This window comes from Capricornis sumatraensis, chromosome 5, assembly GCF_032405125.1.
Source record: "Capricornis sumatraensis isolate serow.1 chromosome 5, serow.2, whole genome shotgun sequence".
In the NCBI taxonomy this organism is placed as follows: Eukaryota; Metazoa; Chordata; class Mammalia; order Artiodactyla; family Bovidae; genus Capricornis; species Capricornis sumatraensis.
The window spans coordinates 5,182,234-5,254,322 of NC_091073.1; positions in this window are offsets into that span (position 1 = coordinate 5,182,234).

The window sequence follows — 72,089 nt, forward strand, 5'->3', positions numbered from 1 at the left end:
ACTCCTTATTGTCAAATTCAGACTAAAACTGAAGAAAGTAGGGAGAACCCCTAGACCATTCAGGTATGACCTAAATCAAATCCCCCATGATTATACAGTGGAAATGACAAAGAGATTCAAGGAATTGGATCTGACAGACAGTGCCTGAAGAATTACAGATGGAGCTTCATGATTTTGTACAGGAGACAATGATCAAGACCATCCCCAAGAAAAAGAAATGCACAAAGGCAAAATGGTTGTCTGAGGAAGCCTTAAAAACACCTGTGAAAAGAACAGAAATGAAATGCAAAGGAGAAAAGGAAACATATATCCATTTGAATACAGAGTTCCAAAGAATAGTCAGAAAAGATAAGAAAGCCTTTCTCAGTGATCATTGCAAAAAAATCAATGAAAACAATAGAATGGGAAAGACTACAGATCTCTTCAAGAACATTAGAGATACCAAGGAAACATTTAATGCAAAGATGGGCACAATAAAGGACAGAAATGGTATGGACCTAACAGAAGCAGACGATATTAAGAGGTGGCAAGGCTACACAGAAGAACTATTAAAAAAAAACAAACAAACAAAAAAAAAAACAGATTTTCACAACCCAGATAACCACGATTGTGTGATCACTCACCTAGAGCCAGAAATCCCGGCATGCGAAGTCAAGTGGGCCTCAGGAAGCATCACTACAAACAAAGCTAGTGGAGGTGATGGAATTCCAGTTGAGGTATTTCAGATTCTAAAAGATGATGCTGTGAAAGTGCTGCACTCAATATGCCAGCAAATTTGGAAAACTAAGCAGTGACCACAGGACTGGAAAATGTGTTTTCATGCCAATGCCAAAGAAAGGCATTGACAAAGAATGTTCAGCCAACACCACAATTGCAGTCAACTCAGTTCAGTTCAGTTCAGTCACTCACTCGTGTCCGACTCTTTGCGACTCCATGAATCGCAGCAAGTCAGGCCTCCCTGTCCATCACCAACTCCCGGAGTTCACTCAGATTCACGTCCATTGAGTCAGTGATACAATCCAGCCATCTTATCCTCTGTCATTCCCTTCTCCTCCTGCCCCCAATCCCTCTCAGCATCGGAGCCTCTTCCAATGAGTCAACTCTTCACATGAGGTGGCCAAAGTCCTGGAGTTTCAGCTTTACTATCATTCCCTCCAAAGAAATCCCAAGGCTGACCTCCTTCAGAATGGACTGGTTGGATCTCCTTGCAGTCCAAGGGACTCTCAAGAGTCTTCTCCAACACCACAGTTCAAAAGCATCAATTCTTCGGCACTCTGCCTTTTTCACAGTCCAACTCTCACATCCATACATGACCACGGGAAAAACCATAGCTTTGACTAGATGGACCTTAGTTGGCAAAGTAATGTCTCTGCTTTTGAACATACTATCTAGGTTGGTCACAACTTTTCTTCCCAGGAGTAAGCGTCTTTTAATTTCATGGCTGCAATCACCATCTGCAGTTATTTTGGAGCCCCCAAAAAATAGTCTGACACTGTTTCCACTGTTTCTCCATCTATTTCCCATGAAGTGATGGGATCAGACGTCATGATCTTCGTTTTCTGAATGTTGAGCTTTAAGACAACTTTTTCACTCTCCTCTTTCACTCTCATCAAGAGGCTCTTTATTTCTTCACTTTCTGCCATAAGGGTGGTGTCATCTGCATACCTGAGGTTATTGATATTTCTCCCAGGAATCTTGATTCCAGCTTGTGTTTCTTCCAGTCCAGCATTTCTCATGATGTACTCTGCATAGAAGTTAAATAAGCATGGTGACAATATACAGCCTTGACGTACTCCTTTACCTATTTGGAACCAGTCTGTTGTTCCATGTCCAGTTCTAACTGTTGCTTCCTGACCTGCATACAGATTTCTCAAGAGTCACCTCACATGCTAGCAAAGTAATGCTCAAAATTCTCCAAGCCAGGCTTCAACAGTACATGAACCATGAACTTCCAAATGTTTGATCTGGATATAGAAAAGGGAGAGGAAGCAGAGATCAAATTGTCAGCATCTGCTGGATCATCGAAAAACTGAGAGTTTCAGAAAATCATATTTTCTGCTTTACTGAATATGCCATAGCCGTTGACTGTGTGGATAACAACAAACTGAGGAAAATTCTGAAAGAGACAGGAATACCATACCATACCATCTGACCTGCTTCATGAGAAATCTATATGCAGGTCAGGAAGAAACAGTTAGAACTGGACATGGAATAACAGACTGCTTCCATCGGGAATGGAGTAGATCACAGCTATATATTGTCACCCTGCTTATTTAACTAGTATGCAGCATACATCATGGGAAACTCTGGGGTCAATGAAGCACAAGCTGGAATCAAGATTTTGGGAGTAATATCAATAGCTTCAGATATGTAGATGACATCACACTTATGGCAGAAAGTGAAGAACTAAAGAGCCTTAGGTGAAAGTGAAAGAGGACAGTGAAAAAGTTAGCTTAAAACTCAACATTCAAAAACTAAGAGCATAATATCTGGCCCCATCACTTCATGGCAAATAGGTGGAGAAACAGTGGAAACAGTGGCAGACTTTATTTTGGGGGGGTCCAAAATCACTGCATATGGTGACTGCAACCATAAAATTAAAAGATGTTTACTCCTCAGAAGAAAAATTATGACCAACCTAGACAGCTTATTAAAAAGCAGAGACATTACTTTTCCAAGAAAGGTCCATCTATTCAAGGCTATGGTTTTTCTGGTAGTCATGTATGGATGTGAGAGTTGGACTATAAAGAAAGCTGAGCACCAAATAATTGATGCTTTTGAACTGTGGTGTTGGAGAAGGCAATGGCACCCCACTCCAGTACTCTTGCCTGGAAAATCCCATGGACAGAGGAGGGTGGTAGGCTGCAGTCCATGGGGTCGCTAAGAGTTGTACACGACTGAGCGACTTCACTTTCACGTTTCACTTTCATGCATTCGAGAAGGAAATGGCAACCCACCCCAATGTTCTTCCCTCGAGAATCCCAGGGACGACAGAGCCTGGTGGGCTGCCATCTATGGGGTCGCACAGAGTCAGACACAACTGAAGTGACTTAGCAGCAGCAGCAGCAGTTGGAGAAGACTCTTCAGAGTCCCTTGGACAGCAAGGAGATTCAACCAGTCCATTCTAAAGGACATCAGTCCTGAATGTTCATTGGAAAGACTGCTGTTAAAGCTGAAACTCCAATACTTTGGCCACCTGGTGCAAAGAACTGACTCATTTGAAACAATCCTGATGCTGGGAAAGATTGAACGCAGAAGGAGAAGGAAAGGAGAGAGGATGAGATGGCAAGATGGCATCACTGACTCAATGGACATGAGTTTGAGTAAACCTTGGGAGTTGGTGATGGACAGGGAAGCCTGGCATGCTGCAGTTCATGGGGTCACAGAGTCGACCATGATTGAATGGCTGAAATGAACTGAACTAATGTATATTATTATGTAAACAGTGATAGGCCTACTTTTTCATTTACAATTTGGGTTTCTTCTATATCTTTTTCTTTTGTGGTTGTTGTACCTAGGACTTCCAAAATTAAGCTGAATAAATTGTTAAGAGTGGACCTCCTTGTCTTCTTCTTGATCTTAAAGGAAATGCCTTCAGCTTGTTACCATTGAGTGTGATGTTAGCAGTTGGTTTCTCATATACAGTTCTTATTAAGTTGAGGTATATTCCATCTATGTACACCTTCTGGAGAATTTTTATCATAATGGATGTTGAACTTTATCAGAAACTTTTTGTATATCTACTGAGATGATCACATGGTTTTTATTCTTCAGTTTGTTATTGTTGCATTTTACACTAATTTGTGGATACTGAAAAATTCTTGCATTCATGGGATAAATCCCACTGATCATGGGGTTTGATCCTTTTAATATATGTCGAATTTAGTATGCTAGAATTTTGTTGAGCATTTTTGCCTCTACATTCATTAGTGATATTGACCTGTAATTTATTTTTTTTTTTTCCTTTTGTATCTTTGTCTGGTTTTGGTGTCAGGGTAATAGTGGCCTCATAGAATGAGTTTGAGAGTGTGACTTTGCAATATTTTTAAATAGCTTAAGAAGGGTTAAACCTTCTCTAATTGTTTAGTAGAATTCACCAGTGAAGCCATTTAGTCCTGGGCTTTTGTTTGTTGGAAGTTTTTAAAATCATCATTACAATCACAGTACTTGTGATTAATCTGTTCATATTTTATGTTTCTTCATGGTTTAGTCTTAGGAAATTTTTAAGAATTTGTTTATTTCTTTTAGATTATCTATTTTGTAGGCATAGTACTCTCTTATAGTCTTTTATATTTCTGTGGTATCATTTGTAACTTCTTTCCATTTCTAATTTTATTGACTTTGGCCTTCTTCCATTTTTTTCTTGATGAGTCTTTGTAAAGATCTAATTTTGTTTTTCTTTTGGAAGAATCAGCATCTTAATTTCACTGTTCTTTTCTTATTGTTTTCTTCATCTCCATTTCATTTATTTCTACTCTGATCTTGTGATTTCTTTCTTTTTACTAATTTCAGGTTTGTTTATTCTTTTTTCTCTAGTTGCTTTATGGGGTAGGAAATGGTAACCTACTCCAGTATTCTTGGCTGGAAAATTCCATGGTTAGGTGATTCCATAGTTCATGGGATTGCGAAGAATTGGACACAACTGAGTGACTGGGCACCTAGTTGTTTTAGGTGTAAGATTTGGTTTATTTGAGATTTTTCTTGTTTCCTGTGGTAAGATTTTATTGCTATCAATTTCAACCTTAGAACTGCTTCTGCTGTGTCCTGTAGGTTTTAGATCATCATGTTTTCATGATGTTCATGATGCTTCAGCATGTTTTCATTTCCCTCTAGGCATTTTTAAATTTTCTCCTCGATTTCTTCACCGTTCTATTGGTTGATTAGCAGCATATTATTTAGCCTCCATGTGTTTGTGTTTTTGAAGTTTTCTTTTTTCTTGTGGTTGACATGTAATTTCAAGTATTGTGACTGGGAAAATTGCTTGCTATTATTTCAGTTTTCTTAAATTTACTCAGGCTTGTTTTGTGGTTCAGCATGTAACCTATCCTGGAGGATGTTCCATATGCATTTGAAATAAATGTGCATTCTACTGCCTTTGGATGGAATGCTCTATAATGTGTTAATTAAGTCCATCTCGTCTAATGTGTCATTAAAGCCTGTGTTTCTTTATTGAATTTTGTCTGGATGCTCTGTCCATTGTTGTAAGTGGGATGTTATGTCCCCCACTATTATTGTGTCACTGCCAATTTATTTTATGTTTATTAACATTTGCCTTGTGTATTTAAGTGCTTCTATGTTGGTTGCATAAATATTTACAGTTGTTATTTCTTATTGGATTGACCCCTTGATCATTATGTAATGTCCTTTCTTGTCCCTTGTAACAGTCTTTAAAGTCTGCTTTGTCTGATATGAGCATTGCTACTCCAGCTGTTTTCTTTTCATTTCTTTTTGTATTAAATACATTTTCCATCACTTCACTTTCAGTCTGTATATGTCCCTAGATTTGAAGTGGATCTCTTATAGATAGCCATTTTATGGCTCTTATTTTTGTATCCATTCAGCCAGTGCATGCATTTTGGTTGGAACATTTAATTCATTTACATTTAATGTAAATATATGTTAACTGGGTTTCCCAAGTGGCACTAGTGGTAAAGAAGCTGCCTGCCAACACAGGAGATGTAGAGATGAAGGTTCGATTCCCTGGGTCAGGAAGATCCCCTGGAGAAAGGCATGGCAACCCACTCCAGTATTCTTGCCTGGAGAATCCCATGGACAGAGGAACGTGGCAGGCTACTGTTCATAGGGTTGCAAAGAGTTGAACATGATTGAAATGACTTAACACAGCACAGCACACATTTGTTAATTATTTGGATTTATCTTTGTAGATCTTTCCCCCCTTATTTTATTTTCTTTGCTTGTGGTTTGATTACTATATTTAAAGTTGCAATTGCATTTCTTTTTCTTTTTTGTGAGTATATCTATTATAGATTTTTGATTTGCACTTACCATGAGGATTTGTTATAAGAGTCTCTGTGTGTGTGTATATATATGTATAATGGTTTTAAGTTGCTAATCACTCAATTTTAAATGCATTTCAAATATCTAGCTTCCGTACTGTCATTCTACCACAATAACTAGCTTAGATATCATATTTGCTTGTGGCTCATTTTCTACACCTATTGTATGTCTACCTTTACCAGTGAGCTTTCCCATTTTATAAATTTGTTTCTAGTTTTGGCCAAGATAATTTCCTTTAGTGTCTGTTGTAAAGCTAGTTTTATGGCCCTAGATTCTTTTAGCTTGCTTATCTATAACGTTTCTGATTTCTCCATCAAATCTTGATCAGAACCTTGATGGGTAGAATATTCTTGGTTGTAGGTTTTTCTCTTTCATCACATTACATAGGTTGTTCCACTTCCTTCTGGCCTGGAGTTTCTGATGATAAATCAGCTGCTAATCGTATGATAATTTCCTTATAAATTATTGTATTTTATTTGTGAACAAGAGCAATCACCCTTGTTGCTTTTAATATTTTCTTTTTGTCTTTTAATTTTTTTTTTTACTTTTATTACTGTTTTCTCAGTGTGTTCTTCCTTTGATTAATCCTGTATGGAACTGTCTGTACTTCCTGGACTTGGGTGCCTGCTTTCTTTCCCATGTTGGGGAATTTTTCAACTATTACTTCTTCAAATATTTTCTTGGGTCTTTTTTCTTTCTCTTTTCCTTCTGGGACCCCTATGGGTATCTATGGTAATGGGTATGTTGGTGCATATGACTTTGTCTCAGATGTCTCTTAAAATGCTCTCATTTCTTTTCATTCTTTTTCTTTATTCTATTCTGTGGCAGTGATTTCCTCCACTCTATCTTCCAGCTAACTTATCACCACTCTGTCTTCCAGCTCACTTCTGCCTTGTTTATTCTGGTATTTATTTCTTCTAGTGTGTTTTTCATTTCAGCTGTTGGATCTTCAACTCTGGTTATTCTTTATATTTTCTAGCTCTTTGTTAAAGACATCTTCCAATTTCTTCCTCTATGTGTCCATTCTTTTTCCAAGGTTTAGGCTATCTTTATAATCATTACTCTGAACTCTTTCTCAGTGTCTATTTACACATCATTTGGCTCTCTTCTGGGTTTAATCTTATTCCTTCATCTGAAACATATTCCTCTGCCATCTCATTTGATCTAGATTGATATTTGTATTCTTATATATGTGGAGGGTTATTTATTTTTCTCAACCTTGGACAAATGGCCCACTCTAGGAGATGTCCTATGTGTCCCATCAATACATTCCCCTCTCATCATGGAAGGGCCAAGGGCCAGCAGGTCCCACAAGGTGCCAGATCATTGATTTCTTGCTTCTGCTGTCTTCCCTCTATTGGATGAGGCTGTTTAAGATATTTGTGCAGGCTTCCTAGTGGGAAGGACTATTTCCTGTCCACTAGTGAGTGGAGTTGTGTCTTGTCCCTCTGATGGGCCATGCCAAGGGGTTTGTATAGGGGGTAAATATGTGGTCAAGAAGACTTTAGGCCTCCTGATGGGTTGGACTGTGTTCCTGCCCTATTGGTCGTTTGATTTGAGGCATCTCAGCGCTGAGAGTCGGCTGAATCAGGTCTTCTTCCCCAAAATGGTGGCTGCCATGATAGCTGATGCCAATGAATATTCTCCAGTACCTCTGCCACCAGTGTCCTTGTTCTCAAAATGAGCCACAGCTGCCCCGCACCTCCCCAGGAGATCTTCCAGACAAGAAGCTAGGTCTGATCTAGGATTCTATGAGGTCACTACTTTTGCCCTGGGTCCTGGTAAGCACAAGACCTTGTGTGCATCTTCCAAGAGTGGAATCTCTGTTTCCCCCAGTCCCGTGGAGCACCTGTGCTCAAGCCCCCTCAGAGTGTTCCTCTGGATGTCAGATTGTCAACCTGAGGAGCCTGTTGTAGGGCTCAAAGCTCTCCCTCCTATAGAAGAACTTCTGTGATATCGTTGTCCACCAGTTTGCAGGTCATTCACCCTTGGGGATATGGGACTTGATTATATTGTGAATTCACACCTCCTACCATCTGATTGGGCTTAATCTTCATGTTTTTGGTGGTAAATTATCTTTATTTAGGTTCCAGTCTTTTTCAATGATTGTAAGCAGTTAGTTCTGGTTTTGGCGTGCTCATGAGAAGAGGTGAGCTCAAGTTATTTCTACTCTGCCATCTTATGAGAACTCTGCCCATACATTTTTTTCTGTCTGCTTGGTATCACACTCTGTATGCACCATCACATTCAGGTTGAATTTCAACTTACAGTACATGGCAATCATAACATCGTATTGAAATTGTACACATTAAGGTCATCAGTGATGTCTCTATTCTGAATTTTTTTTCTTTTTTTCTTTCTTTTTTTTTTTTTTTTTGTATTTTCAGGCTCCTTTTATTCAGACTCTTTGATGCATGTGTTTTCATCAATTGCCCAAGTTTGGGTCTCTCAGGCTTCCATGCATGTAGATAGCTTAGGGGACTTATGGAACCTCAAGTGGACCGACATTTGCATTACAGAGCTCTGAGAGGAATACAAGAAGGAAAAGGGCAAAACATTATTTAAAGAACTTATGGCTGAAAAATTCCTTGAACTGGAGAGGGAAACAGATGTCCATCTCCAGGAAGCAGAGAGAGTTTCAAATGAGATGGCTCACACCATTACTCTTTATAATTACATTGTCAAAAGTTAAAGACAAGAAGAGAAATTTTTAAAATCACAGTTGTTATATCTTGGGGAACCTTCATAAGACTGCCTGAAAATTTTTCAACAGAAAATTTGTAGGCCAGAAGGGAGTGGCATGATATATTTAAGGTGGTGAAGGAAAAAAAAAATTAAAAAGCCAGTTAAGAACATCCTACTCATAAAAAGTATACTTCTGAAATGAAGGAAAGATACTGAGGTTTTCAGACAAGCAAAACCTGAAGAGTTCATCACCATAAATTAGCCTTAAAGGCCTGTTAAAGATACGTCTTCATGCCAAAATAAAGTGACTAATTTGTAACAAGAAAACATGTGAAAGTATAAACCCTCTGGCAAAGGTAAGTTTATAGTTAAACTTAGAGTACTCTAGTGTAATCATAGTAATAAATCACTTATAAAACTGGTATTAAAAGCAAAGGCAGTAAAAATAACTATAGCTATAATAGTTTGCTAATTAATACACAAGGTAAGAAGATGTAATTTATGTCATAAAACATTTCAGGAAAGTAAAATATAGAGCTTTCCTGTGTGTTTGAACTGAAAGTTGTTATCAGTTTAAATAGACTCTTACAAGGCTTATGTTACTCACAAAGCAAAAATCTATAATAGATACACAAAAGATACAGAGGAAGGAATCTAATCATACCACTACAGAAAATTGTCAAATCACAAAGAAAGAGGCAAAACAAAGAAGAAAGGAATAAGGGGATTACAAACCAGCCAGAAAATAATTTAAAAATTGTTGATAATAAGTTCATACCTCTCAATAATTACTTTAAATGCAAGTGGACTAAGTTCTCTGAGCAAAAGACTCAGAATGTTTGGATGTACTAGAAACAAACAAATAAACACAAGACCAATGATATGCTGCTCACAAGAGACTTACTTCAGATTAAAACGCACACATACATACAAAGTGAAGGGACAGGAAAAAAGTGGAATCCAAAAGAAACCAAGGATATCTATATAATTCAGGCAAAAGTATTTTTAGCTAACATCTGTAAAATAGACAAAGAAAGATGCTATATAATGTTGAAAGGGTTAGTTTATCAAGCGGATATACTATTCATAAGTATGTTCTCAATATAAGAGCACTGAAATATACAAAGCAATTTTTAATACCCAAGTAGAAAAATAGATACAATACAACAGTATTACAGGACTTCAATATCCCATTTTCAAAATGGATAGATCATCCACACATAAAATCAACATGGGAACAGTGGACTTAAATTACATGATTATCTGGATGAACTTAACAGACATTTACAGAACATTCCATCCAGCAGCACCAGATATTGTGTTGAGAAGCTGCAGCTGGTGTGCTGAATTAATAATATGCATTTTATGACCTGAGTAATGAGGGAGAATAAGCCAGTTACACAGATTCAGCAGGCATGTCCCTCAGTATCTGAGCTTCTATATTTGCAAAGTGAAACCCACAGGGTTGATTTTATTGAAGGCACAATTTCAATACATTTGCATAAAAGAAATAGAGTCACAAGATTTGTTTCTTCCAGAGCTCAGAAGTAGGGGAAGACAGGATACAAGGAGCTGAAAAAATGGCAATCCTCAAACCCATGTCACCAGTGAGAGAAGGAGATACATAGCAGCGTAGCAAACATCTATTATTTAAAAGGTGCTTGGAGGCAGAGTTACTAACTTTTCATGGAACTCACTCTAAGTAGTTATGTTAAAAGGTTATCTGGGAAAACCAAGTGGGAACCTACAGTGGAAACACTAATTCCTTATCTAAATGCCCAGCTTTGGGTTTGAACAGGGTTATGCCTAGACAGCAACTTAGGAAAATAAAAGGCATTTTTCTCATCAAAAATACAAATTCTTCTCTAGAGCACATGAAATATTCTCCAGAATAAATCATATGCTAGGTCACAAAACAAGTCTTAAAACAGTTAAGAAAACAAATAATATCAAACATCTTTTCTGACTACAATGGTAAGAAAGCTAGAAATTAATTATAAGAAAAAAACTGAAAAATTTACAAATACATTGAGATAAAAAAATATGGTCTTGAGAGAACAAGCTGGCAGAGGAGTAAGTGGATGTGGAGTACATCTCTCCTCACAGATTCATCAGAAATACAACTTCAGATACAGAAGTGCATGCAGAACACCAGCTGAGAATGAATAGGAGTACCTGACCAACAGAAAATAATGTATGGAATCATGCAAAACTCCATAGGATGAAGGAACTGGGGGGAGGGGAAACAGGAGTGTTAGTAGGACTGGACCTGCCCTCAGCAGGTGAGAGAACTGAAGCAGGGGTCCAATCCCCATATCACAGCAACTGTCTGAGCCAGAAGAAACATTTAAGGCTGAGAGTGAAACAGATGATCTGTGGCAGCCTAAATGGAATGAGAATCAGACAGTTCTTGTTGCAGCTATACATACCCCAAACAGGGACACAGGTCCCCTGGAAGGTGCAGCAGCTGGGAGCTGGAGTTTAGGCATTGTGGAGCAAACCCAGGGTGAGGGCTGCTGTTGACAGTGGCGAGACACATTGGAGGATGTGAGGGAGAAGATTGTGGTGGGAAATGCCTGTGGAGGAAAGCCAAGCAGCCCTGGAAGCAAAGAGATACTGCTGAGTCACACGTAGCAGGTGAAGCCATTACGATAGCCTCTCTCTCCCCACCTGCCAGCATCAGCAGCTGAACGATAGAGAGGCCTGCCCATAAAACACCTGAGACACTGAACTACAGAGTAGAACCCCACCAAGGGTGTTACTTTAAGTAACTGATGTGCCAATCTACAGAGTAGGACCCCACCCAGGGTGCCTCTTTGAGTGTCTGATGTGCCTATGTACAGAGTAGGACCCCAACCGGGGGGAGGGGGGTAGGGGGTGGGTGGGGAGGCTCTACGTGCCCGATGCACTGAACAACAGAGAAGGACCATAGGCAAGGGAACCGTCTAAGTGCCTGACCGGCATAGCTACAGAGAAAGACTGGCCAAAGAGGCCTTCTGATCGCCAATTAGAAGAGGCTCCAAAAGAAAAGACACTGATAAAGTGGAGGCAATCGGTGTCCCTGCACATTTGGTGCCCCCAGGGTCCCTGTAAGCCAAGCAGCTATGCCACCTTCATGATCAACTCTCAAAGTCATTCATCTATGCACCCAGGGTCCCTTCAGTTGTGTCCAACTCTTTGCAACCCTGAAGACCATGGCCTGCCAGGCTTTTCTGGAGGGGGGTTTCTCCAGGCAAGAATACTGGAGTGTATTGGCCAACACTGGTTGCCATACCCTTCTGGAGCACTATATTTCCTGCTGCCCTAGCCACCAACTCCTCTGAGTACCAGGTACTGCCAGAACCCCTGTGACTCAAGCAGCTGCATAACCTCCACACCTGGGCCTCATAGGGCAAACCCAAGTACTCCAGGAGCAAACCCCAGTGAACAACCACATGCAGAGGTGGAAATAAAACCACAATTGAAACCCAGGGGCAGTGTGGCTAAGGAAAAAGACCCAAAACCTTCCTGCAAGCTGTATAATCTCTAGATTAAATCTACATGATCAACTAGGCAGATTCAGTGTCTATGGAATATATAAAAGGACACTGAGAGCTCCCTCAAAAGAAAACACACTAGTTCTGATAGCTGTAGACATTGGAGGCAAGAGCACACAGGAGTAGGACCAGATTAGAATCTGAGCTGCCTCCACAGCAGGTCCAGAGATTAGCACAGCATTGGAGGGCATCCTGGAGAGGTGAGGTGTACTGAGACTCCCAGTGAGGGAGAGAACTCTGACAGCAGTGACTCAAGAAAACCATATATTTATTTATTTTTAACTTGTTCTGTAGATTCTTTTGGATTTTTTTTTTCTCTCATTTTCCCCCTCTTCTCCATCTGTTGTAGTAGTTGATTTTATTGGCATTATTAAATCTAATTAAGCTTTTGAGTATTTTTTTTTAAAGTCACATTTTCTATTGTTGTTATGAAACTGCCTCTACATTGGGCTTTTATAGTTCTATGGAGTTTCCTTTTTTTTTTTTTCTTTCTTCTTCCTTTTTTTGTCTTTTCTCTTTTTCATAATTTAAAAATTTTTAAGCCTATTATATTCTTCTACATTTATTCCTTCGTTTGCTTTTCCTACTGTTCTTTTCCCCTTGCAGCTAATCTTTAATGTATATAAATCTTCTACCTCTATTTAATTTTGCATATCTATTCTTTCCTTATTTTCTTTCTTTTCTTTCCTCTAAACATTTGTTAGTTTTGCTTTCATTGCTTTATTCCAACTTGGCACCTTGCTTTAGATTTGTTTCCCAGTTTGCAATTTAGTTAGTTTTGTTCTTAGCTGGTAAATATATTTTTTAATTTCCTTTGTTCACTGGGTCAATCTATTGTACTTAATTTTTGTTAGACTGTTTTTTCACTTTTCATACGGGTGTATGTATCTGTATATTACATTATTTTCAGTATTGTTTGCCGATTTTGTAACTGCCATTTGTCTTGGATTCCTTTTTTTAAAATCTCACTTAATGCCATAACAAACCACTTATGGAATCTTTGTTCCTGACCAGAGATCAAGCCCTGAGCCTTTGGAGTGGTAGCACTGACTCCATGAACCTAGACTACCAGAGAACTAACCTCAGGGAGTATCAAATAGTGAGAACTCATATAAAGGAAGCCACTTGAATGCAAGACCCAGCATCACCAAACCATCAGTAGAACCTTATTCAGGACGCCTCATCTAAACAAACAAAACAAATTTACAAACCCAACCATCAACAGACAGGATTATCACCTCACTCAGCCTTGCCCATCAGAGGAAAAACAAACAAAAAACTCAGCACAAATGTTAACCTATACAAAGCTTACATAAACCACTGGACCAACCTTAGGAGGGAGGAAACCAAAAGGAAAGACAAATTCAACCTTGAAGGCTGGGAAAAGGAGACTTCAAACAGAATACATTAAAAAGAATAATGAAAAGGCAGAGAAATACTACACAAGTGAAGGAACAAACCAGAAACACACAAGTCCAAATAAATGAAGAAGAAATAAGCAAACTATCTGAAAAAGAATTCAGAATAATGATAGTAAAGATGACCAAAAAACTTGAAAACAAAGGGGAGAAAATGCAAGAATCAATTAACAAATACGTAGAACAATTAAAGAATAAACATACAGAGACAAACAACACAATTACTGAAATTAAAAATACCCTAGAAGGAATCAAAAATAGAATATCTGAAGCAGAAGAATGAATCAGTGAACTGGAAATAACGTGGTGGAAATAACTTCCAAATAGCAGGATGAAGTAAAAAGAATAAAAAGAGCTTGGGATAGTCTCAGAGACCTCTGGTACAATATCAAATGCACCAACATTCGAATTACAGGGGTCCCAGAAGAAGAAGAGAAAAAGAAACCATATGAGAAAATTTTTGAAGAGATTATATTTGAAAATTTCCTCAACATGGAAAAGGAAATAGTCAATCAAGTCCAAGAGGCACAAAGAGTCCCATACAGGATAAACTCACAGAGAAACACATCAAAACACACACTAATCAAACTAACAAAGACTAAACACAAAGAAAGTATATTAAAAGCAGTAAGGAAAAAACAACAAGTACATACAAGGGGAAAACCCATACTCATAACAGCTGATCTTTCAGTAGCAACTCTGCAGGCCAGAAGGAAATGGCAGGATATGTTTAAAGTACTCAAAGGGGAAAATCTACAACCAGATTACTGTACCCAGCAAGAATCTTATTCAAAACTAATGGAGAACTAGAAAGCTTTATAGACAAGAAAATTTAAGAGAATTCAGTACCACCAAACCAGCTTTACAAAAATGTTAAAGGGACTTATGTAGTCAAGAGATACAAGAGAAGAAAAAAAAAATCTACATAATCAACCCAAAACAATTAAGAAAATGGCAATAGGAACATATATGTCAATAATTACTTTAAATGTAAATGGATTAAATGTTCCAACCAAAAGACACAGACTGGCTGAATGGATAGAAAAACAAGACTCATATATATGCTGCCTATAAGAAACCTACTTCAGCCCTAAAGATACATAAAGACTGAAAGTGAGAGGCTGTATATTCCATGTATATATTCTGCATTCCACACCAATATATTCCATGCAAATGCGAAGCAAAAGAAAGCTGGAGTAGCAATCCTCATATCAGACAAAATAGACCTTAAAATAAAGAATATTACAAGAGATAAGTAAGGACACTTCATAAAGATCAAGGGATCAATCCAAGAGGAAGACATAACAATTGTGAATATATATGCACCCAACATAGGGGCACTTCAATACACAAGTCAAACACTAACAAACATAAAAGGAGAAACTAACAGGAACACAATAATAGGAAGAGACTTTAGCACCCTACTCACACCAATGGACAGATAATTAAAACAAAAAATTAATAAGGAAACAAAGTCTTAAATGATACATTAGATGAGATGGATCTCATTGATATTTGCAGGATACTCCATCCAAATGCAGAAGAATATACCTTCTTTTTAAGTGCACATGGAACATTCTTCAGGATAGACCACATCCTGGGTCACAAATCAAACCTCAGTAAATTTAAGAAAAGTGAAATCATATCAAGTATCTTCTCTCACTGCAAAGCTAAAACTGTAAGAAACACAGACACATAGAGATTAAACAACATGTTTCTAAATATCTAACAGGTTACTGAAGAAATCAAAAGGGAAATAAAAAAATTTCCAGAAACAAATGACAATGAAAACATGACAACTCAAAATATATTGGATGCAGCAAAAGCAGTTCTAAGAGGCAAGTTTATAGAAATACAATCCTACCTTAAGAACCAAGAAACATTTCCAATAGACAACCTAACTTTTCACCTAAAACAACTGGAAAAAGAACAAAACCCCCTCAAAATTAATAGAGGAAAGAAATCATAAAACCTGAGCAGCAGTCAATGAAAAAGAATGAAAGAAACAATACCAAAGATTAATAAAAGTAAAAGATGTTTCCTTGAGAAGGTAAACAAATTAGACAAACTTTTAGCCAGACTCATCAAGAAAAATATAGAGAATAACTAAATTAAAAAATTAGAATTGGAAAGGAAACATTACAACAAACGATGCAGAAATACAAAGGATTATAAAACACTATTATGAACAATGATATGACAATAAAACGGATAACTTGGGAGAAATGGACAGATTCTTGAAAAGTTCAATCTTCCAAGACTGAACCAGTAAGAAATAGAAATTATGAACAACCCAATTATAAGCACTGAAATTGAAGCTGTGATCAAAAATCTCTCATAAAACAAAAGCCTAGGACCAGATGGCTTCACAGAAGAATTTTATCAAAAATTTAGAGAGGAGCTAATGTCTATCCTTTGCAAACTCTTTCAGAAAAAATTGCAGAGGCAGAAACACTTCCAAACTCATACTATGAGGCCACCATCACTCTGATACCAAAACCAGACAAAGACAATACAGAAAGAGAAAACTACAGGCCAATATCACTAGTGAACATAGATGCAAAAATCCTGAACAAAATTTTAGCAATCAGAGTTCAGCAACACATCAAAAACTCATACACCATGATCAGTTTGGATTTGTTCCAGGGATTCAAGGATTCTTCAATAGACAAGTCAATGTGTTACACCATATTAACAAGTGGAAAGATGAACACCAAGTGATCATCTCAATAGTTGCAGGAAAAGCCTTTTACAAAATTCAGCACATATTTATGACTAAAACTCTTCAAAAAATCGGCATAGAAGGAACCTACTTGAACATAATAAAGGCTATATATAAAATATGATAAGCCTACAGCAAATGTTATTCTCAATGGTGGAAAACTGAAAGAATTCCCCGTAAGGTCAGGAACAAGACAAGGGTATCCACTTTCACTATTATTATTCAGCATAGTTTTGGAAGTCCTAGCTAAAGCAGTCAGAGAAGAAAAAGAAATAAAGTGAATCCAGATCAGAAAAGAAGTAAAGTTCTCACTGTTTGCAGATGACATGATACTGTACATAGAAAACCCTAAAGATAGTATCACAAAATTACTAGAACTAATCAGTGAATTTAGCAAAGTCGCAGGATACAAAATCAATATACAGAAACTACTTGCATTTCTATATACTAACAATGAAAAATAAGAAAGAAAATTTAAAGAATCAATCCCATTCACCATTGCAACAAAAAGAATTAGATGTCTAAGAGTAAACTTACCTACAAAGACAAAAGAACTTGTACACAGAAAATTATAAGACACTAATAAAATAGATCAAAGAGGACATAAACAGAAGGGGAGATATACTGTGTTACCGGGTAGGAAGAATCAATACTGTGAAAATGACTAACTATCAAATGCAATCAACAGATTCAATGCAATCCCTATCAAATTCCCAAGACATTTTATACAGAACTAGGACAAAAATTTTCACAATAAATATGGAAACCCAAAAGACCTCGAATAGCCAGAGCAGTCTTCAGAAAGAAGAATAGAGCTGAAGAAATCCACGTTCCTGACTTCAGATTATATTACAAAGCTACTGTCATCAAGAGAGTGTGGTACTGGTACAAAAACAGAAATGTAGACCAGTGGAACAAGTTATAAAGCCCAGAAATAAACCCATGCACCTATGGGTACCTTATTTTTGACAAAGCAGGCAAGAATATACAATGGGGCAAAGATAGCTTCTTCAATAAAAAGTGCTGGGAAAACTGGACAACTACATGTAAAACAATGAAATTAGAATGCTTCCTAACACCATGCACAAAGATGAACTTAAAATGGATTAAAGACTTAAATGTAAGACCAGAAACTTTAAAACTCTTAGAGGAAAACAGGCAGAACACTTGATGACATAAATCAAAGCAAGATCCTCTGTGGCCCACCTCCTAGAGTAATGGATATAAAAGCAAAAGTAGACAAGTGGGACCAGATTAAACTGAAAAGCTTTTTCACAGTAAAGTAAACTCTAAGCAAGGTGAAAAGACAACCCTCAGAATGGGAGAAAATAATAGCAACTGAATCAACAGAAAAAGGATTAATTTCCAAAATATACAAGCAGCTCATACAACTTAATCCAAGAAAAACAAACAACCATTCAAAAAGTGGGAAAAAGAAAAACCTAAACAGACATTTCTCCAAAGACATGGATAACAAACATATGAAAAGATGCTCAACATTGGTCATTATTCAGTTCAGTTCAGTTCAGTTGCTCAGTCATGTCCGACTCTTTGCGACCCCACGAATTGCAGCACTCCAGGCCTCCCTGTCCATCACCAACTCCCAGAGTTCACTCAGATTCACGTCCATCGAGTCAGTGATGCCATCCAGCCATCTCATCCTCTGTCGTCCCCCTCTCCTGCCCCCAATCCATCCCGACATCAAAGTTTTTTCCAATGAGTCAACTCTTCATATGAGGTGGCCAAAGTACTGGAGTTTCAGCTTTAGCATCATTCCTTCCAAAAACACCCAGGGCTGATCTCCTTCAGAATGGACTGGTTGGATCTCCTTGCAGTCCAAGGAACTCTCAAGAGTCTTCTCCAAAAGCATAAACTCTTCAGCGCTCAGCCTTCTTCACAGTCCAACTCTCACATCCATACATCACTACTGGAAAAAGAGAAATGCAAATCAAAACTGCAATGAGATATTACCTCACACTGGTCAGAATGGCCCTCATCACAATGCTGGGGAGGGTGTGGAGAAAAGGGAACACTCTTGCACTGTTGGTGGGAATGTAAATTGACACAGCCACTATGGAATATGGTATGGAGATTACTTAAAAAAAAAAAAAAAAAAAACCTAGGAATAAAACCACTGTATGACTTGGCAATCCCACTCCTAGGCATATACCCTGTGGAAACCAAAATTGAAAGATACACACGTATCGCAATTTTCATTGAAGCACTGTTTACAATAGATAGAACATGGAAGCAACATAGATGCCTACAAGAGATGAATGGATAAAAATTTGTGGTACATATACACAATGGAATATTACTCAGCCATAAAAAGGAACACATTTGAGTCCGTTCTACTGAAGTGGATGAGTCTAGAACTTTTAATACAGAGTGAAGTGAGTCAGAAAGAGAAAGCAAATACCATACTCTAATGCATATACACGGAATCTAGAAAAACAGTACTGAAGATTTTATTTATAGAGTAACAAGGGAGAAACAGACATGGGGAACAGACTTATGGACATGGGGAGAGATGAGGAGATGGTGAAAAGCGTGGAAAGAGTAACATGGAAACCTACATTATCGTATGTAAAATAGATAGCCAATGGAAATTTGCTGTATGGTTCAAGAAATTCAAACAGGTGCTCCGTATCACCTAGAGGGGTGGAATGGGGAGAGAAATGGGAGGGAGGTTCAAAAGGGAATGGATATGGCTGATTCATATTGAGGTTTGACAGAAAGCAGTAAAATTATGTAAAGAAATTATCCTTCAATAAAAAAAAAATTAAAATATGCTCTTGAACAACAAATAGGTAAAGAAAAATTAAAAGGGAGTGAAAAATGTCTTGGGACAAATAAAAATAAAAACACTCCATTCTAAAACTTTTTCAATGCAGCAAAAGTAGCCATGAGTAATGTTCTTAGTGATAAACACCTATATTAAGAATAAAAGGAGCTCAAATAAATAACCTAACTTCACACCTCAAACAACTATAAATAGAAGAACAAACTATCCCAAAACTAGGAGAAAAAGGACATAACAAGGATAAAAATGGATATAAACTTGATAGACATTAAAAAGATAATAGAAAAGATCATTAAAACTAAAAGCTGATTTTTTTAAAGAAAAGATAAGCATAATATGCAAATAGAGCAGCAATGGCATGAAAACAAACAAAAGATCAGTGAAACAAAATCAAGATCCAATAATTAACCCTCCCATATATAGTAACTTAGTTTGACAAAGGAACCAAGAACATACAATGGGGAAATAATAGTCTCTTCAATAAATGGTGTTGGGAAAACTGGATAAACACATGTAAAAGAACGAAGGTAGATTATTAATAAATTCAACTCAAAAAAGATTAAAGAGTTAATAAAAAACCTGATGCTATAAAAACCCTGGGAGAAAACAAGGTAAGCTTCCTTGATGTTAGTGCTGGTAATAAATTATTGGATTTGGCAAGAAAAACAAAGGCAGTAAAAGCAAAAAATAAATAATTGGGACCACATAAAACTGAAAAACTTTTGCTCAGCAAAGGAAATGTCAACATAATAAAAAGGCAACCTAAAGAATGTAAGAAAATATTTGCAAGTCATTTCTGATGTAAAGTTAATATCCAAAATACATCAAAAACTTACAGAAGGCATGAGCAAAGAACCAAACAATCTGATTAGAAAATGTGTAAAAAAATTGAGTAGTTATTTTTTAGAAGAAGACATACAAATAGCCAGTAGGTTCATGTAAAGATCATAAATATCACTAATTATCAGGAAATTTTGTGCACTATTATTGAGAATGTGGACTTCCCTGGTGGCTCAGATGGTAAAGAGTCTGTCTACAAAGTGGGAGACCTGGGTTCGATCCCTGAGTCAGGAATGTTCCCTGGAGAAGGAAATGGCAACCCACTACAGTACTCTTGCCTAAAAATTCCATGGATGGGGGAGACTGGTGTCCATGGGGTCACAGAGTCGGACACAACTGAGCGACTTCACTTCACTAGTGACAATGTAAATTGGTACATGGAACAACAGACTGGTTCCAAATAGGAAAAGGAGTACATCAAGGTTGTATATTGTCACCCTGTTTATTTAACTTATATGCAGAGTACATCATGAGAAATGTTGGACTGGATGAAGCACAAGGTGGAATCAAGATTGCCGGGAGAAATATCAATAACCTCAGATATGCAGATGACACCACCTTATGGAAGAAAGGGAAGAAGAACTTAAGAGCCTCTTGATGAAAGTGAAAGAGGAGAGTGAAAAATTTGGCTTCAAACTCAACATTCAGAAAACTAAAATCATGGCATCTGGTCTGATCACTTCATGGCAAATAGATGGGGAAACAGTGTAAATAATGACAGACTTTATCTTTTTGGGCTACAAGATCACTGCAGATGGTGACTGCAGCCATGCAATTAAAAGATGCTTGCTCCTTGGAAGAAAACTGATGACCAAGCTAGACAGCATATTAAAAGCAGACATTACTTTGCCAACAAAAGTCCATCTATTCAAGGCTATGGTTCTTCCAGCAGTCATGTATGGATGTGAGAGTGGGACTATAAAGAAAGCTGAGCACTGATGCTTTTGAATGGTGGTGTTGGAGAAGACTCTTGAGAGTCCCTTGGACTTCAAGGGTATCTAACCAGTCCATTCTAAAGGAAATTAGTCCTGAATATTCACTGGAAGGACTTATGTTGTACCTGAAACTCCAATACTTTGACCACCTGATGTGAAGAACTGACTCATTTGAAAAATACTGGGAAAGATTGAAGGCAGGAGGAGAAGGTGAGGACAGAGGATGAGATAGTTGGATGACATCACCAACTCAATGGACATGAATTTGAATAAGTCTCGGGAGTTGGTGATAGATAGGGAGGCCTGGCGAGCTGCAGTCTGTGGTGTCACAAAGAGTCAGACATGACTGAGAGAATGAACTGAACTGAACTGAACTGAAATTGATACAGTCAAAATGGAAAACAGTATGGCAGTTCCTAAAAAACTAAAAATAAACTGCCATAAAATTTCACTTTTGGGTATATCCATAGAGAAAGACAACAGGATATTAAAAGGATATGTGCACTCTGATTCTCATTGCAGCATCATTCACATTAGCTAAGATACAGAAACAGAATGCTGTTCAATTAAAGAATGGATAAAGAGAATGTGAATGGAATATTATATAGCTGTGAGAAAGAAATACTGCTAGTTGAGACTGCATGGATTGATCTTAAGGATGTTATGCTAAGTGAAATAATTCAGAGAGAAAAATGTAAATAATGCATGGTATTTTTATATGTGGAATGTTGCAAAAGTGAAACTCATAGAAACTGAGAATAGAAAGTTGGTTGCCAGGGACTGGGAACAAGAAGAGATCCATAAAAGGGTACAAACTGTTCATTGCAGCACTGTTTATAATAGCCAGGGCATGGAAGCAACCTAGATGTCCATCAGCAGGTGAATGGATAAGAAAGCTGTGGTACATATTCACAATGGAGTATTACTCAGCCATTAAAAAGAATACATTTGAATCAGTTCTAATGAGGTGGATGAAACTGGAGCCTATTATACAGAGTGAAGTAAGCCAGGAAGAAAAACACAAGTACAGTATACTAACACATATATATGAAATTAAGAAATATGGTAATGGTAACCCTGTATGCGAGACAGCAAAAGAAACACAGATGTATAGAACAGTCTTTTGGACTCTGTGGGAGAGGGTGAGGGTGGGATGATTTGGAAGAATGACATTGAAACATATATAATATCATATATGAAACGAATCGCCAGTCCAGGTTGGATGCATGATACTGGATGCTTGGGGCTGGTGCACTGGTACCACTGATGCTTGGGGATGGTACAGGGAGGGAGGAAGGAGGGGGGATCAGGATGGGGAACATGTGTATACCTGTGGCGGATTCATGTTGATGTATAGCAAAACCAATACAAAATTGTAAAGTAATTAACCTCCAATTAAAATATAAATTTATATTAAATAAAGAAAAAATACTAGGCCAAACATTATACAGGGACAAAGTATACAAAATATTAACATTTATTAAGCTTCTAGAATTAGATTTAAATTTGTGCCATTCTAGTTATAGCTTACACTTGAATGAGTAAATTCACTTTTTCCCATGGAGTACATTAGTACTGATGTACTAACTTGAAATGTAAGGAGATGAAAATAATTAAAACAAAAATTACAAGTTAAATAGAAGCCTGATACTTTAAAATCTTATTTTAAATATTTTTTCTCTGTAAAAAACAATATGGCTTTATGTTTAGAGATTTCTTATAGACAATAAATAAAATAATTCTATTTAAAAAGGGGGGTACAAACTTTTAGATTTAGAGTGAATTATGTCTGAGGATCTAATAGAAAACATGGTAACTATAGCTAATAATAATATATTATATCACTGAAATTTGCTGAGTGTAGAACTTAAATATTCACTAACATATGCAAAGATAAAAGTGTTGGATATTTTAACTAGATGGTGGAAATCTTTTCACAATGCATATGTATATCAAATTACTGTGATATGCACGTAGATATTTTATTTGTTAACAATTTTATTTGTCAACTATACATCAATGATAGTGGGGAAACTTTATGTATTCAGTGAAAAAAATAGTATTTTAAACAACCTTTACAAATATTCCACTAAGATATCTGTGAAAGCAAGAATATAGATGCAAACTCAGTACTATATCAGAATAATGGGGAGTTTGATGTCAGAATGTGGGGGAAAAAATCTCCCAGATGCACATACATCTTGAACAAACCTGCTCATAGTTCACTCCTCTTGGCACACTCAGGCTTCCTCACAATAAAGGCAACACTAGAATCAAGATCAAGAGGTTTGATGATTTGTCCTCTACTTACTTCCTGATTTAGAGACTCAGAGTCTTGAATAGCTCAGAAAATTGCTTCCTCCCTCCTATATGACCAGAGGGAACACTAGTCACCTATGACCTGCCCTGAGACTGTCCCTTTGTGATTGTTTAGCACTTTTCTACAGCTCTTAATGCAGTGACTCTTTGGTCATTTTATTTTATTTGTTTTTCTCCCTCTATGCAACATACTCTTTGGAGACAAGGATTGTTTCTTAATTATCTCTGCATTTCTACTGCCCTAGCATATTCTTTATGACACAGAAACTCATAATAGATGTTTGCTGAGTTGAAATAATGCAGTTAAAATTGAATTAGTCTTTTTTATTGTATGAAGTATTCTTATATATTTGCACAGGAAAAAGTTATAAAAGCATTTACTGTGATTCATAAATAGATGATTTCAATATAAATTATTTTTCTTAAAGTATAAGTTTCCAGAAAATAAACACATCATTCAGGTTTATAAATAAAACAAAGCAGCATGCATCTGTACCTGGCTGTGTTACAGATTGTGTAATGTTATTTCCAAATTAATGAAATTACATTTCCATTTCTCTGCATAACAAGAGTTTCTTTCTATAGTGCTGGTTTCTGTGAACGATAAGACTTTTATCAATTTCTTAAGTCAGATTTCTAGAAATCTTACTTTCATGTGCTTATAATGCTTTCTCATTGCTGAATTATATTTTGCCATTTAATCACATAATTAATATCTTACTACAGAATCTTCTTTTCATATTTAGGATATAGCAATGTCTGGCAGCTTACATCAGATTAACTTAGCAGGCATGCACACAAAATGCCCTAATAACCAGTTCTTCTGCCTTCTGTTTCACTCCCTTGACATTTAATTTAATCTCCATGCTACAATAAAATACATATATGGCCAGATCAATACTTTGCTTAAAGTCCATTTATGGCTCCTATCACTTAGACTCCTTCTGACATAATTCTCATGTTTATAACTCATGTTTAACTCATGACTTCTGATGATACAATTCTTGCCTATCTCCCTTTAAATATTATCTCTCATTACAACCCATTCCCATCAAAGTAATACTCAAAGAACTCTATACCTCTCAAAATCTTTGAAATGTTGTCTTCCAGTCAAATCAGCTGATTACTTCAACTGATTTGTCTTATTCTGCCTCACCATCCCTTACATGTATTTTCTCTAGGAGAATCAACAAGCTAGCTATTCATTTTTGTATGGTATCAATATAGAATTTCCAAATTTGCTTGCATATTGAGTGCAGCACTTTCACAGCATCATATTTCAGGATTTGAAATAGCTCAACTGGAATTCAATCACCTCCACTAGCGTTGTTAGTAGTGATGCTTTCTAAGGCCCACTTGACATCACATTCACCTGGCTCTAGGTGAGTGATCACACCATAGTGATTATCTTGATCTTGATTATCTTGGTCTTATTTAACTTACGTGCAGAGTAGATCATGAGAAACGCTGGGCTGGAAGAAGCACAAGCTGGAATCAAGATTTCCTGGAGAAATATCAATAACCTCATATATGCAGATGACACCACCCTTATGGCAGAAAGTGAAGAGGAACTCAAAAGCCTCTTGATGAAAGTGAAAGAGGAGAGTGAAAAAGTTGGCTTAAAGCTCAACATTCAGAAAACGAAGATCATTTCATCTGGTCTCATCACTTCATGGCAAATAGATGGGGAAACAGTGGAAACAGTGTCAGCCTTTACTTTTTTGGGCTCCAAAATCACTGCAGATGGTGATTGCAGCCATGAAATAAAAAGACGCTTACTCCTTGTAAGAAAACTTATGACCAACCTAGATAGCATATTCAAAAGCAGAGACATTACTTTGCCAACGAAGGTCCATCTAGTCAAGGCTATGGTTTTTCCAGTGGTCATGTATGGATGTGAGAGTTGGACTGTGAAGAAAGCTGAGCACCAAAAAGAATTGATGCTTTTGAACTCTGGTGTTGGAGAAGATTCTTAAGAATCCCTTGGACTGCAAGGAGATCCAACCAGTCCATTCTGAAAGAGATCAACCCTGGGATTTCTTTGGAAGGACTGATGCTAAAGCTGAAACTCCAGTACTTTGGCTACCTCACGTGAAGAGTTGACTCACTGGAAAAGACTCTGATGCTGGGAGGGGTTGGGGGCAGGAGGAGAAGGGGAGAACAGAGGATGAGATGGCTGGATGGCATCACTGACTCAATGGACGTGAGTCTGAGTGAACTCCAGGAGTTGGTGATTGACAGGGAGGCCTGGAGTGCTGCAATTCATGGTGTCGCAGAGTCGGACATGACTGAGTGACTGAACTGAACTGAGTATAGAATTTGCACACTTCTATTATTTTACTTATTTTATTCTATTATAATTATTTATCCACACGTCTGTCTCTTCTTCTCTTTATTTCCCTGCATCCAAGCCAAGAACCTTGTGTGGGTGTACTCAGTTGCTCAGTCATATCTGGCTCTTTGCAGTCCCATGGACTATAGCCCGCCAGGCTCCTCTGCCCATGGAATTTTTCAAGCAAGAATACTGGAGCAGGGTGCCATTTCATACTCCAGGTAATCTTCCTGACACAAGGATCAAACCCAAGTTTCTTATGTCTCCTGCATTAGCAGGTAGATTGTTTATCACCAGTGTCACTTGGGAACTCCATCAAGAATCTTGTTGTTTAGTCACCAAGTCAATCCTGTACCAGTCAGTTGTTCCATACGGGGTTCTAACTGTTGCTTCTTAACCTGCATACAGGTTTCTCAGGAGACAGGTAAGATGGTATGGTATTCCCATCTCCTCAAGAGCTTTCCACAGTTTGCTATGACCCACATAGCTGAGAATCTTATTGGTCTTAAATCTACAGAGTATAGAAGAGTAACTGACATGTAATTAACTCAGAATAAGGATTAGTTAGGTCAATAATTTTTAGTTTTTTAAGACACTAAGACTTTATTTAATCAAATATTTAGATTTTTGCCTCCTCTGACCCTTCTATGATTTTAGACAATAATTGTGAGTGATATTACTCAATATCTGTTTGTCCAATATACATTTATGTTCATATTTTGCATAAGACAATAATATAAAGATATATTATGAAATCATGTGTAAAACAAATGTGAGGATGAGAAAATCTTTTCTATTTTTTTCCGCATCCTGAATGAATCCTCTCGAATAATTTTGTTGTGCTATACTAGAATATACTATCTATTCTAATTCAGGGCTATTGCTATTGTTGAACTGACAAAAGAATCAATTTCTACTGTATAGAGTTTTCTGTTTTTATTTTCTGGAGATCATAAACTTGAAGTGTTATTTCTTCACAGCATGAGAGGAAAGAAGATATTTTTTTTTTTTTTATGACCACAGTAAAACCTGAAAATCTTGAAAGTACATGTTTTATATACTATTAGGGAATGACTTCATGAATCATTAAAATGGACAGGTTTAGGAATTACTATTAAGAAAGGTAATCACTATTGAAAAAGAACTTTTTGTTCATTTGTGTTTAAATGATTTACCTGTCACTATGTGCTAGCTAGAGCTGTTTTGTTGCTCGAATCATGACACAGATAAAGATAAAGCCTTCAACCTGCACCAAAGATAACATAAAAGACAATCAAGATTCCATTGTTTGAACAGACTCAAATCAGATAGCTACTATTCTTGAACAAAGGTGAGGAAAACTAGCTTTATGATGTCTTTTTGCTTAGAGGTCAAGTTCTAGGGAAGAAATATGAACCAAAATAAGAGTTGTCTAGTAGTACTTCACAGTGAAGTACTTTCTTTCTCTCCCTTGTAGGTGGAATCCTATTGAATAAATTCAATTTCTATTCTCTGTCTTCCACGGTTTGATAACAATGGGAAGGAAACCAGTTTAAAGATGGAATGTGTGGTAGGGTCCTGATTACTCTGTCTCCTCCCTAGTGCTCCTCACAATGACTGACAAGATTTGTTAATATGGGGAAAAGCTTCAGCATCTTTGTAAATTAGAACTAGGTGTCATCTTATTTCAGGAAGGTGAAAGAATTTCTGCTCTCTTATGGCCAATGGAGTCAAACTGAAGGCATCCAGAACTGAAAAACAAACTCCTTCTAAGAGAAATTATTTAATAGGTGTGAGGATGAGATGGAGAGAAAAGGAAAGTGGGGAAGAAGCCTACAGGCCCTGCTCAGAAGCTGAGGGCTGACAGAGGGGCCTCTGTGTGCCCCCTAGAGTGGTTGACAGTATTTCAATTCTGAAAAAAGCATCTGGTATAAATAGTACAGTGAAGTACAGGAGTGTAGTACCTTTATGTATACCACACCCAGGTTGCCACACAAGGAAGATCTGTGGAAAAATGCCCCCCCCCCCCAGCCCCTTCAGGCATCTGAAAGGAGATGGTGACTTACACTTCTCCTACCAGATGAAGAAGAAACAATAGGGACACTATGAGAATCTGGATAGATCCCATTAACATGATGTTCTCAGAACACTTTAAATTCCTATTTCTATAAGAGAAAACTAGAGAAGTATAAAACTATGTTTTTGAGAATAGATTAAAGGGGAAAAATATGGAGCATAACAAAATCAAAATAAGACACCACCATTTCTCTGGAATATCTTCATCTTTGGTAACCTCAAGTTACTAAAATGAAAAGGTAAAATGTAGAAAACACATGTTTCATGTCCTTGATAAAATTTTAAAAGAAAAAAAAAATATTACCCTGTTCCTCAGCTTTCATTGAATGAGAGAATCCTTTTAGAATCTTGCGAAAATGATGGATTCCACCCAGAAAAAAATACATATGCCAACACTCTCACAGAAAAAAATGTTTGCAGAAAATTTTAGGAGTTTTATAAGCTCCTTGAAATACATCTGTTGATCCCAGATTACCCTTTATTTTTCTGAGCTCTCCAGAGAAACAGAATTAGTAGAAACAGACTGATTCCTATATGTATGAATTAGCTTACATAATCATGGAGCCTGAGATCCATACTGCAAGGTCTGCAGCTGGCAAGCTGGAGACCCAGGGGATCTTGTGGTGTGAGTCCCAGTCCAATTCCAGTTGCTACCTCAGTTTGAAGACAGGAAGACAGAAAAAAAGAATGCTTACTTACTCAGCATTTTTGTCCTAATCAGGCCTGCATCTGATTTGTTGAATCCTGCCCACTTTGGGGAGGGCTGCCTATGTTCCTCAGTCTACAGATTCAGACATTAACCTCATGTAGAAACATCCTCCTGGACATCCCTGAATAATGTTTAACCAAATATCTGAGCACTCTGTGGCCCAGTCAATTTAGCACATAAAACGAACCATCATAATCTTTCATCAAAAGAAAGATGTCATGAGAAAGATGAATATATGATATCCTGTATATGTGGAATCTTAAAAATGTTATAAAAGAACTTATTTAAAAAACAGAAATAGACTTACAAACATATGAAACAGTCATGATTCTGCTGTTCAGTTGCTAAGTTGTATTTAATTCTGTGACCCCATGGACTGTAGCACACCAGCTTTCTTGTCCTTCATAGTTTCCCAGAGTTTGCTCAAATTCATCTCTATTGAGTCAGTGATGCTATCTAACCATCTCATCCTCTGCTGCCTTTTTCTCCTTTTGCCTTCAATCTTTCCCAGCATCAGGATCTTTTCCAATGAGTTGCCTCTTTGCATCAGGTGGCCAAAATATTGGAGTTTCAGCTTCAGCATCAGTCCTTCCAATAAATTTTAAGGGTTGACCTTTTTTAGGATTGACTGGTTGGCTCTCCTTGCTGTCCAAAGGACTCTCGAGATTCTTCTTTAGCACTACAATATAAAAGCATTAATTCTTTCGTGTTTAGCCTTCTTTATGTTTCAACTCTCACATCCATACATGACTAATAGAAAAATCATAGCTTTGGCAGACTTATGATTACCAAAGGGGAAAGGAGGGGAGAGATAAATTAGGAGTTTGAGGTTGACATATGCAAAGTATTATACACAAAATGGATAAGCAGTAAAGTCCTACTGTATAGCAGAGGGCACTACAATATCTTATAATAAACTATAGTGAAAAAGACTATAAACAAGAATGCACACGTATAATAAAACTGCATTGCTTTGCTGTATATCAGAAACTAGCACAGCACTTAAACCAACATATTTTGACAAAAATTTTTTAATTAAAAAAGAGGAAAGTGTCATAAATAAAGCACAATCTGAGATAAGTTAACATTGATACCAATATCCAAATTCATAGAGCACAAATTTTTTAGCTGAACAGACATTTCAAAATCCTAGTTCAGTTTTCACCATTGGCTGTATGATCTTGAGTACATATTACTCAGCTTGTCTAAATTTGGTGAGAAACACAAGAATGGATGAGTATGGCAGTTACAGTCACAAGGTTAAAGAACATGATTCATGAATTTAAAATTACAATGGAAGCAATGAGTATCAAACAGTACATTGGAAAAATTAGAGAAAAACATAGGAAAATAAATAAATTTACTTTTAGGTCTAAAAAAAGAAAAAAAAATCAGATTGTATATAAACAGGAAATAGGTTGTACTCATAACTCCCTCAAAGAAAGCCACACAGTTTAGAAGGAGAAGGTGTTAGCCAGTAGCAGCCAGGAAATATTTGTAGGTGGAGAAAATCACAAAGATATTTTCAAATACTAAACAAGTAGCAAATACATAGTGCTCTTCATGAACAAGGATCTGAAGAATTTTCTCCAGAACAATAAAAATTAATCAATATGCCAATGAAAGACTGAGAAAGCTATGACTAGAAAAGAAAAGCCAAGAGCACTGAAATCAGTGAAATGTAGAAATATCAGAGTCATCCTAAATATACAGAGTTTATCACACAATGTTTGTGTTTGGAATAAAAATCTATATAATTTAAGAAATGGGACATATATACTGAGCTTAAATGTTTAAAAATTAAGACAGTGGAGGAGAGAGTGCCTCATAACTCATTTTAAAAAAATAACATTTAAAAATTGAATCACTGGATAGTGACTTCTGGTAGATTTAGAAATTTGGTATTCACCTTATTCCAGAAACTGATCCCTAACACAAGAGCCTATACAGGTCTTCATAAGTGGAAAAAAGTGCAAATAGTTAAAATTCTTTTTAAATTAACATTTGTATACTCTTCTCTTTTGGGCAACTGATCAGATTTTTCAGGAAGAACCTTAGTCTGATAATTATTTTTTATTCTTTCATACCTCAAAATATTTTTCTGTTACTTTGGCATAATAATACCACTTGGTAGTAAGTTTCAGGTTTATGCTATTTTCAGGTTTGCATTATTTTCTCCTCACAACTATGTACTCATTACCTATTGTCTTTTAGTGTTTAAGCTTATGAAGGAAAATTCTTAAGTAAGTCTGATTTTTGCACATTTTTCATTAGTCTGTTTCCTCCTTCTCAATATTCCAGATGAGGTGGGAAAAGGATATAAAATGAATCACAAAGACATAAATTTAACTGACACAGTGGAGTATACTTTTAGACTCCTGGATAGTGGCCTTCTCTGCTCCCCCCTTATGTTGGCCTCCAGACTTGATGAAACTGCACTGATAGCCATGGTAGCTGCTTTCCTAAGAAATCCTCTCTCTCTCTCTTCAGTCTTGCATGGACTGCAAGGTACATTTTCTTCTTGCAATGCAAAATATATATGTTTGGAACAAAACCATTTGCTGAATACTCTGCCCTGTCCTCCTTGTCTCCTGCTCACAGGGCAGTCAATGCACAGCCTTTGCCTCTCATCCTTCAGTTCTCACTCCCACTGCCCTGAGATTTCATCTTCCTCATCAATTGTAAGCACCTCATCCTTGTCTCAGGCTAAGCTAACTAGTAAATTACTTTATGGAAATGTTTGTGATTTTGAAACAGGTTATCAATCAAGTTATAAACAAATTATGATAATCCATCAAACTGAAAAGTATTTTTTTCCCTTAAATGATGGAGCCGTAATAAGGGATAATTTTAAAAAAAAAATCATAAACATGCTAGGTAAAAGTGCAATTTAATTCAATTTGCTTGAAAAAGCTTTGGCAAGAGATTTAGAAATGCGTCTAAACTTTTATTTCTTAATTCCACATCCTACAAAGTATTCTAAGAAAGTAAATGAAATAACATAAAGCTTGATGAACAAAGGGATCCAACCAGTCCATCCTAAAGGAGATCAGTCCTGGCTGTACATTGAAAGGACTGATGTTGAAGCTGAAACTGCAACACTGTGAAGAGCTGACCTATTTTAAAAGACCCTGATGATGTAGATGGTGGCTGCAGCCATAGAATTAAAAGACGCTTACTCCTTGGAAGAAAAGTTATGACCAATCTCGATAGCATATTGAAAAACAGAGACATTACTTTGCCAACAAAGGTCCGTCTAGTCAAGGCTATGGTTTCTCCAGTGGTCATGTATGGATGTGAGAGTTGGACTGTGAAGAAAGCTGAGAGCTGAAGAATTGATGCTTTTGAACTGTGGTGTTGGAGAAGACTCTTGAGAGTCCCTTGGACTGTAAGAAGATCCAACCAGTCCATTTTAAAGGAGATCAGTCCTGGGTGTTCTTTGGAAGGAATGACGCTAAAGCTGAAACTCCAGTACTTTGGCCACCTCATGGCCACCTCATGCGAAGAATTGACTCACTGGAAAAGATTATGATGCTGGGAGGGATTGGGGGCAGGAGGAGAAGGGGACAACAGAGGACGAGGTGGCTGGATGGTATCACCGACTCGATGGATATGAATTTGAGTGAACTCCGGGAGATGGTGATGGACAGGGAGGCCTCAGTTCAGTTCAGTCGATCAGTAGTGTCTGACTTTGCAATCCCATGAATCGCAGCACGCCAGGCCTTCCTGTTCATCAGAAACTCCTGGAGTTCACTCAAAATCATGTCGATTGAGTCAGTGATGCCATCCAGCCATCTCATCCTCTGTTCTTCCCTTCTCCTCCTGCCCCCAATCCCTCCCAGCATCAGAGACTTTTCCAATGAGTCAACTCTTCGCATGAGGTGGCCAAGTCCTGGAGTTTCAGCTTCAGCACCATTCCCTCCAAAGAACACTCAGGACTGATCTCTTCTAGAATGGACTGGTTGGATCTCCTTGCAGTCCAAGGGATTCTCAAGAGTCTTCTCCAATGCCACAGTTCAAAAGCATCAATTCTTAGGCACTCAGCTCTCTTCACAGTTCAACTCGCACATCCATACATGACCTCTGGAAAAACCATAGCCTTGACTAGATGGACCTTTGTTGGCAAAATAATGTCTCTGTTTTTCAATATGCTATCTAGGTTGAACATAACTTTTCTTCCAAGGAGTAAGCATCTTTTAATTTCATGGCTGCAAGCACCATCTGCAGTGATTTTGGAGCCCCCCAAAATAAAGTCTGACACTGTTTCCATTGTTTCCTCATCTATTTCCCATGAAGTGATGATCTTCGTTTTCTGAATATTGAGCTTTAATCCAACTTTTTCACTCTCCACATTCACTTTCACTTTCATCAAGAGGCTTTTGAGTTCCTCTTCACTTTCTGCCATAAGGATGGTGTCATCTGCATATCTGAGGTTGTTGATATTTCTCCAGGCAATCTTGATTGCAGCTTGTGCTTCTTCCAGCCCAGCGTTTCTCATGATGTACTCTGCATATAAGTTAAATAAGCAGGGTGACAATATACAACCTTGACATACTCCTTTTCTTATATGGAACAAGTCTGTTGTTCCATGTCCAGTTCTAACTGTTGCTTCCTGACCTGCATATAGGTTTCTAAAGAGGCAGGTCAGTTTGGTATAGTATTCCCATGTCTTCCAGAATTTTTCACAGGTTATTGTGATCCACACAGTCAAAGACTTTGACATAGTCAATAAAGCAGAAATAGATGTTTTTCTGGAACTCTCTTGCTTTTTTGATGATCCAGCGGATGTTGGCAATTTGATCTCTGGTTCCTCTGCCTTTTCTAAAACCAACTTGAACATCTGGAAGTTCATGCATTGCTGAAACCTGGCTTGGAGGCTTGGCGTGCTGCAATTCATGGGGTCGTAAAGAGTTGGACACGAGTGAGCGACTGAACTGAACTGAACTGAACTGATACTGGAAAAGATTGAGGGCAGGAAGTGAAGGGGATGACAGAGGATGAGATGGTTGGATGGCATCACCGACTCAATGGACATGAGTTGGGTGAGAGCGTGGGATGGACAGCAAGACCTTGCATTCTGCCGTTCATGGGATCACAAAGAGTCAGACACGACTGACAGACTGAACTTAACTGAACTGAGCTGATGGGCAAAAATGTTTATTTTACAAAGCTATTAGCAGATATATATTGGGAAGGGGACAAATGTCAGAAGTTTGACAAATGAAAACTAAATTTTAGTTCATAAGAATATTATTGCACTAGTATATTTACAAAGAATGTGTAACATCATGGACAAATTCTGCTTTATAAGATTAACTAAAATTATAAATAGTGTAAATTCATAATATATAAATAGAAGATCTAATTATTTAAACAGTGTAAAAAACATATTTCAAAGAAAAATAGCAAAATGTTAAACATGTTTTGCCTTGGATGGCAACAATTGTGTTTTTCATTTTTATTTGCATACTTCAAATGTGAAATTAAAGAAAATACATTTGTTTGTAATGAGAAACTTTAAACCAAACCATATAAGTTAAGTGTGCAAAGTTGGACAAGACAGATGCAATTAAAAAAAAAAAAAAACAAAAAAAAAACTCTAACTGAGCCGTCTGGTTTTCCTGGATCTTTGGCTTTCTATTTGACCAAGTGCCTTTTTTCTTTTATGAAATTTTCTTCAGAAGTGTAGTATTTGGCAATGTGGAGGGAAGACTAACACAACCCCAAATCCATGTCTTTAAATTTATTTATTTTTAACCTACAGTACTAATAAAGAACAATTGGTGTGACATGTCCGTGAGAAGTTCAGAGTAAAATTCCTAATATGTAAGACGAAAATGTTCTTTAGGTTCTGAATGCCGGGGCGGGGGGGGGGGGGGGTAAAATACCTACAGACTATTAATGCAGAGAAATTGCATGGTGGTATTTAATCTGACAGTTTTCTTCTGCCAAGTGAGAACAGGAGAAATAGTTAATAATGATAAACTGTGTATACTGTTAAGATTTGTAGAAAGCAATTGGTAAAGCTGCAGGAGAGGAAATCATCTTTCCTGGAATTGATTGGCATCCTCCTGTATACATTGCTGACCTGGTCTGCCCCTTCTTGCTCTCAGAAAAGTCTTCAGATATTTAAATTAGCCCTTTCATGATTTGACAGTGGAAAATGGTGGATTGAGACCAAAGTCCTTAAGTTAATAGCTTCTGATAGATCAATGCAACCTGGTAAAGTTACTAATGTTCACTGAAAATCCAGAAATGCTATTTGGGACCCATGCTTCATCACTGAGCTTGAGTCAAGGAAGTATGAACTCTGATAGGATTGAACTGTATGACTTGACTGCTGTGTCCACCTGACACAGTACCTAAAACTCCCTTGGGTTTGCTCCCCTCCCCCTCAGTATCACCCAGAAGCATCAGAATGTCACCCAGTGATTTCTTATTAGTTCCAGGGTGTTCCTCAGCTGCTTGGTCAAGCAAGAGACTTTGTAACTCTTTTTCCTGAGCCAATGTCCCTCTATTGTCAGTCAAGGACACTGTATCCCAGTGTATGGAAATCTTCTGAGACCATATCCTGTTGGTGCCCATGCCTAATCTTGGTGCTATTACCTGTGTACCTCTCCCACTGCAAGGCACCTCTGCCCAGGACATATCCCCATCACACACCTCTGTCCTGCCATCTACAGGCTCTATTGCTTCTGTCCAGATGCTGAATACCACAACTGCCAACATTTGCCAAAATGTCGATTGTTGCTATATTTCTGGAACTTTCAATTAAGTTGAATGAACTTGCAAATGAAATCATGAAGTGCTCTGTGCTGACAGGGAAGAATTCACTCTTAACTTGAGGGGCGACATGTGATACTGGCTTGCACACTAAGGTCTTGCATAGCACAGAGTAAAAATAGCAATTTACATTTTAAATTACATCACCCTTCTAAGTGCGATCAGATAGAAGCTAGACTAGCTAGGTTGGGTGAATTACTGTGATAGATTCTATACAATACTCAAAATTGCCTTTCTTCACCACCTGCTAAGATTTTATTTGTAAGCTTTTCTAAAACTTTCTAGAATTAACTCTGTCCTAGGAGGGTTCCTCTCATGAACAGGTTCCCTCAATAGTAGAAATTATGTGGGAGTCCAGCTTTGATTCACACTGATGATTGTAAAACAGCATTCAGTACAAAATCTAACTTTTCATGCTGTCCAATTCTTAATCATATGTGGATATAGTTTTAGATTAATATATTTTTATAAATCAGAAAGGTAAATTAAAATTCGTACAAAATATAAAGAGGATTACTTTAGGGTGTCTCTATACATAAGGGGATTTTGCATTACTTTCTAATGCTGCTGTAAAAACATTACCACAAGCTTAGTGTTTAAAACAACATAAATTTATTCTGTCACTATTCTGTTGGTTAGAAGTCCAAAACACTTCCCATCAGGTTAAAAATCAAGCTATGCTGTGTTTCTTTCTGGGGTTCTAGGTGAGATTTGGTTTCCTTGCCTTTTTGAATTTCTCTAACCTACCCTTAGTTAATGGTCCCTTCCATCAGTAGCTTGTTGACTCCTTACATTGGATCTTTTTTATTTATTTATTCTGACCTCACTGCCTGGTTTGTGGAGTCTAAGTTCCTGGACCCAGGATTGAACCTGGGACCACAGCAGTGAAACTACTGAATCCTAATCACTGGACCACCAGGGAATTCCTTTGGCTCTTCTGGGGTCATATCTCCTTCTGAATCTCTTCTGCCTCCCTCTTCCACTATTGAAGATCCTGTGATTAGAGTGGGCTCAACCAGATAATCCAGGATAATCTACCCAATTTGAAGTCAGCTGATTAACAATTTTAATTCCATTTGCAGCTATGACTCCCCTTTGCCAAATAAGCTAACATATTGACACATTCTAGATATAAAAACAAAGGTATTTCAGGTGCGGGGAATAGAGGAGCATTATTCTACCTGCCACAGAGGTGATTTTTTTTTTTTTTTTAAGGGATTTGATCTTGCACTTTTCATTTGTATCCTTCTCTGACTCCCCATGGCTTTCTGTCATGTACACAAGATTAGTGCCTGCCAGGGACCTGGGCAGCCCTCCCTTCCTTGGGCAGCAGTTATTCCTTGAAGCTGCTATCCCTACCTACTGACTTCTCTCTCCTCTAACATCTCCTTCATTATATCTCTTCTTACAAAAATCCCCCAAACAGTAAAGAAAAAGAAGTCTGAGACGGCCTGCTTCACGTCTTATGAGCCATGCATTCTAAGCAATGTGTGGCAGACTGCCTACTCCAGATCACCACTTAGATTCCACAAGGCTGCTGACCAAGACAAACCACACACCTCTTTCTACCTTTGACCCATTTCTGGACTGAGGGTTCATGTCCTGTCTTCTCCATTTCACCTGCCTGCAGACTACTGCTGCTGACAGGGCTGAACAGTGTATAAAGTTCACACACATTTGTTTTTATTTTGCAAGAAAGAAACAAAATAAGAAAAAAAAATATATGTATATATTATGTTTGCAAAAATAAACACTGAGCAGAATTTTAAAATGAATAAAAGTAGGGTCAATGGTATCCCCAATATCGACATGATTCTTAGCTGCTAAGAAAAAACATGATTCTCAACTGGGTGCCCTGGAGCAGGGTTGGAGGCAAGCACAGAATCACCAGACAAGGATGAGTGAACCCAAAGAAAAAGGAAAAAAACACCCAAAAAGGAAGAACTTTACAAACGCAGTCTAAAACTTGAAAAAACATCACCAAAAGAACCCACTAAAGGCAAGAAAAACACATGCCAAACTAAATGCAAATGATCAGCCTTTGTAGATTCAGATTTAAATAAACCAAGTTACAACTGGACGTGTTTGATAAAATCAGGGAAGTCAAAACAGACTGGATAGCAGACGATATGAAGGATTGTTCTTACTTTTCTGGCCTGCTTTTTCATTTATTTTATTTTTTCCATACTAAAGCGTTTATGGATGAAAAAATAACAAAAGTAAATATTTTGAAGCAAGAAATAAATAATGAAAACTGAAAAAGTTGTGAATGAGATGTCTCAATGTATAACTTTTTATAAATGTGTACCTTGTTTTGAACTATTTGAATATACTACTAGGAAAGTTAAATTTAAAAATTTAAAATGAAGTAGACAAACTCCTAGAAAACATAATTTACAAAGTTGATTCAAAATACATAAAATTGGAATGGTCAATAACCACCAAAAATACTGGATAAGTATTTGAAAAATCTTCCTTAACGCATGTACACCTGTGGTGGATTCATGTCAATGTATGGCAAAACCAATACAGTATTGTAAAGTAAAATAAAGTAAAAATAAAAATTAAAAAAAAATCTAAAAACTCCATATGATTAACATTAGAGATTTTACCAAATGGTCCAGGAACAGATAAATTCAATGCCTTACAAATTTATATAGAATGAAAAACCATAAAGAATATACCATAATTCATTCTAAGATTTAAGCTTAACTTTTATATCAAATCCAGAAAACCCATAAAATGTATATGAGACCAATTTTATTTTATGCTTATAAACAAAATTGTGTTTCAAATCTAAACAATATCACACGCAAAATATCCAAAAAAGACAAAATGAAATATATTATGAACAAGCTGTATATGTTTTAAGAATGCAAAGATTATTTAATATCAGAAAATTAATCATGTAATTAATTAAATTAACAATATAATAGAGAAAAAATAACTTAATTTTATAGATATATGTGCAAAAGTGTTTGGTCAAATTAAAACTGTGATTATGATAAAATTCTTTGCAAACTAGAAAAGGAAGGAAACTTTCTTAACTTGAAAAGAATATATAAAATCTTACAAAAACATTATTCTGTGAAATTTTAGATGCATTCCCTTTAACAAGACAATCAGTACATTATCACTGGAACTATTACAAATTTTATCAAGGTAATAGTCAGATGCATCAAAACTGAAAGAGTAAATAAAAAGTATGTATCTTTAAAACGACAACATAAAATTAGAATATTTGGCTAAAAATAATCTACAGACAAATTATTAACATTAATAAAAAGTTTTATGATGTAGTTTAATATAAGATTAACTTTCATAAATCAATTATATTTCTGTTTGCCAGAGATATACAGTTAGAAATTTATTTTTAAAAGCTGACATATATAGTAGCAGCACCATTAAAAACAAAAGATACTTAGGAAAAAAATTAACAGAAAACGTGTTCTAAATTTGTAAAAAGTAAATTATAATAGTTAATTTAAGATTAAAGATATCTGGTCCCATCACTTCATGGGAAATAGATGGGGAAACAGAGGAAACAGTGTCAGACTTTATTTTGGGGGGCTCCAAAAATCACTGACTGCAGCCATGAAACTAAAAGATGTTTACTCCTTGGAAGAAAAGTTATGACCAATCTAGATAGCATATTGAAAAGCAGAGACATTACTTTGCCAACAAAGGTCTGTCTAGTCAAGGCTATGGTTTTTCCTGTGGTCATGTATGGATGTGAGAGTTGGACTGTGAAGAAAGCTGAGAGCTGAAGAATTGATGCTTTTGAACTGTGGTGTTGGAGAAGACTGTTGAGAGTCCCTTGCACTGCAAGGAGATCAAACCAGTCCATTCTGAAGGAGATCAGCCCTGGGATTTCTTTGGAGGGAATGATGCTAAAGTTGAAACTCCAGTACTTTGGCCACCTCATGTGAAGACGACTCATTGGAAGACTGATGCTGGGAGGGATTGGAGACAGGAGGAGAAGGGGACGACAGAGGATGAGATGGCTTGATGGCATCACTGATTCGATGGACGTGAGTCTGAGTGAACTCCGGGAGTTGGTGATGGACAGGGAGGCCTGGCGTGCTGCGATTCATGGGGTCTCAAAGAGTTGGACATGACTGAGAGACTGAACTGAACTGAACTGAACTGAAAATTAAGAAAGTTCAAGTAAATGGAGATGTTTACTATATTTATAAATAAGAAGAGGCATTAATATAAAGACTTACTTTTCTTCAGGTTAGTCTACAGATAAAATATACCTTCACTAGAAGCCCTCTGAGAATTTTTCAAATCATTTGACACACTGATCCTAAAATTAATGTGAAAAAAAAAATCAAAGGCCTGAAATATATTCCTTGAATTAAAAAAAATATATATATTCCCTGAGTTAAAAAAGGCAGTTATTTTTCCAGATTATCAGAGTTTATAAAGATACAGAAATTAAGATAATATGACCTTGATTCAGGTATAGAATTGGAATAAATCGGCCAAAAACAGACACATACATCCTAGAGTCATTTGCTATATCTCAGGTATGGCACTGCAGAGAATGGGCAGAGAAAGAATTGTTCAATAGATGGGGCAGACACATTTGTCTTACGGGGGAATGAAGTTGGACTGCCACATCGTACCACACATAAATATCATTTTCTGATCCGAGTGTGATTGTGAACCTTAAAGAGAATACAGAAAATTTGACAGTAATAATAGGACACTAGACTTCAAGTTTCTTCCCTCCACCCTGCCCTTGACAATGGTTGTAGTTTGTGTATATGAGGGGATTTTACACTTATGATTAGATTAACTGATATGGCAAAGGTGAGAGATTTGTACAGTCTTAATAAGTTTCCTACTTTCTTCAATTTAAGTCTGAATTTGGCAATAAGGAGTTCATGATCTGAGCCATAGTCAGCTCCTGGTCTTGTTTTTGTTGACTGTATAAAGCTTCTCCATCTTTGCCTGCAAAGAATATAATCAATCTGATTTCGGTATTGACCATCTGGTGATGTCCATCTGTAGAGTCTTCTCTTGTGTTGTTGGAAGCGGGTGTTTGCTTTGACCAGTGCATTTTTGTGGCAAAACTCTATTAGTCTTTGCCCTACTTCATTCCTCATTCCAGGGCCAAATTTGCCTGTTACTCCAGGTGTTTCTTGACTTCCTACTTTTGCATTCCAATCCCCTATAATGAAAAGGACATCTCTTTTGGGTGTTATTTCTAAAAGGTCTTGTAGGTCTTCATAGACCGTTCAACTTCAGCTTCTTCAGCATTACTGGTTGGGGCATAGACTTGGACTACCATGATATTGAATGGTTTGCCTTTGAAACTGAACAGAGATCATTCTGTCATTTTTCAGATTGCATCAAAGTACTGCATTTTGGACTCTTTTGTTGACCATGATGGCTACTCCATTTCTTCTGAGGGATTCCTGCCTGCAGTAGTAGATATAATGGTCATCTGAGTTAAATTCACACATTCCAGTCCATTATAGTTTGCTGATTCCTAGAATGTTGAAGTTCACCCTTGCCATCTCTTGTTTGACCACTTCCAATTTGCCTTGACTCATGGACCTGACATTCCAGGTTCCTATGCAAGATTTCTCTTCACAGCATTGGATCTTGCTTCCATCACCCTTCACATCCACAACTTGGTATTGTTTTTGCTTTGGGTGCATCTCTTCATTCTTTCTGGAGTTATTTCTCCACTGATCTCCAGTAACATATTGGGCACCTACTGACCTGGGGAGTTGCTCTTTCAGTATCCTATTATTTTGCCTTTTCATACTGTTCATGGGGTTCTCAAGGCAAGAATACTGAAGTGATTTGCCATTCCCTTCTCCAGGGGACCACATTCTGTTCGTGACATTGTACAGGAGACAGGGATCAAGACCATTCCTATGGAAAAGAAATGAAAAAAAGCAAAATGGCTGCCTGGGGAGCCTTACAAATAGCTGTGAACAGAAGAGAAGTGAAAAGGAAAGGTATAAGGATCTGAATGCAGAGTTTCAGAGAATAGCAAGAAGAGATAAGAAAGCCTCTTCAGCGATCAATGCAAAAAAAAAAAAAATAGAGGACAACAACAGAATGGGAAAGACTAGAGATCTCTTCAAGAAAATCAGGGATACCAAGGGAATATTTCATGCAAAGATGGGCTCGATAAAGGACAGAAATTGTATGGACCTAACAGAAGCAGAAGATATTAAGAAAAAGTGGCAAGAATACACAGAAGAACTGTACAAAAGAGATCTTCACGACCCGGATAATCACGATGGTGTGATCACTCACCTAGAGCCAGACATCCTGGAATGTGAACTCAAGTGGGCCTTAGAGAGCATCACTATGAACAAAGCTAGTGGAGGTGATGGAATTCCTACTGAGCTATTTCAAATCCTGAAAGATGATGCTGGGAAAGTGCTGCACTCAATATGCCAACAAATTTGGACAACTCAGCAGTGGCCACAGGACTGGAAAAGATCAGTTTTCATCCCAATCCCAAAGAAAGGCAAGGCCAAAGAATGCTCAAACTACCATACAATTTCACTCATATCACACACTAGTAAAGTAATGTTCAAAATTATTCAAGCCAGGCTTCAACAATATGTGAACCGTAAACTTCCTGATGTTCAAGCTGATTTTAGAAAAAGCAGAGGAATCAGAGATCAAATTGCCAACATCCGCTGGATCATCAAAAAAGCAAGAGAGTTCCAGAAAAACATCTATTTCTGCTTTATTGACTATGCCAAAACCTTTGACTGTGTGGATCACAATAAACTGTGGAAAATTCTGAAAGAGATGGGAATATCAGACCACCGGACCTGCCTCTTGAAAAATCTGTATGCAGGTCAAGAAGCAACAGTTAGAACTGGACATGGAACAACAGACTGGTTCCAAACAGGAAAAAGGAGTATGTCAAGGTTGTATATTGTCACCCTGCTTATATAACTTATATGCAGAGTACATCATGAGAAACGCTGGACTGGAAGAAGCACAAGCTGGAATCAAGATTGCCGGGAGAAATATCAATAATCTCAGATATGCAGATGACACCACCCTTATGGCAGAAAGTGAAGAGGAACTAAAAAGCCTCTTGATGAAAGTGAAAGAGGAGAGTGAAAAAGTTGGCTTAAAACTCAACATTCAGAAAACGAAGATCATGGCATCCAGTCCCATCACTTCATGGGCAATAGATGTGGAAACAGTGGAAACAGTGTCAGACTTTATTTTGCGGGCTCCAAAATCACTGCAGATGGTGACTGCAGCCATGAAATTAAAATACGTTTGCTCCTTGAAAGAAAAGTTATGACCAACCTAGATAGCATATTCAAAAGCAGAGACATTACTTTGTCAACTAAGTTCCATCTAGTCAACGCTATGGTTTTTCCAGTAGTCATGTATGGATGTGAGAGTTGGACTGTGAAGAAGGCTGAGCGATGAAGAATTGATGCATTTGAACTGTGGTGTTGGAGAAGACTTTTGAGAGTCCCTTGGACTGCAAGGAGATCGAACCAGTCCATTCTTCTTTGGAAGGAATGATGCTGAAGCTGAAACTCCAGTACTTTGGCCACCTCATGTAAAAAGTTGACTCATTGGAAAAGACTCTGATGCTGGGAGGGATTGAAGGCAGGAGGAGAAGGGGACGACCGAAGATGAGATGGCTGGATTCACGTCCAAACTCGATGGATGTGAATCTGAGTGAACTCTGGGAGATGGTGATGAACAGGGAGGCCTGGAGTGCTGCAATTCATGGGGTTGCAAAGAGTCGGGCACGACTGAGCGACTGAACTGAACTGAACAAGTTTCCTAATGAGTTACTTGAGTTAGGGCAAAAGGAGGCGTATTCTGTCTCACCCAATTAAGTAAATAGACGCTATAAAGGAAGACCCCTGAAGGAAGAGATTCAAAATAAACTACTTTCCTGCTTATCTTGAAGAGGCAGAGAGTCATGTGTGAACTGTCTAGTGGCTTTACTCATATAGTTTCAGGGAAATGGCTTCTGTTGACAGTCTAAATGAGCCTGTAAGGGGACCCCAATGTACAGGTGAGAATGCAGCATAGTTCATCATAAATTTCAGCTTTGTGAAACTTAGCAGAGGACACAGTTAAGCCAAGATTCTTGCCCTGCAAATGATAAAATAAATATATATGTTGATTTAAGTCAATTAGTTTGTGGTAATTTGTTGTGCTTCCTTGGTGGCTCAGACTGTAAAGAATTTGCCTGCAAGGCAGGATACTTGGGTTCACTAATTAGTGAAAGTCACTCAGTTGTGTCCAATTCTTTGCAACCCCATGGATTATACAGGCCATGGAATTTCCCAGGCCAGAATACTGGACTGAGTAGCTTCTCACTTCTCCAGGAGGTCATCCCAACCCAAGGATAAAACCCAGGTCTCTCACATTGCAGGTAGATTCTTTACCAACTGGGCCACAAGGGAAGCCCAGGAATACTGGAATAGGTAGCCTATTCCTTCTCCAGAATATCTTCCGAACCCAGGGATTGAACCAGGGCCTCTTGTATTGAGGGCATATTGGTTACCAACTGAACTATCAGGGAAGGCAGATAATTTGTTAGTTCAGTTCAGTCACTCAGTTGTGTCTGACTCTTTGTGACCCTATGGACAGCAGCAAGCAAGGCCTCCCTGTCCATCACCAACTCCCAGAGTTTACGCATATTCATGTCCATTGAGTCGGTGATGCCGTCCAGCCATTCATTTTCTGTCATCCCCTTCTCCTCCTGCCTTCAATCTTTCCCAACAGAAGAGTCTTTCCAAATGAGTCAGCTCTTCACATCAGATGGCCAAAGTATTAGGGTTTCAACTTCAACATCATTCCTTCCAATGAACATTCAGGATTGATCTCCTTTTTATTTATGTTTTTTAATATAAGTTCATTTATTTTAATTGGAGGCTAATTACTTTACAACATTGTATTGGTTTTGCCATACATCAACATTAATCCACCATGGGTGTACACGTGTTCCCCACCCTGAACCCCCCCTCCCACCTCCCTCCTCATACCATCCCTCTGGGTCATCCCAGTGCACCGGCCCTGAGCAACCTGTATCATGCATCAAACCTGAACTGGTGATTCGTTTCACATATCATCTCCTTTTTAAAAGATTGGTTGGGTCTCCTTGAAGTCCAAGGGACTCTCAAGAGTCTTCTCCAACATGATAGTTCAAAAGTATCAGTTCTTTGGTGCTCAGCTTTCTTTATGGTACAACTCTCACATCCATACATGACTACTGGAAAAACCATAGCCTCGATTAGGCGGGCTTTTGTTAGTGAAGTGATGTCTGTGCTTTTTAACAAGCTGTCTCTGTTGGTCATAACTTCCCTTCTAAGATGTAAGTGTCTTTTAATTTCATGGCTGCAGTTACCATCTGCAGTGGTTTTAGAGCCCCAGAAAATAAAGTCTGACACTGTTTCTCCATCTATTTCCCATGAAGTGATGGGATCAGATGCCATGATCTTAGTTTTCTGAATGTTGAGCTTTAAGCCAACTTTTTCACTCTCCTCTTTCACTTTCATCAAGAGGCTCTTTAGTTCTTCTTCACTTTTTCCATAAGGGTGGTATCATCTGCATATCTGAAGTTATTGATATTTCTCCTGGCAATCTTGATTCTAGCTTGTGTTTCCTACAGCCAATCATTTTTTATGATATAATATGCATATAAGTTAAATAATCAGGGTGACAATATACAACCTTGACATACTCCTTTTCTTATTTGGAGCCAGTCTGCTGTTCCATGTCTAGTTCTAACTGTTGCTTCCTGACCTGCATACAGATTTCTCAAGAGGCAGGTCAGGTGGTCTTGTATTTCCATCTTTTTCAGAATTTTCCACAGTTTATTGTGATCCAAACAGTCAAAGGCTTTGGCATAGGCAATAAAACAGAGAAAGATGTTTTTCTGGAATTCTCTTGCTTTTTCAATGATCCAACTGGTGTAGGCAATTTGACCACTGGTTCCGCTGCCTTTTCTAAATCTTTGAACAACTGGAAGTTCACAGTTCATGTTTTGTTGAAGCCTGGCTTGGAGAATTTTGAGCATTACTTTACTAGCGTGTGAGATGAGTGCAGTTGTGCGGTAGTTTGAACATTCTTTGGCATTGTCTTTCTTTGATATTGGAATGAAAACTAAACTGACATTTTCCAGTCTTGTGGCCACTGCTGAGTTTTCCAGATTTGCTTGCATATTGAGTGCAGCATTTTCATTGTGTCATCATTTAGGATTTGAAAGAGCTCACTGGAATTTCATCACCTCCACTAGCTTTGTTCATAGTGATGGTTCCTAAGGCCCACTTTACTTCACATTCCAGGATATCTGGCTCTAGGTGAGCGATCACACCATCGTGATTATCTGGGTTGTGAGGATCTTTTTTGTACAGTTCTTCTGTGTATTCTCACCACCTCTTCTTGGTATGTTCTGCTTCTGTCAAGCCCATACCAGTTCTGTCCTTTATTAAACACATCTTTGCATGAAATTTTCCTTTGGTATCTCTAATTTTCTTGAAGAGATCTCTAGTCTTTAACAAATTATTAGTTAAGGAATACATGAAATAAAAAGATGTAAAAGATGACAAAAACATAAAATATGAGGAGTGGAAGTAAAAGTGTAGTGCTTACAAAATGCACTAAAACTGTTGTTGTTCAGTTGATAAGGCATGTCCAACTCTTTGTGACCCCGTGGACTGCAGCACACTAGGCATCCATGTCCTTCACCATCTCCTGGAGTTTGCTAAAACTCAAGTCCATTGAGTTAGCGATGCTATCCAATAATCTTATCTTCTGTCACTCCCTTTTCCTCCTCCCCTCAATTTTTCCCAGGATCAGGGTCTTTCTCAATAAGTCAGCTCTTTGCATCAGATGTCCAGAGTATTGGAGCTTCAGTTTCAGCATCAGTCTTTCCAATGAGCTTTCAGGGTTGATTTCCTTTAGGTTTACTGGTCTGATCTCACTGTCCAAAGGTTTTTCAAGAGTCTTCTCTGGCACCAAAGTTCAACAGCATCAACTCTTCAGTGCTCAGCTTTCTTTGTGGTCCAACTCTCACACTGGGTGACTGTGATGTTAAAATAGGCTGCTATATATTACGTTGATGGAGAAGGCAATGGCACCCCACTCCAGTACTCTTGCCTGGAAAATCCCATGGATGGAGGAGCCTGGAAGGCTGCAGTCCATGAGGTCGCTGAGGGTCAGACACGACTGAGCGACTTCACTTTCATGCATTGGAGAAGGGAATCGCAACCCACTTCAGTGTTCTTGCCTGGAGAATCCCAGGGACAGTGGAGCCTGTTGGGCTGCCGTCTATGGGGTCGCACAGAGTCGGACATGACTGAAGCAACTTAGCAGCAGCAGCAGCAGCATATTATGTTGATATATAGGTTGATATATGAGAACCTTATGGTAACCAAATAACAACAACAAATATTCAAAAATAAAGAGTAAGGAAACAAGCATAAAACTAAAGAAATTTGTCAAATCATAAGGGAAAAGAAATAGAGAACAACCAGAAAACAAGTTTAAAAATGGCAGTAAGTACATACTTATTAACTGCTACTTTAAATGTAAATGAACTAAATATTCCAGTCAGAGATAGTTGAATGGATTAAAAAAAAAAAAAAAGAAAAAGACCCATATATGTGTTGTCTGAAGGAGTCTCACTTCAGATTTAACAGCACACATAGATTGAAAGTTAAGGGATGGACAAAGATATTCCATGCAAATGGAAATAAAGGATAAGTGGGGTAGCAATAATCATACCAGACAAACTACACTTTAAAACAAAAACAACCACAGGAGACAAAGAAGAATTTAAACCCCCTCCCCCAGAAAAAGGAAGAACCTAACATAATGACAAAGGGATCAATCCAAAAAGAAGATATCATGCTTGTTAATATATATGCACCTAACATCAGAGAACCTAAATATATAAAGCAAATATTACATAAAGGATAAATTTACACTCATACAATAATAGTAGGAGACTTTAACACATACTTATATCAATAGATAAATCATCCAGGGAGAAAATTAATAAGGAAACATTTGCAGTAAGTTACACATCAGATCAGATGGGTTAACACACACACACACACACACACACACATATATATGTGTGTGTGTATATGATATTATTACCCATACAGCAGAATACACATTCTTTTCCGGTGCACATGTAACTTATTCCAGAATAGATCACATGTTGCTGCTAAGTTGCTTCAGTCATGTTCGACTCTGTGTGACCCCATAGATGGCAGCCCAACAGGCTCCACTGTCCCTGGGATTCTCCAGGCAAGAACACTGAAGTGGGTTGCCATTTTCTTCTCCAATGCATGAAAGTGAAAAGTGAAAGTGAAGTCACTGAGTCGCGTCCAACTCTCAGCAACCCCATGGACTGCAGCCTACCAAGATCCTCCATCCATGGGATTTTCCAGGCAAGAGTACTGGAGTGGGGTGCCATTGCCTTCTCCGATCACATGTTAGATCACAAGAAAGTTTCAGTAGATTTAAGACTGAAATCATATCAAGCCATTTTTCTGCTCACTACCAATTAAATTTGAAATAAGTTATAAGAACAAAAACTGGAAAAAACACAAATATTTGAAGAATATGGAACATGACACTAAGTAATCAATTAGTCATTGAATAAATCAAAGAGGAAATAGAACATTTCTTTGAGACAAATGAAAGTAGAACCATAATGTTCCAAAATCTATGAGATGCAGCAAAGGCAGTTCTAAGAGAACTGTTTGTAGTGATATAGGCCTACTCCAGGAAAGTCTCAAATAAATAATCTCACCTTACATCTAAAGGAACTAGAAAAAGAAAGACAAAGTTCAAAGTTTGTATAATAAAGAAAACAACAAAGATAACGGCAGAAATAAGTAAAATAGAGATGGAAAAGCAATGTGCTCAGTTGCTTCAGTCATGTCTGACTCTTTGCAACCCCATTGTCTGTAGCCCACCGGACTCCTCTGTCCATGGGATTCTCCAGGCAAAAACACCAGAGTGGGTTGTTGTGATCTTCTCCAAAATAGCAATAGAAAAAATAAATGAGACTAAGAGCTGCTTCTTTGAAAAGATCAAGAAGTTGACAAATCTTTAGCCAACTCAGCAGTGGCCACAGGACTGGGAAAGGTCAGTTTTTATCCCAACCCCAAAGAAAGGAAATGCCAAAGAATGTTCAAACTACCACACAATTGCACTCATCTCACATGTTAGCAAAATAATGTTCAAAATTCTTCAAGCCAGGCTTTAACAGTATGTGAACCATGAAATTCCAGATATTCAAACTGGATTTAGAAAAGGAAGAGAAATCAGGGATCAAATTGCCAACATCTGCTGGATCATCAAAAAAGCAAGAGAGTTCCAGAAAAACGTCTGTTTCTGCTTAACTGACTACATCAAAGGCTTTGACTGTGTGGATCACAATAAACTGTGGAAAATTCTGAAAGAGATGGGAATACCAGACCACTTCACCTGCCTCCTGAGAAATCTATATGCAGGTTAAGAAGCAACAGTTAGAATCAGACATGGAACGACAACTGGTCCTAAATTGCAAAAGGAATACATCAAGGCTGTATATTGAGACCCTGCTTATTTAACTTATATGAAGAGTATATCATGCAAAATGCCAGGCCGGATGAAGCACAAACTGGAATCAAGATTGCTGGGACAAATATCAATAACCTCAGATACGTAGATGATAGCATCCTTATGGAAGAAAGCAACGAACTAAAGAGCTTCTTGGTGAAAGTGAAAGAGGAGAGTGAAAAATTTGGCTTAAAACTCAGCATTCAAAAAACTAAGATTACGGAATCTGGTCCCATCACTTCATGGCAAATAGATGGGGAAAAAGTGGAAACAGTGACAGAATTTTTGAGAGATTTTTTGGGGCTCCAAAATCACTGCAGATGGTGACTGCAGCCATGAAATTAAAAAAAAAAAAAAATACTTGCTCCTTGGAAGAAAAGCTATGACAAACCTAGACAGCATATTAAAAAACAGAGATGTTACTTTGCCAACAAAGGTCCGTCTAGTCAAAGCTATGCTTTTTTTTTTTTTTTTTCAGTAGTCATGTATGGATGTGAGAGTTGGACCATAAAGAAAGCTGAGCACAGAAGAATTGATGCTTTTGAACTGTGGTGTTTGAGAAGACTCTTGAGAGTCCCTTAGACTGCCAGAAGATCAAGCCAGTCAATCCCAAAGGAAATCAGTCCTGACTATTTATTGGAAGGATTGATGAGAAAGCTGAAGCCCCAATATTTGGCCACCTGATGTGAAGAACTGACTCCTTGGAAAAGATTCTGATGCTGGGAAAGATTGAAGGCAGGAGGAGAAGGGGGCAACAGAGAATGAGATGATTGGATGGCATCACCAACTCAATGGACATGAATTTGAGCAAACTCTGGGAGCTGGTGATGTACAAGGACGCATGGCATGCTGCAGGCCATGAGGTCACAAAGAGTCACACTCCACTGAGCAACTGAACTGACTGACATACAATAGAAGGCATTTAGACCACATATAAAAATACACTCAAAATTAATTAAAGACTTAATAAGATCTTAAACTCTAAAACTTCTAGAAGAAAACATAAGCAGTACACTCTTTGACATTGGTCTTAGCAATATTTTTTAACTGTGTTTCCTCAGGCAGTGGGCTTCCCTGGTGGCTCAGAGGTTAAAACATCTGTCTGCAATGCAGGAGACCTGGGTTTAATCCCTGGGTCAGGAAGATCCCCTGGAGAAGGAAATGGCAATCCACTCCAGTATTCTTGTGAGGAGAATCCCATGGATGGAGGAACCTGGTGGGCTACAGTCCATGGGGTCACAAAGAGTCGGACATGACTGAACAACTTCACTTTCACTTTCATCAAGCAAGGACAACAAAGGTAAAAATTAAAAAAAAAATAATGGGAATGCATGAAACAAAAGCTGGAGAAAAGGGAATCTATTTGTTGGTGGGAATGTAAATTGGTGAAGCCACTAAGAATGAGTTTCCTCAAAAAATTAAAAATAAAACTACTGATGGCTGCGATCCAAAAGTCTACAAGCAATAAATGCTGGAGAGGATGTGGAGAAAAGGGAACCCTCTTACACTGTTGGTGGGAATGCAAACTAGTACAGCCACTATGGAAAACAGTGTGGAGATTCCTTAAAAAATTGCAAATAGAACTGCCTTATGACCCAGCAATCCCACTGCTGGGCATACACACCAAGGAAACCAGAATTGAAAGAGACACATGTACCCCAATCTTCATTGCAGCACTGTTTATAATAGCCAGGACATGGAAACAACCTAGATGTCCATCAGCAGATGAATGGATAAGAAAGCTGTGCTACATATACACAATGGAGTATTACTCAGCCATTAAAAAGAATACATTGCAATCAGTTCTAATGAGTTGGATGAAACTGGAGCCGATTATACAGAGTGAAGTAAGCCAGAAAGAAAAACACCAATACAGTATACTAACACATATATATGGAATTTAGAAAGATGGTAATGATGACCCTGTATGCAAGACAGCAAAAGAGACACAGATGTATAGAATGGACTTTTGGACTGTGAGGGAGAGGGAGAGGGTGGGATGATTTGGGAGAATGGCATTGAAACATGTATACTATCATGTAAGAAATGAAGCGCCAGTCTATGTTCGATACAAGATACAGGATGCTTGGGGCTGGTGCATAGGGATGATCCAGAGAGATGATATGGGGTGGGTGGTGGGAGAGGGATTCAGGATTGGGAGCTCGTATACACCCGTGGCGGATTCATGTCAATGTATGGCAAAACCAATACAGTATTGTAAAATAAAATAAAGTAAAAATAAAAATAAATGAATAAATAAATAAAAAGAATTCAAAAAAATAAAATTAAATTAAAAAAAAAAACTACTATATGATCCAGCAATTTTACTTCTAGATATTCACCCTAAGAAAATAGAACCACTAACTTAAAAAAAATGTATGAGCCTTTGTGTTTATTGCAGCATTACTGACAATAGCCCAGACATGGGATCAACCTAAACCTCTGTCAATTGGGCTTCCGAGGTTGCACTTGTGGTAAAGAACCTACTGGCCAATGTAGAAGACACAAGAGACACATGCTCAGTCCTTGGTTTGGGAAGATCCTGGAGGAGGCCATAGCAACCTACTTCAGTGTTCTTTCCTAGCGAATCTAATGGACAGATGAGCCTGGTGAGCTACGGTTCATAGAGTTGCAAAGAATCAGACACGACTGAAGTGATTTCAAGCAGGCACACACATCCATCAATAGATGAATGGATAAAGAAGATGTCATATACAATGGCCTATTATCCAGTCATAAGAAAAAAAAAGAAATCTTGCCATTTGTGACAAGATGGTTGTACCTCAAATGTATTATGCTAAGTAAAATAAGTGGAACAGAGAAAGACAAATACTGTATAGCCTCCCTTATGTGTGGAATCTAAAAACAAAACAAATAAAAGAGTAACAGATTTATAGAGACTTATAGAGTGCAAACTAGTGGTACCAGAAGGTAAAGAAGTGGGTGTCTGAGCAAAATAGGTGAAGGAATTAAGACATACAAATTTCCAGCTATAAATATGTCACTGGGATAAGAAATATAGGCAATAATATAATAATTTTATATAGCAGCATATGTTTACTGGACTTGTTATCATTATTAATGTATTTGATTCTTGGATCACAGTGTTGTACATGTGAAACTAACATAATCTTATACATCAACTGTAATTTAAAAAAAAAAAAAAAGCTTTCTAGGCAATGTAGGTCTTTCTCCTGGCAGGCAAAATGTGATTTAATTTAAGAGAACAAAAACAAAAGAGGAAAGTATAGAGAATAACATAACAAAATCCTGGATCATTTCTTCACTAACAAATAGTGGGGGTTGAGGAATGGAATCTAACTAAATAGGGCTGTCATGAGAAATAATATAATAAATAAAAAGTGCTTAGACCAATGGTTCTTACTCCTTATTGACCATTACAGTTACCTGTGTTCTTTTAAAATATAGTGCTGACCTGGCTACAGCCTAGAACCAGTTAAATCAGAATCTTTTCATATGATTTAGTTGGTGATTGTAATGTGCAGCCAGAGCTGAGAATCTTAGAATATTTCCAGGCACACAGTAAATGCTCCATTTGTGTTATCTATCATCCTCTTAATACCAATCCATTATGCTAAAAATATGAACATTCAGTAATATTTGTTTCAACTTATATTTTATAAAGATTTGAATATTAGCTTTTTTGCTATCTGTTCATGATCTCAGCATATATCTACCACAAGTTAAATACTGTTATGAATTTGGTACGTATATTTTCTTGCCAGTATTTCCATGATATTAGGATTAATTTTGTATTCATAAGCAGTCTTCTTGAAAACTTAAATGAAAAGAGTCATGCTACACATGGTGTCACTGTAATATTCTCATTAAAGCTTTATGTCTAAAAAAAAGAAAATAAAAATAAACTTAAACCCAAATTGAATATTTTCCTTAAGAATTAAGTCAATACAGACCACAAATTTAAATGTAAAATTTTAAACATTTAGAAAAAAGGCAGAAAATCTTCTAGACCTAGGGTTAGATCAGAAACTGAAAGCATTACTCTTAAAAGAAAATGATTGATAAATTAGATTTCATCAAAATAGTAAAATTTTATCTGTCAGAGGCCCTGTTAAGAGTAATGATAGACAAATTACAGAATTAGAAAAAATATCACATATACAACAAAGGATTAATATTTATATTAAGAACTATTTCAAATTAGTGGTAATGAAACACAAATAAAGAAGAAAATGGACAAAAGACATGAAGAGAAATTTTATTGATGATGTCATGAAGACACACAGATGGGAAAATAGCATGTGAAAGATGTTCAACACCATTATGGAAATGTAAATTAAAACCACCATGAAATATCACTTATATACTTCTCAGATGGTTGAAATAAAGAAAATATTACCACCACCAAATGATGGCAGAGAATGTGGGGGAACTGGGATCTTTAATATACTGCTGGTGGGAATGAAAAATGGTATAGATACTCTTGAAAACAATTTGATGGTTTCTTTATGCAATAATTATACAGCATCATAATGCACTGTTGGGCATCCTAGAGAAATAAAACCCCATGTTCACCAAAAAGCTTGTGTATCAACATTTATAGCAGATTTATTCATATAGTCAAAAATGTAACAATCCAGATATCTTTCCATTACATAAATGTTGAAATAAACTGAGGTGCACTCATACCATGGACTATGACTCAGCAACGAAATTGAATGAACTACTGGTACATGTGGCAATCTAGATGAAGTTTCTGAAAATTATGTTCAGTGAAAAAAGTCAATCCAAAAATGTTATGTACTATATGATTTTATTTATATAACATACTCAAATGTTACAAGTGTTAGAATCGATGGTTTCCAGGGCTTAAAACGTCTGGGCAGAGTGTCTCACTGACCTTTTTTGTGATGCCAGTTATATTGCTGTTCACACTGTCCTTACTGTCTACTGAACCCAGAGTAGGCAAGGTGTAAGCTAAGAGGCTGGAAGAAGATGCAAGAAGCCACAGGAACTGCTGCTAAGTCGCTTCAGTCTTGTCCAACTCTGTGCGACCCCATAGACGGCAGCCCCCCAGGCTCCTCCGTCCCTGGGATTCTCCAGGCAAGAACACTGGAGTGGGTTGCCATTTCCTTCTCCAATGCATGAAAGTGAAAAGTGAAAGCGAAGTCGCCCAGTCGTGTCCGACTCTCAGTGACCCCATGGATTGCAGCCCACCAGGCTCCTCCATCCATGGGATTTTCCTGGCAAGAGGAACTGCAGGTGCATTATTCCCTCGTGGCTGGCACAACAACCATAAAACAGCCTCTCTGCTGGCTGAAGCCATAACAAAACAGAAGCCATAACCAAAACATCACCATAACCTAACCTCACATAGCATGACCATGATGTTGCCCCAATGTAGCCCGAACGCAGAAACATCCAAGGCTTTCATGTTGATGTTCATACAGGTGTCCCACAAAAAGTAGGCTTCAACCAAACAAGTACCTCCTTATGCGCATGAGCAGTGTTACAAGTGATCTCATCTGTTGCACAACCGTGCAAAGTCATTGTTTACAGTACATAGGGCGAAAGGGTGTGAGGTAGTGCGGCAAGAGAGCCTGACTGGTGCCGTCTTGTTAATTTCCCCACACAGAGGAAAGTAGGTGTGGCTCTAAAATGTTGGCATGAAGTGTTACTATGGCGACCAGTTCAGTGTGTTGGCTGTGGAGTGTGCTACAGTTTTGTAAGTTACTTCTGGAGGTAAATGGGATCTCTGTCTATTATTTCTTACAAATGTATTTGATATATAATTATCTCAACTTTGCAAAAAAAAGGAAGTTTAAAATTCAGTTTATGATTACTGAATGATAACCCCCAATTTGAAGGATTTTGAAACTAATAAAAATTGACAAACAATTAGAATATTGAATACATATAGCCTACCTTCTACAAAGTAATAACTAGTCAGGAGAAAACTTGGCAAAGGCCTAACAAGCATTTTTTACATGTTCGTCACATAAATGGCCAATAAGCATATGAAAGTGAATCAAAGTCATTAGTAATTGAGAAAATGTAAATTTTGATAATATTTTCCATCTCCTTCTTTACCCTTAACTCCAGGACACCATTAATTTAGTTTCTGTCTCTATAGATTTGCCTTCATTTGACATTTTTTTTTTTCTTTAAGTATTTTCAATATATCATCCTGCTGCCTTTTTTTCTTTCTGTTCTTTATTGAACAGTCTCTATGGATTTATCTTTAAATTCTCTGATTTTTTTTCTGACACCTCAAATCTGTCATTGAATTCCACTAGTAAATTTTTTACCAGTTAGTTTTTTTTTTATAAAAATAAAAGTTATTTTATTACTTTTTGACTCCAGAATTTCCATTTGTTTTTTTTTTTTTTTTTTTTAAGTACATGTAATTTCTTCTGGAATTAGTCAGTCTTCTGACTGAACTTCTACTTTATTTATTTGCTGTCATCATACATAGCTTTACTTTTGTAACAAGATTTCCATTCATTCTTTACACATTTATAGTAGCTTTTTTGAAAATTTTGCTAAATAGGTATCTGATGTTGCTTCAAGACACTTCCTATTGACACTTTTCTGCTGATTATTTGGCATACTTTAGTTTCTGTTCATGTCATAAATTTTGGTTGAATAGTGGTTGTATAAGACAATGCGCTGTCACAAACCATATTTTGTTGTTCAGTCACTCATTTGTGTCTGACTCTTTGTGACCTCATGGATTGCAGCACACCAGGCTTCCCTGTCCTTCACCATCTCCAGAGCTTATTAAAACTCATGTCCATTGAGTTGGTGATCTCATACAAATACTTCATTCTCTGTCATCCCCATCTCCTCCTGCCTTCAATCTTTCACAGCCTCAGGGTCTTTTCTAATGAGTCAGCTCTTTGCTCCAATATTTTGGACCACTTGACATGAAGTATTGGATCACAACCTATATATACATACATTTTCCTCTCTGGCGATAACTGTTTTTTGGTTTGTTTGATAACTGGCCTGAACTGAATTATAAAGACTATGTTTCTGCAAATATGCATCCTCATATCTCTGCTTACTTTATTTTTCTTGATTTTATTTTTATGATTGGTTTTCCAGGGTGTGCCTCTGTGTTTATAGAGCTTAATTTATTAAAAGTGGGGCTCAGTTCAGTTCAATCACTCAGTCGTGTCTGACTCTGCGGCCCCATGAATCGCAGCATGCCAGGCCTCCCTGTCCATCACCAACTCCTGGAGATCACTCAGACTCATGTCCATTGAGTCAGTGATGCCATCCAGCCATCTCATCCTCTGTCATCCCCTTCTCCTCCTGCCCCCAATCCCTCCCAGCATCACAGTTTCTTCCAATGAGTAAACTCTTCGCATGAGGTGGCCAAAGTACTGGAGTTTCAGCTTTAGCACCATTCCTTCCAAAGAAATCCCAGGGCTGATCTCCTTCAGAATGGACTGGCTGGATCTCCTTGCAGTCCAAGGGACTCTCAAGAGTTTTCTCCAGCACCACAGTTCAAATGCATCAATTTTTTGGTGCTCAGCCTTCTTCACAGTCCATCTCTTACATCAAAAGGCTTCTACACCAAGCTCAGTTGTGTATGAACACAGCTATTTTCAAACCACTCCCAGCTCTTACTTTCCACTAGACTCTGCTTCTTGTTTGTAAACATCAACATACAGGCTTTGCTGGCCAAAGAGTGATTGTATGGCTTAGGTTCTCTGTGCTCTCTACTGTGCTTATGCAAGCCTCTGGCCTACCAGGATGTATGCATAGCTTATCAGGCCCTCAGTGACTGTCTCACCTTCTAAAACTTTCTGGTGAATTTCCTGGTGAACCAGTAGTTAGGACTCTCTGCTTTCACTGCTGTCACCTTGGTTCAGTCCCTGGTTAGGGAACTAAGATCCCATAGGCTGTTGGGGGAGGCCATAAATAAGTAAATAAAACTTCCTATTAAATCCCCAGCTAATGTTCTGGCTTATAACTCAACATTCAAAAAACTAAGAGCATGTCATACAGTCCCATCACTTCACAACAAATAGTTGGGGAAACAATGGAAGCAGGGACAGACTTTATTTTCTTGGGCTCCAAAATCACTCCAGATGGTGACTGCAGCCACGAAATTTAAAGACACTTGCTCCTTGAAAGAAAAGTTATGACAAATTTAGACAGCATGTTAAAAAGTAAAGACATTACTTTGTTGACAAAATTCCATCTAGTCAATGTTATGGTTTTTCCAGTAGTCATGTGTGGATATGAGAGTTGGATCATAAAGAAAGCCGAGCACCCAAGAACTGATGCTTTTGAACTGTGGATTTGGAGAAAACTTTTGAGAGTCTTTTGGACTGAAAGGAGATCAAACCAGTCAATCATACATAAAATCTCTCCAAAATATTCATTGGAAGGACTGATGTTGAAGCTGAACCTCCAATACTTTGGCCACCTGATGCGAAGAGCTGACTCATTTGAAAAGACCCTGATGCTGGGAAAGACTGAAGGTGGGAGAAGCAGGGGATGACAGAGGGTGAGATGTTTGGGGATGGCATCACTGACTTGATGGACATGAGTTAAAGCAAGCTCTGGGTGTTGATGATGGACAGGGAAGTCTGGTGTGCTGCAGTCCATGGGGTCGCAGAGTCAGACACAACTGAGCAACTGAACTGATTGAATGTTCTGGGCCATTGCTTGCATGAAACAGGACCTCTCTCTCATGCAAGCTTTTGGTTTGCAGAGGAGACCCTGGCTGATTGCCATGGAGATGCCAACTGTAATTGACAGTGTTCCAAGTTAAGTGAATTTCCCACAGTAGTGGCATCAAAGGGCTGATTTCAGTCTGCCATATCCTGGTTGAAAACCACAGACAGGCCTGCTGGGAAACAGATGTGATCAACTCTATGCAACGATGCAGGGACTCACACTTTTAAAATTTGAAGTTCAGTAGTTTTCATGAATAGATTCTGCTTAGCTGGGTGTATGCCTTTGGTCAATTTACAGTGTTCAAAATGATGTTTCTGACAGTTTCATCCTACTTTAAGAGTAATTTTTTGGTGAGGGGATTTGCTGAGTTCCATATTTCATCATGCTGTTAATAACAACTGTGAAGCAAGAATTTATAATGAGCTAAAATTTCAAAGACATTTGAAGATGAACAGGAAGATATACCTGACAAAAGAGTTGGAAAATAAACACCTATGCATAATTGTTTAACATATAACTTTAACATACAACCTCTCACAGCCAAAAAGGATATGTCAAAATTTAGAACTCAAACAGAAAAGTCATGAAACAAACAGACTTGTATATCTTTCTTATCTTAGTTTAAAAATCAGATTCAGACATTTGTCAATATGGTCTGTCTCCTGGGTTACTTTTTGGGGGGCATTTTAGCTCTTGTTATAATTGATGCACAAATATGTCTCTTTAAGTGCTTCTTTCATATAGTTTTTATTCCTCTGTTGAGTTTGTTCATTTCCTGGAACATTGGAGTCTATTTTTCCTGATGTGACCATCACTTATCAATCCTGAATTCATCTCTTGTCCACTTAATACAACAAATTGTGTTCTTTTTCTGCACATTCTAAAAATGACAAAATTATTTGCATAGTTGGCAGCTTGTACTAAAAGACTTAATTTTATAAAGATATTTAACTTTACTCTGCAGAAGCAGAATTATAGAAAACAATATAAAAGCCATTTTTACTTCTAATTAACTTGAATAATTTTTTCCTGCCTTTATGAGTTACATTATATGCTGTACTCTGTGAGTCACTTTTTAAAAAGAAGGTGAAATTATCTTCTCAAAGCCCTCTCTATATCTTTTTTTTCCTCTAAGATATATGAAGAGACCTGTATTAACAGGGTTAACAATATGGAACTTACATTCTCTGCTAAAGATTTCTGTTAAAGATTTTGCATGGAAAAAATAACTGCTGAGAAATACATTAAAATATTTTTTGTATAAAATCCATGTCTGGCTTGTAGCCCATACTTTACTTTTTTCCACTTCTCATTTAAAAATCTTATAAAAACTAGGAAAGATGAAAAATCATAACATTGTAAAAGTAAAAGTAATAATATATTTCAAGGAGCTAGGGGAAATTTACATCATATAACAGGGACATGGACTGAAGAGGGAACTCACAGTCAGTATCTGATCTTGACAAATACTTCATGCCAGAGTGACTTTAAGAATTTGCTTTCTTCACAGGTTCAGAGACCAAAAATCATATAACGCTTAGAAACTTAGGTAAAAGAGCAGAAACTGTTTAACAAAGCATCCCTATTAATAATTTTGTTTCAGCCTAACATTGAAATTTTACCAGGATTATCACATAAGCAGGAAAGAATGAAATCATGGTACATATAAAGCCAGGAGTAAGAACTTCAGCAGGAAGTGTTTGGGGAAGGATGAATCTGGGGACTAAATTTTTATTTGCACACACCCAACCCCCTTCAAATCAAAACATACTATAAAGAATATGAAAAGGTGAAAGTAAATCTTGGAAATAATACATACATTAATTCTAAAGATTAACACGTGTTGAGGTCCCCTGGTCTTCCTCTAGGCTAGGTGATTCTCTGGGATGACTCGCAGGACTCGACATACAGTCACACTTATGGCTCAGATTACTACCAAGAAATGACAGAATTCACAGGGTAAAGGGAAAGGTGCAGGAGTGAAGGCCAGAGGAAACCAGTGCAAGCTTTCAATACCCATCTTCCAGTGAAGTCACAGAGGACCTGTTCAATTTCAAACAGAATCAAATTGTAACAACATATGTGAAATATTGTCTGTCTTGGAAGCTTATTGGAGATCCAAATTCCCAAGGATTTTACTGGTGATGATCCTGGAGGTAACCTTTACCTAGTATGTATCTACGTTCCAACTCCAAGGAAAGAGGATGCCTAGCATAAATCGTATTGCTTGTTCAAATACTTTAAGTGCAGTGAGACATTCTCATTAATTAGGGAATGGTGAGAACACTCCCAAAATAGCAGTTCTCAGATGCCAGCCAATCCTACCACGCAAGAAGATCTTTCCAAGAATAGCACTCTCAAACTGATGTCTTAAGACTTTTCTGCAAAATGCACAGTGTATATTTTAAAATAATTTTGCAAATCAGTTTCTAAAAGGCCAGATCTTTAATAGGAGAATGGATAAGGCACAGAGAAAGGCAATTAAAATTTTTTAAGTACCAGTGTCTAGAAAAATATGAAAATATTTTGTTTTTTCAGAAATAAGAGGCATATAGGCCTTTCTTAGTTTTGTTAATAGTAAAGGGATATTTTTACTTCCATGGACTGCTTCTAGTTGTATAAATTAGCCAACTTTTCTGTAGCTCTCTCTTTTCCTTATATGATAGATGATATTTAGATATGGATATAACTTTCAACTCTAAAGGTTGAAATTAATTTAAAATTATACCAGGGAAATAATTGCATGTGTGGTCCATTGCTCAGGTGTGTCCAACTCTTTGCTTTCCTGTCGACTATAGCCCTCCAATTTCTTCTGTCCATGGGATTTTTCAGGCAAGAATTTCTAGAATGGGTTGTCATTTCCTTCTCCATGATATCTTCTGGACCCAGGGATCAAACCCATATCTCCTGTGTCTAGATATGCTGAAAAAAGCCTGAACTAAGAATATTCACTGTAACATTAAGTATAATGTTAATAATTGAAGAAAGAAGTCTATTATGCTATGTCTATATAACTTAAGACTATGTGGCAATTAAAATCATGTTGAAGAATAATTACTTCCATGAGAAAAAAAGCTATCAACAGCATAATAGATTGTAGTACAGATGCTACAAGGGACAATCAGAATCAGAGTTCAAAAGAGCTTAAAACTGGAAGATAATCAATATAAAAATAATACATGATAAAGGATAATAGCAAAATACTTTGGATAAGATTAATCAAATCACTACTTGACTTTGAAAAAATATTTTTTTATTGTAGTAAAATTTGTATTACATAAAATTTACCATTTTAGCCTTTTGTAGGTGTGGATTAAATGGCATGAACTACATTCACAATGTGTTCAGTTCAGTTCAGTTAAGTCACTCAGTCGTGTGTGACTCTTTGCGACCCCATGAATCGCAGCTCGCCAGGCCTCCCTGTCCATCACCAACTCCCGAGTCCGTGATGCCATCCAGCCATCTCATCCTCTGTTGTCCCCTTCTCCTTCTGCCCCCAATCCCTCCCAGCCTCAGAGTCTTTTCCATTGAGTCAACTCTTTGCATGAGGTGGCCAAATAACTGGAGTTTCAGCTTCAGCATCATTCCTTCCAAAGAAATCCTAGGGCTGATCTCCTTCAGAATGGACTGGTTGGATCTCCTTGCAGTGCAAGGGACTCTCAAGGGTCTTCTCCAACACCACAGTTCAAAAGCATCAATTCTTCGGTGCTCAGCTTTCTTCACAGTCCAACTCTCACATCCATACATGACCACTGGAAAAACCATAGCCTACAACGTGTTACCTTCATGTTTATCCATTTCTAGAAATTCCTCATCACATCAAACAGAAAGTTTCTTCCAATTAAAGGAAAACTCCTCATTCCTTTGCTGACCCCCACCTCTATTCTGCCTTCTGTTTCTATGAATTTTCTCTTTCTAGGTACCTTATTGTCATGCCTGGTTCTAAGCTTTTGATTGCCAAGGTATCCACTTCACAGACATCCATCTCAAATAAACATATTGCCAGCTGTATGACAAAACTGCTAGGAAAACAACTAGGTAAGGAACTATGTCACTCTCCAGTCATGAAGATCCCCTTTTAGGAAAGGACCCAGTTTTTCCCTTCCCATGCCCTAAATTCTTGCTTTTAGGTTTGAAACTCATCAAACTCATCAGGTACAGTGTGAACCCATGAAATCTTAAGCACTCCACATACAGGCCCCAATAGAGAGTCTCTGGTCCATACTCCCTCTTTCTCTACTCACAGCCTTGCTGTGCTACTCTTGGGTGTGCTATATATACTGCAGGATTTCTGAGTAATAAATCTTAGTTTTCAAATCTCCTTGATGGCTGTGTTCTGCAATCATAATAAGAACTGCAAGGGTCATTCCGGCTAGTCTTTCAATCAGAGAAACATCTATGGGGGCCCATCAAATGAAGCATGCTCCCTGGCAAGTACCTCGAGCATTCTTACCCAATAACATTATTGTCAAGAGCCTGAAACTGACCCAAAACCTATATAGGTGGAATCATACAATATTTGTCTTTTTGTGTCTAATTTATTTCACTGAGCTTAAAGCTTCCAGGTTCACACATATTTTAGCATGTATTAGAATTTCAATAAATAGTATTCTATTGTAAATATACATCATATTTTGTGTATATATTCATCTGTTGATGGATATTTTGGTTGCTTCTACTTTGGAGCTCAGTTCAGTCAGCTCAGTTGCTCCAGTTGTGTCCGACTATTTGCAACCCCATGGACTGCAGCACACCAGGCCTCCCTGTCCATCACCAACTCCAGGAGCTTAATTAAACTCATGTCCATTGAGTCGGTGATGCCATCCAACCATCTCATCCTCTGTCATTCCCTCTTCTCCTGCCTTCAATCTTTCTCAGCTTCAGGATCTTTTCAAATGAGTCAGCTCTTTGCATTAGGTGGCCAAAGGATTGGAGTTTCAGTTTCAACATCGGTCCTTCAAATGAATATTCAGGACTGATTTCCTTTAGCATGGACTGGTTGGATACTCTTGCAGTCCAAGGGACTCTCAAGAGTCTTCTCCAACACCACAGTTCAAAAGCATCAGTTCTTCAGCACTCAGCTATGTTTATAGTCCAACATCTCACATCCAAACATGACTACAGGAAAAACTACAGCCTGACCAGAGGGACTTTGTAGGCAAAGTAATGTTTCTGCTTTTTAATATGCTGTCTACGTTGGTCATAACTTTTCTTCCAAGGACTAAGTGTCTTTTAATTTCATGGCTGCAGTTACCATCTGCAGTGATTTTGGAGCCCCCACCCCCCGCCCCACCCGCCAAAAAAAAAAAAAAAAAAACAACAACAACATAGATTCAGCCACTGTTTCCCCATCTATCTGCCATGAAGTGATGAGGCTGGGTACCATGATCTTAGTTTCCTGAATGTTGAGCTTTAAGCCAACTTTTTCACTCTCCTTTTTGACTTTCATCAAGAAGCTCTTTAGTTCTACACTGTCTGCCACAAAGCAAAAGCAAAAGCAAAGTTGCTCATTCATGTCAAACTCTTTGCAACCCGTGGACTGTAGCCTGCCAGACTCCTCCATCCATGAGATTCTCCAGGCAAGAATACTGGAGTGGGTTGCCATTTCCTTCTCCAGGGAACCTTCCCAACCCAGGGATCAAATCCGGGTCTCCAGCATTGCAGGCAGACTCTTTATCGTCTGAGCCACCAGGGAATCATATAAGAATTCTGCCATTAAGATGGAGTCATCTGCATATCTGAAGTTATTGATTTTTCTCCCAGCAATCTTGATTCCAGCCTGAGCTTCATCCAGCCCAGCATTTCACATGATGTACTCTGCATATAACTTAAATAATCAGGGTTAAAATGTACAGCCTTGACATACACCTTGTCCTATTTGGAACCGCCTGTAGTTCCATGTCCTGTTTTAACTGTTGCTTCCTGACCTGCATACAGGTTTCTCAAGAGGAAGGTCAGGTGGTCTGGTACTCCCATCTCTTTCAGAATTTTCCAGTTTATTGTGATCCACAGAGTCAAAGGCTTTGGCATAGTCAATAAAGCAGAAATAGATGTTTTTTTTTTTTTTTTTTCTGGAATTCTCCTTTTTCTATGATTCAGCAGCTGTTAGCAATTTGATCTCTGGTTCCTTGCCTTCTCTAAAACCAGCTTGAACATCTGGATATTTATGGTTCACATATTGTTGAAGCTGGGCTTGGAGAAATTTGAACATTACCTTACTAGTGTGTGAGAAGACTGCAATTGTGTGGTAGTTTGAACATTCTTTGGCATTGCCTTTCTTTGGGCTTGGAATGAAAACTGATCTTTTCCAGTCCTGTGGCCTCTGCTGAGTTTTCCAAATTTGCTGGCATATTGAGTGCAGCACTTTCATAGCATCATCTTTTAGGATTTGAAATAGCTCCACTGGAATTCCATCATTTCCACTAGCTTTGTTCCTAGTGATGCTTTCTAAGGCCCACTTGACTTCACATTCTAGGATGTCTGGCTCTAGGTGAGTGTTCACACCATCATGATTATCTGGGTCGTGAAGATCTTTTTTGTACAGTTCTTCTGTGTATTCTTGCCACCTCTTCTTAATATCTTCTGCTCTGTTAGGTCCATACCATTTCTGTCCTTTATTGAGCCCATCTTTGCATGAAATATTCCCTTGGTATCTCTAATTTTCTTGAGGAGATCTCTAGTCTTTCTTAGCCTATTGCTTTCCTCTATTTCTTTGCACTGGTCCCTGAGGACAGCTTTCTTATCTCTCCTTGCTGTTCTTTGGAACCCTGCATTCAAATGGGTATGTCTTTCCATTTCTCCTTTGTTTTTCACTTCTCTTCTTTTTACAGCTACTTGTAAGGCCTCTTCAGGCAGCCATTATGCTTTTTTGAATCTCTTTTTCTTGGGGATGGTCTTGATCACTCTCTCCTGTACAATGTCATAAACCTCCATCCAGAACTCACCAGACACTCTGACCTAACATCCAGGTTCCTGTGCAATATTAATTTCTACAGCATTGGACCTTGCTTCCATCACCAGTGATATCCATAACTGTGTGTGATTTTTGCTTTAGCTATATCTCTTCATTCTTTCTGGAGTTATTTCTCCACAATCTTTGGTAGCATATTGGGCACTCACCAACCTGGAGAGTTAATCTTTCCGTGTCCTATCTCTTTGCCTTTTCATACTGTTCATGGGGTTATCAAGCCAAGAATAATGAAGTGGTTTGCCATTCCCTTCTCCAGTGGACCATGTTTTGTCAGAACTCTCCACCATGACCTGTCTGTCTTGGGTGGCCCTACATGACATGGCTCATAGTTTCATTGAGTTAGACAAGGCTATGGTCCATGTGATTAGATTGGTAAGTTTTCTGTGAACTTTGGGGCTATTACTAATAATTCATGATGAATGCATATATTAAAAATGAAGAAAGATCTAAAATCAATCTGTTTGTACATTTTTCCCTTAAGAATTAGAGCAGAAATGAGTGAATTTAACAAGAGGAAATTAATAGAGAAAACCAGTGACGTCAAAAGATGTTTTTATAAAAAGATCAGTAAAACTGATAAGATACTGGCCTGGTTAACTAAGAAAAAAAGAGATGACACAAATTATTAATATCAGAGATGAAAGATGAACATCACTAAAGATCTTATGGACATTAAAATGATGATAAATGAATGTTATGCCCACAAACTTGATAACTTCGATGAAATGGACCAATTCCCTGAAAGACACATTTTGCTAAACTCATGCAGGAAGAAACAGACAATCTGAATGGAATTATATCTGCTAAATCAATTGAATAAGTAATTAACAACCATCTAAAATAGAAAGTATAAGGCTTAGGTGTGTTCACTGGCAAATTCCATCAGAGATTTTAAGAAATGGACAATGATATAGCCCCTTTAGAATACTGAATTATTCAAAGCTTATTACTAAACTAAGTTTACCCTTGTCATATGAGCCAGCAATCAAAACTCCTAGAATAAAGGAGTTTTTTTTTTTCCTTCATTGTATTAATGTGGTTAAAAAAAATCACTGAATGATTATTATATATGGAACCAGCTTGCATGCTAGTAATAAACCTCATTGGTCATGGTTTACAGTTGTTTTAATATGTTGCTGGTTTTGGTTTGCTAGTATTTTGTTCAGGATTTCTGCATCAATATTCATAAAAAAATATTGGTCTCTAGTTTTCTTATAGTACCTTCATCTGGCTTTAGTATCAAGATAATGATGTCATACAATGAGTTTGGAAGTGCCTCTTCCTCCTCAATTTTTTGAAAGATTTTGAGAAAGATTGATTTCTGTTCTTCACTAAATGTTTGGTAGAATTTACTATTGAAGACATCTGGCCCAAAACTTTTCTTCATACAGATATTTTTGATTCTTATTCAATATCTTACTAGTTGTTCTGATTAGGTTTTCTCAAGTTTTATTTGTCTTCATAATTGAGTTTTGGTAGATTGTGTATTTTGCTGAATAAGGCCCGTCTAGTCAAGGCTATGGTTTTTCCTGTGGTCATGTATGGATGTGAGAATTCGACTGTGAAGAAGGCTGAGTGCCAAAGAATTGATGCTTTTGAACTTTGGTGTTGGAGAAGACTCTTGAGAATCCCTTGGACTGCAAGGAGATCCAACCAGTCCATTCTGAAGGAGACCAGCCCTGGGATTTCTTTGGAAGGAATGATGCTAAAGCTGAAACTCCAATACTTTGGCCACCTCATGCAAAGCCTTGACTCATTGGAAAAGACTCTGACGCTGAGAGGGATTGGGGATAGGAGGAGAAGGGAATGACAGAGGATGAGATGGCGGGATGGCATCACTGACTTGATGGACGTGAATCTGAGTGAACTCTGGGAGGTGGTGATGGACAGGGAGGCCTGGCGTGCTGCGATTCATGCGGTTGCAAAGAGTCGGACACGACTGAGCAACTGAACTGAACTGTGCCCATTTTATGTAGATTATCCATATTTTTGATGTACAGTTGTTCACAGTACTCTTATACGTTATTTCTATAAAATTGGTAACAATGTCCCCCCTTCCATTTCTGAACGTAAATCTTTTTTTCCTTAGTCCATCTAGCTAAAGTTTTATGTGTTTTTAACTTTTTGAAAAATTAACTTTTGGTTTCACTGATTTTCTCTATTTTTCTTCTATTATCCATTGTATTTATCACCACTGTATTCTTCTCATTATTTCTTTCCTTCTCCTGGCTTTATTTTTAGTTTGCTCTACTTTTTCTAGCTCCTTAAAGTGTAAAGTCAGATTACTGGTTTGTTATTTCTTCCTCTGTAATGTACAAGTTTAAGATATACTTTTCTGTCTTAGCACTATGTTTACTGCATTTCATAAGTTTTGGTAGTTTGTGCTTTCATTTTCATTTCTCAAAGGTATTTTCTCATTTTGCTTGTGATTTCTTTCTGGTCTATTGCTTGTTTTATAGTGTGTTGTTTAATTTCCTATTATTTCTAAATTGTCCTATATTTCTTCTGTTACTGATTTCCACTGTTATCTGATAAGATCACTTTATATGATTTAAATCTTTTAATATTTATTATGGAGAAGCATTGCTGTGATATTGAATGGTTTGCCTTGGAAACAAACATAGATCATTCTGTCATTTATGAGATTGCATCCAAGTACTGAATTTCAGACTGTTTTGTTGACCATGATGGCTACACTAAGGGATTTCTTCTAAGGGATTCCTGCCCACAGTAGTGGATATAATGGTCATCTGAGTTAAATGCACCCATTCCAGTCCATTTTATTTCGCTGATTCCTAGAATGTCGACATTCACTCTTGCTTTCTCCTGTTTGACCACTTCCAATTTGCCTTGATTCATGGACATAACATTCCAGGTTCTTATGCAATATTAGTCTTTACAGCATCAGACCTTGCTTCTATCATTCACAACTGGGTATTGTTTTTGCTTTGGCTCCATCCCTTCATTCTTTCTGGAGTTATTTCTCCACTGATCTCCAGTAGCATGTTCGGCACCTATCGACCTGGGGAGTTCCTCTTTCAGTATCCTATCATTTTGCCTTTTCATACTGTTCATGGGGTTCTCAAGGCAAGAATACTGAAGTGGTTTGCCATTCCCTTCTCCAGTGGACCACATTGTGTTAGAGCTCTCCACCATGACCTGCCCATCTTGGGTGGCCCCACAGGGAATGGCTTAGTTTCATTGAGTTAGACAAGGCTGTGGTCCTAGCGCAATTAGATTGACTAGTTTTCTGTGAGTATGGTTTCAGTGTGTCTACCCTCTGATGCCTTCTTGCAACACCTACCATCTTACTTGGGTTTCTCTTACCTTGAAAGTGGGGTATCTCTTAATGGTTGCTCCAGCAAAGCGCAACCACTGCTCCTTAACTTGGATGAGGGATATCTCCTCACCACCACCCCTCCTGACCTTGAACGTGGAGTAGCTCCTCTCAGCCCTCGTGCACTAGCACAGCCACCACTACTTGGATGTGGGGTTGCTCCTCTCGGCTGCAGCCCCTGACCTCAGATGTGGGGTAGCTCCTCCTGGCTGCCACCCCTGATCGCAGATGTGGGGTAGATCCTCTCAGAGGCTCCTGCACCATTGCAGTCTGGCGCTCTCGGCCACTGCCCCTGACCTTGGACAGGGGGTAGCTCCTCTTCGCTGCCATCCCTGACCTTGGGAGATAGTCAGCTTCTCTGGGCTATGCTTCTGTGCAGTCCATAGCGGCCAGCACTCTCAAAAAATATGTCCTTTTCATTATAGGGGATTGGAATGCAAAAGTAGGAAGTCAAGAAACACCTAGAGAAACAGGCAAATTTGGTCTTGGAATATGGAACAAAGCAAGGCAAAAGCTAATAGTTTTGCTAAGAGAATGTACTGGTCATAGCAAACACCCTCTTCCAACAACACAAGAGAAGACTCTACACATGGACATCACCAGATGGTCAACACCGAAATCAGATTGATTATATTCTTTGCAGCCAAAAATGGAGAAGCTCTATACAGTCAACAAAAACAAGACCAGGAGCTGACTATGGCTCAGATCATGAACTCCTTATTGCCAAATTCAGACTTAATATGAAGAAAGTAGGGAAAACTGCTAGGCCATTCAGGTATGACCTAAATCAAATTCCTTATGATTATACAGTGGAAGTGAGAAATAGATTTAAGGGCCTAGATATGATAGATAGGGTGCCTGATGAACTGTGGAATGAGGTTCATGACATTGTACAGGAGACAGGGATCAAGACCACCTCCATGGAAAAGAAATGCAAAAAAGCAAAATGGCTGTCTGGGGAGGCCTTACAAATAGCTGTGAAAAGAAGAGAAGTGACAAAGCAAAGGAGAAAAGGAAAGATGTAAGCATCTGAATGCAGAGTTCCAAAGAATAGCAAGAAGAGATAAGAAAGCCTTCTTCAGTGATCAATGCAAAGAAATAGAGGAAAACAACAGAATGGGAAAGACTAGAGATCTCTTTAAGAAAATGAGAGATACCAGGGGAATATTTCATGCAAAGATGGGCTCGATAAAGGACAGAAATGGTATGGACCTAACAGAAGCAGCAGATATTAAGAAGAGGTGGCAAGAAAACACAGACAGTACAAAAAAGATCTTAATGACCAAGATAATCACAACAGGGTGATCACTCAATAAGAGCCATACATCCTGGAATGTGAAGTCAAGTGGACCTTAGAAAGCATCACTATGAACAAAGCTAGTGGAGGGGATGGTATTCCATTTGAGCTATTTCAAATCCTGAAAGATGATGCTGTGAAAGTGCTGCCCTCAATATGCCAGCAAATTTGGACAACTCAGCAGTGGCCACAGGACTGGAAATGGTCAGTTTTCATTCCAACCTCAAAGAAAGGCAGTGCCAAAGAATGTTCAAACTACCACACAATTACACTCATCTCACATTCTAGTAAAGTGATGATCAACATCCTCCAAGCCAGGCTTCAGCAATGTACAAACCTTGAAATCCCAGATGTTCAAACTGGTTTTAGAAAAGGCAGAGGAACCAGAGATCAAATTGCCAACATCTGCTCAGTCATTGAAAAAGTAAGACAGTTCTAGAAAACCATCTATTTCTGCTTTATTGACTATGCCAAAGCCTTTGACTGTGTGATCACAATAAACTGGAAAATTCTGAAAGAGGTGGGAATACCAGACCACTTGACCTACCTCTTGACAAATCTATATGCAGGTCAAGAAGCAACGGCTAGAACTGGACATGGAACAACAGACTGGTTCCAAATAGGAAAAGGAGTATGTCAAGGTTGTATATTGTCACCCTGCTTGTTTAACTTATATGCAGAGTTTATCAAGAGAAATGCTGGTCTGGAAGAAACACAAGCTGGAATCAAGATTGCCAGGAGAAATATCAATAACCTCAGATATGCAGATGACACCACCCTTATGGCAGAAAGTGAAGAGGAACTAAAAAGCCTCTTGATTAAAATAAAAGTGGAGAGTGAAAAAGTTGGCTTAAAGCTCAACATTCAGAAAATATTCATGGCATCTGGTCCCATCACTTCATGGGAAATAGATGGGGAGACAGTGGAAAAGTGCCAGACTTTATTTTTTGGGGCCTCCAAAATCACTGAAGATGGTGACTGCAGCCATGAAATTAAAAGACACTTAGTCCTTGGAAGGAAAGTTTTGACCAACCTAGATCGCATATTAAAAAGCAGAGACATTACTTTTCCAACAAAGGTCCATCTAGGTAAGGCTATGGTTTTTCCAGCGGTCATGTACAGATGTGAGAGTTGGACTGTGAAGAAAGCTGAGTGCTGAAGAATTGATGCTTTTGAAGTGTGGTGTTGGAAAAGACTCTCGAGAGTCCCCTGGACTGCAAAGAGGTCCAACCAGTCTATCCTAAAGGAGATCAGTCCTGGGTGTTTATTGAAAGGACTGATGCTGAGGCTGAAACCCCAGTGTTTTGACCACCTCATGCGAAGAGTTGACTCATTGGAAAAGACTGTGATGCTGGGAGGGATTGGGGGCAGGAGGAGAAGGGGATGACAGAGGATGAGACGGCTGGATGGCATCACTGACTCGATGGACATGAGTCTGAGTGAACTCCGGGAGTTGGTGATTGACAGGGAGGCCTGGCGTGTTGCAGTTCATGGGGTTGCAAAGAGTCAGACATGATGAGCGACTGAACTGGACTGAACTGATGGAGAAGAAAATGGCAGCCCATCAAGACTTGTTTTATGTCCTAAGTTGTTTTCTACCTTGTTGAACAAAGTTTCTGTCTTTGTTAAATCCAGTTGATTTATAGTGTTATTCAGGTTCTCTCTTTCCTTAGTGATTGCTTGTCTTGTTATTCTACTCATTATTTTAAGTGGGATATTAAAGTCTCCAATTAGTATTATAAAGCTGCTTATTTCTCCCATCAATTCTGTTAGTGCCTCCTTCATATATTTTGGGGCTCTGATGTTTCTTGTATGTATAAAAACACACACATCCACACACACACATGCATGTAATTGATGTGTCCTCTTTGTGTTTGACCACTTGTATCAGTATATACTGTTCTATTTGTCTCTTGTAACCGTTTTTTACTAAAGTTTATTTTGTCTGATTTTATATAGACCAGAGTATAGCCATTCTGGTGCCTTTTGGAGATATATATATATATATTCCTTGTATACTTCCATTCCTCTCCCCCTCCTTTTTTTTTGACATCACAAATAACCTTTATAAATTGTGTGCCATAATGTATAGATTATACAGATCACTAGATCTACAATTCCTTTTATATTTGCATCTTCTAAATTTTGTACACAGTAAAAATTAGAGTTACAAATCAAAATTACAATATTATTTAGTTTTATTTTGTTTATGTATTTACCTTTACTGAAGATATTTATATTTTTATACCCTTTCAAGCTACTATCCAGGCTTTTCTCATTTCAACCTGATTTACCCCTTTATTAATTCATATATTGGGAGTTTAGTGGTAATACACTTGCTCAACTTTTGTTTATCCGAGAACATCTTAATTTCTCCATCAATTTTTAATGGACAATTTTGTCAGATTTACCTCTTGGATGACATTTTTTTTTTCCTTTTCTTTACATATACTGTTTCCCTGCTTTTGACCTCCAAGACTTCTGATGAGAAATTAGCAGGTCATTTTATTGAGGACTTCCTGTACATTACAAGCGACTTCTTTCTTGCTGTTTTTAGAATTCTCTTTGTTTTCTGAAATGTTGATTATATTGTTTCTTTTCTTAGTGTGAGTTTCTTTGGGTTCCTCTACTTGGAGTTCATTGAGTTTCCTAGATTTGAAGATTCATATTTTCAATAAAATTTGGGAAGATTTTCATGTTTCTTTAAATAATATTTCTGTTTTTTCTCTCTCTCTCTCTCTCTCTTTTTTTTTTTTTTCTGGAACTACCATAAGTACATATATACGCACTTATAGTATATAAGTGGGGGACTTATGGTATCCCACATGTCTGTTTCTCTCTGTTCATTTTTCTTTAGCCTGTGTTTTCTTTCTGCTTCTCAGACTTAATAATTTCAGTTATTCTATTTTCAAGTAAGCTTTTTTTTCTTCTACATTCTCAGATCTGCTGTTGAACCCCTGGAGGCAATGGCAACCTACTCCAGTACTCTTGCCTGGAAAATCCCATGGACGGAGAAGCCTGGTAGCCTGCAGTCCATGGGGTTGCTAAGAGTCCAGCACAACTGAGC